Consider the following 72,089-nt stretch of genomic DNA (forward strand, 5'->3'; position numbering starts at 1 on the left):
TCCTGCCACCAGCTAATGGCTTGCTACATATAACCCAGCGGAAACGCACCGTCGCGACACTATGCGCAGATCTAGTCCTCACACATCTATCATTAGTTATTCCAAGCATGCCAGACAACGACCAAAGCTTCGACGTCGACCCCTACCTGCGTTACATCTTCGGCGAGGAGAATGAGCTGGAGCAGGTCAGGGAGCAAGAGCTTCATCGGCCGGGGCAGGCACCATGGCCCATCGGTAGCGATATCGGCGTGACAGTCCTTGGGCGCACAATCGACATATTGCAGAGGAAGTGTGATGAGCAGTTTGCCATCCACTGTGCAAAAGATCAAGAGCTGCTCGGCGGCATGATCGACGACCCACCCGAAGAGCCGCAGTCACCAGTGCTCATCGAGAGCCTGATGCCCCGCGAGGAATGGGTAGTGGACCTCTGCAATTCAGTCAAGACACAGCCAGCCTGCGGCTTCATCATTGCCAGCGGCGGCCGTGTCAACCTCGATCCCGACGATGTGGTGGCCAGGCTTGAGCGCATCCTTGGCGGAGTTGACATCCCCGACGTGGTATCTTGAGGATGCAAGTGATGGACGGAATTTGCTACCAGGCCAGAGACATGGAAATGGAGCGGTTCCGCGGAGATGTCATGTGCGCGATTGCACGCTGTCAAGCTCTTTTGGAGGAGGCCCAGCAGCCCCAAGAGCCTCCTAGCGCCAGCAGCTCCGTAGGCAGAGGCGGGTCGGGACACTTGGAATGAACGGCCGCAAGGGTGCTATGTTGATCATGGAGTCCGAGAAGACCGTCGTCGGAAGGCCGCCAGCTCAACCTTTTAGCCTATATTTTCTTATAATTGTATGCATATGTAGGCCGTGGCTGTTTTGGGAATTGCCGCATGTGGCATTTTAAATTATCCTAAATATGTAAGACAATTATTAACCATTTCCATTGTAAATTTGCCTCAACGCGAGCAAAGCGCGTGCACGGATGCCAGAGCGAAGCGCGCCGCGACCGCCTCAATCGCGAGCAAAACTCGCGGACGGACGCGAGCAGAGTGCGCCATGGCCACCTCAATGGCGAGCAAAATGCGCGGACGGATGCGAGCAGAGCATGCTGCGGCCGCCTCAACGGCGAGCAACCACGTGGTCAACCTTTTGGCACCCCATGGGAGGCGCGACGGCACATCCATCGGACATGATGGTGATATCTTGACCGTGTGTGATAGTGGGCAGACACCTACACGTACATCTGAGAACGCGGGCCCACATACGCCATCCGGGAACCGTTTCGAGTTCCGATGTGTGGCATACGGTTGATCCAAAAGAACTGTTTGCGATGAGCCATCAATAAATTTTGACCTTGTTTCTCGTCACAATGCAAATTACAACGCAATAAGTAATTGCAAATCTGTTCACACCAATCAAGCCAATATTTGTTCACACCTAGCACCGGGCTATAAATACTACCCACTAGAAAATTACTTCAGAGTTCCTCTCCTCACCACCCATAAAACTGGTCTTTCCTGTCAAGTCATTCTGCCATGACCGGTAGGAGGAGTTTCGGGTGGACATATAACCAGGGAGCAAAGACCAAGGCCGCGGAAGCACTAGAGAGGTCCCGCCGCTACGCGGCAGCCGCAGCAGAGATGTCCCGGCGTGCCGCGGAGCCCTCGAATGAGATCTCACCAGCACGCGAGGGCTCTCACAAGCGTACTCGCCGCGTCGGTGATCGCGACGAGCTAGCATTGCTGAAGTCCTTGGCCAGCGACGACGACATTCTCGCTGGCCTCATTAAGCAGCAGGAGTTGGTCGACGGCGGATGAAGCTGCTCGAGATCAGCAATGCCTCGGTTGTGAAGGCGACCGGCCTCGTCGACCAACTCATGGGTGACAATGCGAAGCTCCTTAAGGCACTCGCCGAGAAGAAGGAGGAGGCCGCCGGCTGGAAGATCCTGCATGAGCAGAGCAGTGCTTCGAGGATGACGCTGAAAGTGGTCGTTGAGGAACTGATGGGTGACTTGAGGAAGCTCCAGATCAAGCGCGAGCAGGAGGTGGAGGAATCTGTGGCTGCTGTCAAGCAAAGTCGTGAGGAATTGAAGAAGGAGCTGGAGGATGTCGTCACCCGGCGATCCATCGAGGAGTGGAGATGGTAGTGACCCAGATCGTTGTCTGCGATTTCCTTCTTCTCTTGCCCCCGTGTCTTCCGGGCTTTGCCGCATGTGGCATTTTAAATTATCCGGAATATGTAAGACAACTATTATCCGCGCCATTGTAAATTTGTCGTCGTATTATCCATTGCCATTTTATTTGTCGTCGTAGTATCTGTTGCCATTTTATTTGTCATCGTATTATCCTTTGCCCTATGTGGCATTTTAAATTATCCGGAATATGAGTTGAAAACACGAACAAAGCAAATGCTAACGTTGAGAGGGGCCATGGGATCACAAGCAAACACCCTCCGTCCAGGTGCTTTAATTAACCGCGTGTTAAGCAACAGCTCGGCCACAATTAATGGAGAAGTTGTGAGCGAGGAGGGCGGCTGGTGGACGGAGGTCAAATAGCTCGCTTCCCGGTGAGCATGGGCGGCCTTGCTGCTCGCACATGTCCCGTCGAGCCAACAAGCTGGACAGGATGCACGCGTCTCGTCGAGCTTGCGCGGCAGACTGCTCGCACGCATCCCGTCGAGCCTGCACGACGGGCTTCTCGGGCTCGTCTTGTCTAATCAAATAGCTGCATGCACGCCCCCAAGTATGGTTAAATTTTGGCACAAAATACAAAGATGACCAATGAACAAGGACGGAGGTAGTACTATCCCATAAGAAAAGAGGGATGCATGGCCGCACTTAAATGGTCACGGGAATACACGGTTCATATAATACAATCGTTTGCGATATTAACGTGTCAGCTATTCGCTTCAAAAGGACTTCGTTGGCTATTAATGTGTGTGCCTTATCTCAAACTGGACGATTTTTTTAGCATGACATATATGTGCCATGTCATGAAACCATGCCAAGTTTCATGTTTTTTGGGTGAGTTTTCGATTTACTGCGATTTAAAAACCGAGATTCTCAATGTTTCGGGACGACGGGACATTTGTAATTCATTCCAATTCCTTCAATGAGACCTAAACATGCACCCAATGACACATGTAAGATTTTCCACCCATTTTGCTTCACTGGATCATGTGCTTGTAGTTCAAATTTGAATTATGGACTACATTAAATGCCTAGAAAACTCAATTAATATATAAAATGGCCAAACGAACCCTAAACAGTTTCAAATTTTAGCACGACACTCCTAGTATTCTATGTTGCCTGTAGAAAACAAAATTCAAGGCGAGAAGAGGCAGCGATTAACGTTCCGCCCACAGCAGGGGCATGTTTCCCTACTGGGACCACGAGGGTTACGAGAAGCTTCGGTTTGTAAGAGGCTTGTAGTATAGCTTGGCCCAAGTTGGCCAATTTATTTACCACGACATATATGTGCCATGTAGTGACACCATGCCAAGTTTCATGATTTTCTGGTGAGTTTTGGATTTACAGAGATTTAAAAACCGAGATTCGCAATGTTTGAGGCCGAGCCAGGACGCTGAGATGGTCGAATTCATTCCCATTCCTTCCATGGGACCTAAACATGCACCCCAAGGTCACATGTATGATTTTTCTAGCCATTTTGGTGCACTTGAGCATGTATTTGTAGTTCAGATTTGAATTATGGACATTAAATGCCTAGAAAACTCAATTAATGAATAAAAAAGGTCAAACGAACCCTGGATAATTTCAAAGTTCTGCATGAATCTCCCATTGTTCCATGTTGCATGTAGAAGAAAGTACAAGGCTAGAAGAGGGAGCGATTATCGTTTCGCCCACAAGGGGGCACGTTTCCCTATCGAAACCACGAGGGTTCTTGCGACAAGATCCGGTTTGTAAGAGGTTTGTAATAAAGCTTGGCCCAAATTGGACAATGTTTTTACCACGACATATATGTGCCATGACGTGACACCATGCCAACTTTCATGACTTTCTGGTGAGTTTTGGATTTACAGGGATTTAAAAACCGAGATTCCAAATGTTTGAGGACGAGCCAGGACACCGGTACGGGTGTAATTCATTCCCAGTCCTTGCATGGGACCTAAACACGCACCCAAGGACACATGTATGATTTTTCTAGCCGTCTTGGTGAACTGGAGCATGTATTTGTAGTTCAGATTTGAATTATGGACATTAAATGCCTAGGAAACTCAATTAATGTAAAAAAGGCCAAATGAACCCTGAGTAATTTTAAATTTCAGCACAGATATCCTGTCGTTCCATGTTGCCTGTAGAAGAAAATACAAGGCAAAAGAGGCAGTGATTATCGTTTCGCCCACAAGGGGGCACGTTTCCCTATCAGAACCACGAGGCTTCTTGAGAGAAGCTCCGGTTTGTAAGAGGCTTGTAATAAAACTTGCCCCAAAATGGAAAAAAAATTCCTCGACATATATGTGCCATGTCGTGACACCATGCCAAGTTTCACGATTTTTGGGTGCTTTTGGATTTATAGGGATTTAAAAACCGAGATTCTCATGAAATGTTTTCAAATAGCACACAGTTCACTCACGAAAGCCGTGTGCCTACCAAACCATGGCCGATGCCCCCCTACTGCGCGCGCAATTTGAGTCATGCGTTCTGATTGGCTAGAACCCAAACCCCATGGATCGTACGCCTGCACCGTTGGATGCTACCAGATCGAACGTCAATCCTCATCCCTTTTGACAGCACATGCAGTTCCGATTGTGATTTTATTTATATGGGTAAGCACTGTGCGCATGCGTCCTGCTAGCTCACGCTTCCTTCTCTACTAAGTTTTCCATATTCATGTAAAAAAAAGTTTTCCATATTCATGTAAAAAGAAGTTTTCCATATTAATGTTGTTATATATCCAAACACGCTACCATTTCCCGCCACTCCTCCCATTGGTTTCCCGCCTCTTCTCCCGTCCTTTCCCACTGCCAGTGTTAGTGCTCATAGAAGGCTAGGTGGCGACACAGCGACCGTGTAATTATTGCACACAGTTTCTAAAAGCACAAACGTGTGTGATAGTAGGGAGTAGGTCCCATAGGGTGACCAACGTGAAACACCTTAAAGACAAGGAGGCAATTCCCATCAGTAAGGGGCGGCTTCCCATCCGCTAGCCTAGTCGAATAGAATGCAGAAGTTAAGCGTGCTCGGGCTGGAGTAGTCTATGGATGGGTGACCCGGTGGGAAGTTGCATATCTCAAGATTCATTTAAACGCTATGATATGGTCATTATAGAGATAAATGTCTCTATAGTGACCTGTCATGACGATTATATAAACCTTGGGATCCTTGTTTTGCTAATTTGAAGACTATGTTTTTTATTGGTTATTTTTTGTTCTCAAAAATCAAAGAATGATCAACATCTGTAGGCTCACACAAATTATCCCTTTGACCCAACACATGAGAAGGGTTTACCATTTGCTCCGTGTGCTATGTTACAGCAAATCAAGTTTCAGCACATGCATTGGACGGCACCCTGCCCCTACCCCCCTACCCCACCCACCTCAAAGTTGTGTTCCCGACATCGTACGTCTTTAACTTGCCCGCAGGGGTATGATGTTCAGTTTGTAATGCTACTGATGTAGTTGGCGCCCCATCGAACTTGAGCTTTCGGTATATAGACGCCGCACATATATGTGGGCTCCTCAAGGTATATTTTGTATGTACCGTTACTGGGGTGTAGAATAAGCTATTCTACACTCACGCTTAGTTTAGCATTACTATATTTTATATTTGTTCCTTGAACGATAACGAGGGGGCCCATGATGTTTGCTTGAACTACGTCGGTATTTCCCCAAAGAGGAAGGGATGACGCAGCACAGCAACGGTAGGTATTTCCCTCAGTGATGAGACCAAGGTTATCGAACCAGTAGGAGAACCACGCAACACCACATAAACAGCTCCTGCACACAAAGAACAAATACTTGCAACCCGACGTAAGAGAGGGGTTGTCAATCCCTCACGGGTAAAAAGATAGATAAAATTGTAGTAGATTGGATAAATAGATCTTGCGGGAACGCGAGATAAAATAAATTACAGCAAGGTATTTTTGTATTTTTGGTTTAATAGATCTGAAAATAAAAGCAAATAAAAATAGATCACGAAGGCAAATATAATAAAGAAGAGACCCGGGGGCTGTAGATTTCACTAGTGGCTTCTCTCGAGAAAAATAGCAAACGGTGGGTAAACAAATTACTGTTGGGCAATTGATAGAACTTCAAATAATCATGACGATATCCAGGCAATGATCATTATATAGGCATCACGTCCAAGATTAGTAGACCGACTCCTGCCTGCATCTACTACTATTACTCCACACATCGACCGCTATCCAGCATGCATCTAGTGTATTAAGTTCATGGAAAATAGAGTAATGCAATAAGAACGATGACATGATGTAGAAACGATCTATTTATGTAGAAATAGACCCCATCTAGTTATCCTTAATAGCAACGATACATACATATTGGTTCCCCTTTTGTCACTGGGATCAAGCGCCGTAAGATCGAACCCATCACAAAGCACCTCTTCCCATTGCAAGATAAATAGATCAAGTTGGCCAAACAAAAGCCAAATATTGGAGAATAAATATGAGGCTATAGGCAATCATGCATATAAGAGATCAAAGAAGACTCAAATAACTTTCATGGATAAAAACATAGATCTGATCATAAACTCAAAGTTCATCGGATCCCAACAAACACACCACAAAAAGAGTTACATCATATGGATCTCCAAGAGACCATTGTATTGAGAATGAAAAGAGAGAAAGGAAGCCATCTAGCTACTAACTACGGACCCATAGGTCTACAATGAACTACTCACGCATCATCGGAGAGGCACCAATGAGGATGATGAACCCCTCCGTGATGGTGTCTAGATTGGATCTGGTGGTTCTCGAACTTGCGGTGGCTGGAATTGATTTTTGTCGACTCCCCTAGGGTTTCTGGAATATTGGGGTATTTAAAGAGCAAAGAGGCAGTGCGGGAGGCCACCGAGGTGGGCACAACCCACCTGGGCGCGCCCTGGTGGGTTGTGCCCCCATCGGGGCACCCCCCAGGTGCTTCTGCGGCCCATTGGGTGTCTTCTGGTCCATAAAAATTCCTCAAAAAGTTTCGTTGCATTTGGAATCCGTTTGGTATTGATTTTCTGCGATGTAAAAAACTAGCAGAAAATAGCAACAGGCACTAGGCACTATGTCAATAGGTTAGTACCAAAAAATGATATAAAATGATTAAAAAATAAAATTGCATAAAGTAAAAGAAAGGCCCTTCGCGGGGGAAGTAGGGATTTTTAGAGGTGCTAGGGCTCAAAGCGAAAAAGATAGAGATAAAACATTTTGGGTGGCATGCTTTTCCTGTCGACGAAAACGATCGAGTAGTTCCCAATACTTTCCATGCTAGATATATCATAGGCGGTTCCCAAACAGAAAATAAAGTTTATTCCTTTTTCAACCATACTTTCACTTTCCATGGCTAGCCGTATTCATGGATGCCTTCCATACCAACACTTTCCAAGGAATTTATTATTTGACAACATAAAGTAAATTCATTTTTCATTTCGGGACTGGGCATCCCTAATATCTTTGCCGTACTCTCGTGCAATGACAAGTGAATAAACACTCATCGTGAGAATAACACATCTAGCATGGAAATATATTAGTCACCCCCTACCGTTTCATGAGCGGTACGAGCACACAAAAGAGAAGTTTATTTTGAAAATTAGAGATGGCACATACAAATTTGCTTAGAACGGCACGGAAATACCGCATATAGGTAGGTATAGTGGACTCATAAGGCAAAACTGGTTTAAAGGATTTTGGATGCACAAGTAGTGATCATACTTAGTGCAAATGATGGCTAGCAAAAGATTGAGAAGCACCCAACCAAGAAACAAAAAATCTCATAAGCGAGCATTAAGCATAACTAACACCGAATAATGCACCACAAGTAGGATGTAATTTCATTGCATAACTATTGACTTTCGTGCTTGCATAGGTAATCACAAACCTTAACACCAATATTCTTACTAAAGCACAATTACTCATCAACATGACTCACATATCATATCATCATATCTCAAAAATATTACAAAGAATCAAGTTTATTTTGTCCAATGATCTTCATGGAAGTTTTTATTATATCCTCCTTGGATATCTATCACTTTGGGACTAGTTTTATATGTTGCCTTTTTAATAAGCTCAAACAAATATAAGTGAAGATCATGAGCATAATATTTCTTTCTCTCAAAATAATCTAAGTGAAGCAAGAGAGAATTTCTTAAAAAAATTGCTAACTCCCAAATAAATCTAAGTGAAGCATGAGAGCATTTCTTCAAAAATAACAAAGCACACCGTGCTCATAAAGATATAAGTGAAGCACTAGAGCAATTCCATAGCTCATAAAGATTTAAGTGAAGCAAAGAGAGCAATTCTAACAAGTCATAGTATAATTTTGGCTTTCTCAAATAGGTGTGTCCAGCAAGGATTCATGACTTAAAACAAAAAGAAAAACAAGCAAAGACTCATATCATACAAGACGCTCCAAGCAAAACTCATATTATGTGACGAGTAAAAATATAGCTTCGAGTAAAATACCGATGGTCGTTAGAAGAAAGAGGGGATGCCACTCGGGCATCCCCAAGCTTAGTTTCTTGCTTCTCTTTGGATAATAGCTTGGGATGCCATGGGCATCCCCAAGCTTAGGCTCTTCTTACTCCTTATTCCTTCATCCATCGTAATATCACCCAAAACATGAAAACTTCAATCACACAAAATTCAACAGAACCTTCGTGAGATCCATTAGTATAAGAAAGCAAATCACTACTATAAGTACTGTTGCAAACCCATTCATATTTTATTCTTGCATTATATCTACTGTATTCCAACTTTTCTATGGCAAAGACTCTTCAAAGAAAACCATGGAATCATCAAAACAAGCACACAACGCAAACAAAACAGAATCTGTCAAAAACAGAACAGTGTGTAGCAATCTGGGAACTTCGTATACTTCTGTAACGCCAAAAATTCTGAAAAATTAGGACAACGTGGGCAATTTGTATATCAATATTGTGTAAAAAATTCAGAGCAAAAGCATGTTTCTGTGATTTATTAAAATTATGTTTCTGAGCACAAAAGTTTCTGTTTTTCAACAAGATCAAATCAACTATCACCCAACATAATCCCAAAGGCTTTGCTTGGCAAAAACACTAATTTAAACCCAAAAAACACTTCCAACCAGAGACATAATTGGGTATTTTATTGAAAACAACAAGAAAACCAAAAAGCAAAAAGATACAAGTTGGGTTGCCTCCCAACGAGGGCTATCGTTTTACGCCCCTAGCTAGGCATAACGCGAAGGATCTAAGTTTTGTCATCCGTAGTTTTGGCAGCTTTTGTAAGGGCTTTCTCAAACCCAGGAGGCTCTTTGCGCTTCCCTAAATTCTCAGGAAAAGATACCATCTTGAGATCTGAAATATCCAATCGCTTATTGCAAAGAGTAATCAAAGTATTCATGCGATTGATACTACCATTAAGATGTTTGAGGGGTTCATTATACTTTTGCAATTCAACCATATGTTTGTGAAAATCACCAAGTTTGTCCAAAATTTGAACTCCCTCTAGGTGAAAGAAAACCTCTTGTTTTGAGGTGGAACCCCTAGAGTTCCTTCTAAAATTTCATAGGCAACATTAGCATCAAGCTCAATAAAATTCCCTTTAGCGGCAAAATCTAAGAGTTCACTATGATGCAAAGCCAATCCTATGTAAATTATGAAGCAAAATCTTTGCGTCTCCCTTTAGGTTGCAAACACGATAGGAATCCATTAGCCTATACCAAGCATCTTTCAAATTTTCTCCTTGTCGTTGCTTGAAGTATAGAACTTCAAAATCTGGTGACGAAGGAGGAGTAGTCACGCTAGCCATTATGACTAGAAAGCAAGAATACGAATAGATCTGGCGGGAAAACGGCGAACGAAAAAGAGGGTGAATAAAACGGCAAATTTTTGTGAAGTGGAGGAGAGGAAAACGAGAGGCAAATGGAAAATAATGTAAATTGCAAGGAGATGAGATTTGTCATTAGGAACCTGGTAGATGTTGATGATGTATCCCTGGCAACGGTGTTAGAAATTCCTTTTGATGTTTGCTTGAACTATGTCGGTATTTCCCCAAAGAGGAAGGGATGATGCAGCACAACAAAGGTAGGTATTTCCCTTAGTGATGAGACCAAGGTTATCGAACCAGTAGGAGAACCACACAACACCACGTAAACAGCTCCTGCACACAAAGAACAAATACTTGCAACCCGACGTAAGAGAGGGGTTGTCAATCCCTCACGGGTAAAAAGATAGATAAAATTGTAGTAGATTGGATAAATAGATCTAGCGGGAACGCTAGATAAAATAAATAACAATAAATTGCAGCAAGGTATTTTTTTATTTTTGGTTCAATAGATCTGAAAATAAAAGCAAATAAAAATAGATCACGAAGGCAAATATAATAAAGAAGAGACCCGCGGGTTGTAGACTTCACTAGTGGCTTCTCTCGAGAAAAATAGCAAACGATGGGTAAACAAATTACTGTTGGGCAATTGATAGAACTTCAAATAATCATAACGATATCCAGGCAATGATCGTTATATAGGCATCACGTCCAATATTAGTAGACCGACTCCTGCCTGCATCTACTACTATTACTCCACACATCGACCGCTATCCAGCATGCATCTAGTGTATTAAGTTCATGAAAAAACGGAGTAATGCAATAAGAACGATGACATGATGTAGAGAAGATCTATTTATGTCGAAATAGACCCCATCTTGTCATCCTTAATAGCAACAATACATATGTGTCGGTTCCCTTTCTGTCACTAGGATCAAGCACCGTAAGATCGAACCCATCACAAAGCACCTCTTCCCATTGCAAGATAAATAGATCAAGTTGGCCAAACAAAACCCAAATATCGAAGAAGAAATACGAGGCTATAAGCAATTATGCATATAAGAGATCAAAGAAGACTCAAATAACTTTCATGGATAAAAACATAGATCTGATCATAAACTCAAAGTTCATGGGATCCCAATAAACACACCACAAAAAGAGTTACATCATATGGATCTCCAAGAGACCATTGTATTGAGAATCAAAAGAGAGAGAGGAAGCCATCTAGCTACTAACTACGGACCCGTAGGTCTACAATGAACTACTCACGCATCATCGGAGAGGCACCAATGAGGATGATGAACCCCTCTGTGATGGTGTCTAGATTGAATCTGGTGGTTCTGGAACTTGCGGCGGCTGGAACTGATTTTCGTCGACTCCCCTAGGGTTTCTAGAATATTGGGGTATTTATAGAGCAAAGAAGCGGTGCGGGAGGCCATCGAGGTGGGCACAACCCATCTGGGCGCGCCTAGGGGCCCAGGCGCGCCCTGGTGGGTTGTGCACCCCTCGGGGCACCCCCCAGGTGCTTCTCCGGCCCATTGGGTGTCTTATGGTCCATAAAAATTCCTCAAAAAGTTTTCTTGCATTTGGACTCCGTTTGGTATTGATTTCCTGCGATGTAAAAAAACAAGAAGAAAACAGTAACTGGCACTAGGCACTATGTCAATAGGTTAGTACCTAAAAATGATATAAAATTATTATAAAATGATTGTCAAACATCCAAGAATTATAATATAACAGCATGGAACAATCAAGAATTATAGATACATTGGAGACGTATTAGCCCACACAATCTATCCCTTCCAACGTACATCATTTTGGCCGCACGCAGGCGGTGCTGGTTTTGTGGTCCCTCTCGTGCGATTTTTTATGATGGTTCAATCTATTGGCCCAAGCGGTTTTTATATGTATTATATCCATTTTTTATCGACAACAACAGTTGTTGTTTGACCAAGCGATAGATTCACTGGTCTGTCTTATGGTAGGTCATGGCGACATGCATGTATGACCAAAGTATCATTACGTGCATCCGCCCCGCTGACAAGAAGTGGGATGTAGGTCAAGCACCCTAGCTAGGTAGCTACGACATTATGTCATTATAGATATATCCCACGGTGCTTTCGGGTTTGCGAGGCAGGTGCCACCAGAGTTTTGCATTTTGTATTTAAAGTTTTAAACATCACACCCTATATTCCTACATATATTTGGCTACTTCCAGGTGGCTCTTGACTTCTGGCTCCTCTCATCGATCTTCGACGATACGCCCAACTGTGGGACCACGCGGTCAAAGTTGTGCATTGGAATTTTGAACATCACAGACCACCCTTTTCACTCATATATATTTGGGCCACATGCTGGTGTGGCTGTCTTCTAACCCTCTCTAACGTTTTTTTGCTGCAAAGACTTGGATGACGCTCAACGGACACGGGTGTACTGGCTTAACTGTGTGCAATCAAGTGTGATATGAATCCCCACGACTGCGCAAGCGCAAGCAAAGGTGGAGGTACTGGCTTAACCGTGTGCGATGCTAGTGCCATGTAAAATCACCACCTGCGCAAGCTAAAGGCGGGTAGTTTACTTAGATTGAATTCCACATATGCATCTGAAAATTAGGATGAACCATGTGCGATAGACCAGCTAGCTAGAAATCTAAAAACAAACTACCCGCCTTGAGCATTGCAAAAATTGGCGGTTCCGCCGCTTTTCCTTATTATCATACACGCATATTCTTATTGGACCATGTGCGATCTTGGGTACTCCCGCCCCGCATCAATTCCTTTACCCAAATTTTAGTAGCCATCGTACTTCAACCATCGGCCCCACTCCTCTAGCACCGACCTTATAGTAAAATTGCAGTAGCCGAGGCATATGAACCATCGCCCTCCCTCGTCCACCACCATCTCTACCCACCATCACTAAAATTTTCAGTAGTCGCGGCATATCCTCAAACACCACCCGCCCCTCCCCCCTCCACAGCCCCCCCCCACCTGGCCCCCTCCCCCCTTGAACCCTACCTCGCAGCTGCTACCGGTGCCGCCGCCGCCAACCCCTGCCGGTCTGCCCGTTCCTCCTAGCTTAGACAATAAAGTTCAGGTTACCCAACGATTCCCATACCGTCGCCCCACTCCCCTGACTTTTTAGATGAGGCCTACGGTGTCCCTCCCTGCCAGATCCACATCCCCTGCTCCAGAATGTCGCAGCTTAAGCCCGATCGTGTATCCCGGGGAGCCCGACGAGCATTCGACCAAGAAGAGGTTTATCATGGCCTCTTCGACGGACGTTGGTGAGGTGGCCGCCGTTCGCCCCGACCTGTTGATCCCGGAGCAACAACTCACCGCGGTAGCCGGCGAAGACGTTGACTATGCTGCCATGTCGAAGGCTTCACGTCAGCGGGCTAGCGTATTACTGTATCTCGGGAAAGCTGGCTACGACATCAAGCTCGTCGACAGCGACGGCTTCACACGGGCCATGTCACAGGTTAAGTGGTCCATCCCCAACCCCTCTATTTCAACCACCGTCAATCTCTTTGATGGCCCTGCTGCTGATCTCCTCCGCCACGCGGTCAAGGATCTGCGATCCTTGTACGCCATTGAGCCCTTTTTTCATTTCTGAAGGACACGTTCTATGGCGGCGGCTTGGGATCTTCAATTGCCAAGTCAGATCTCATCGACCACGAGGAGGGCACCCACAATGGTTCTTCCAAGGTGAAACAACCCATCTGTGACATCAGAGAGCGCACCATGGGTCTGTGCTCTTCCAACTGGAAGGATCCCGTCCATGACATGAGGCAATATCCTATCAGCAAATCTTACCTTTTCTAGCTTGCCAACCCATACTCTTTGTTGTAGTACCATGCGGTGTTTTAACTGTGCCATGTTTAATTATTTCAGTTATGCAAAAATGTAATGTTCAATAGGGCTATGTGATGTTTAAGTATGAATTGTCCACTTCAGTTTCACGAATGGCTATATTTGGTTATTTATAGTGAGTAGATGCCTTGTTTATCTGTATTTGGTTGTTAGGTTGGTTGCAGTGAGCATTTGTCCAGTTATCAAGCAGATGCCTTGTTTATCTGTATTTGGTTGTTAGGTTGGTTGCAGTGAGCATTTGTCCAGTTATCGAGCAGATGCCTTGTTTATCTGTATTTGGTTGTTAGGTTGGTTGAAGTGAGGATTTGTCCAGTTATCAAGCAGATGCCTTGTTTATCTGTATTTGGTTGTTAGGTTGGTTGAAGTGAGCATTTGTCCAGTTTTCAAGCAGATGCCTTGTTTATCCATATTTGCTTGTTAGGTTGGTTGCAGTGAGCATTTGTCCAGTTTTCAAGCATATGCCCTGTTTATCTGTATTTGCTTGTTAGGTTGGTTGCACTGAGACTGTCCAGTTTTCAATGGCTATATTTGGTTGTTATACTGATCATTTATGCCTTGTTTATTCAGTCATTCCCAATGTGATGTTCATTATGTGCAAGTCGGAACTGTGTCGTTCGATTGCATCAATACCAGTTTGAATGGCTATATTTGGTTCCAGTTATGCCTGGTGTAGTTAACACATGCCCTTTATTTCACTTTTACACATTTATCCAGTGTGATGTTTAAGCATGACCTATGTTCTATTCATTTTCAACAATACCAGTTTGAATTGCAATATTTGATGGCTGTTAAGACTGTTGTAGGTAACATTCCCTTCCATTTTATATCTGCTTTAACAACATGCTAAAACCAACACATTCAAGCTATCATTTGAAGATGATGTTCTTTACCTTTGCTATATTTGTTTGATGTTAAGGTTGTTGTACTTATCATGCCTTTCCACTACTTATGCAGGACAACAACGGGAGTGGCCACCATTTTCCGCTGAGGTTAGTTTCATCCCTCGGCTTGTACTCCCCCTGTCGTTCCATAATGTAGTGCATATAGATCCAGGCCAGGACACTTGTTAGCTTCTAATATTGACTTGTTGCTTGTAGGTACATATGCCCTTGGCAAGGATCCATGCATCGACCCTTTTTGCATATGGGGCAATGAGATACTCATGAACAAGCATCAAGTGAGGAAACTAATAAGGATTATTAGCAAAAAGATACGAACTGTGGCAAGCAAATTATTTGTTTACGCTCTATCCAACACAACAGTGAGCTGTAGGATGGTAACTACAAACTCTGTAGCCTTCTCTTTTTACTGCCCATAATGAGTTGTTAGACAACAATGTCTGAATCTTTTTCGTTTGCAGTGGTTCCCGAAGCAGTTTACTCAAGATTACCTCGCAAAGTACATGATTGGTGGACACACAATCAAGGTTAAAGTATTTCATCCATACTACAATGACCATCGAGAAGTCCTAATGAAGACAGTGAAGGATGGATGGGCAGCCACCACAAGGGGTTGGCCTAGAGTCGTGCGCGCATTACGCATGGAGGAGGGCACAATATGGGCATTCCGCTTCACCTTCTCCAGCAACCAGAATGTCTTTCGCCTCTCTCTCTTTACAGTCTTTAGTACAACTGTGGTTCATCATTCTTCACTTGGTGCTTCTGTAGTTCTTCAGTATATGTACCTGTTGAACCTATATTTGTAATAAACATGGTTCGATGTGAAATAAGTGATTGCCTACTTTCAAATTCAAAATCTGTGATTTTTAAATGCAGGGATTAAATTAGGGATTACACTGCACACGGTTTGCAAAAGCGAAACGTCCGCGATAGACGTGGAGATCAGACATGTTTCTCGGATCCACTACGTGTGCGATCAATCTCTACTGCACACACGATCAGCCAAGAAAAAATGTGTGGGATTAACAACAACATCGCACACGGTTCCTTCTTATTAAATGTTTGCGAATGTCACCTTATCATACACGCTTGGCAATTATGGATTGTTTATGATGTTGTCCGCATCGCAAACGTTTCGTCATTGAAGAACGTGTGTGATAGGTCTTCATCCGACGCGGGTACGACGGATGAATCGTGTGGGATGTATTCAAGCTTCGGATATAGTTTTATAGGGACAACTGTATGCGCTCTTACATCGAATCACATACAGTCGAGGAAAAGTAAATGTGTGTGATTGCCAGCTTATCGTACACGTTCTATAATCGTGAACTGTTTGTGATGGGTCACGCGTCGTAAACGTAGCACCACAGAATACCGACTGCGATGGCAATGCGAGCACAAACGAGGATGAAGCATTTTGGATACTCAAGATATCAGAAATAGTTTTATAGGGACAAATGTATTCATCAAGGCTCCCTATCCCCGACGGTTCCTGGGTCATGTGGGAAGGACCCCACTATCGCAGTTACTCACTTGGCGACGGTTCAAAACACCGTCGCGGAAAGGGGTTAAAAATCGTGTGTATAGCACCTCGCTGTACCAGTGACTATATGATAGTTGAGTATGTGGAATTTGCTAAATCAAAGCTCTTACATAGAACCTTCCTGAAAATAAGATGAATTGCAATTGTTTGATGACTGAGAACATAGTTTGTTAGTTTTCAAGAAAGTTTATGGTTTATACTTTAACGTGTGAATAGCTTCCTACTTGATCATGAGAAGTTTTATGAGATGAGCTACTGTTTTATGATGATAGAAAAATGATTGAAATTATCATTGATCAAACTTGTGCACTATGCTAGCATTCACACTTCATAAATTATTTCTTTTATCATTTACCTACTCGAGGACGAGCAGGAATTAAGCTTGGGGATGCTGATACGTCTCCAACGTATCTATAATGTATGAAGTATTCATGCCATGTTTACAACAATTCTATCTGGTTTCGGTATGATTTGAATGGAACTAACCCGGATTGACGCTGTTTTCAGCAGAACTACTGTGGTGTTGTTTTTTCTGCAGAAATAAAAGTTCTCGGAATGGGCTGAAACTTATTGATGATTTTTTTTGGGAACAAAAGAGACCCCTGAAGCTTCGTGGGAAGGCCAGAAGAGCCACAAGGGCCCCACAAGCTACAAGGGCGCGCCAAGGGGGGTGGGCTCGCCCTGGTGCCTTATGGGCCCCTCGTAGCCCATCTTGACGTGAGACTCATGCCTTAAAAATCCAATAAATAGAGAAACCCCTAGAAATAACCCTACAACTTTGACTCCACCATCGTACGCCTTTGTACCTTCGAAATACCATCTGGAGCCCTATTCCAGCACCCTGCCGGAGGGGGAAATCATCACCGAAGGCCATCTTCATCATCCCGGCGGCCACCATGATGAGAAGGGAGTAGTTCACCCTCGAGGATAGGGGTATGTACAAGTAGCTATGTGTTTGATCTCTCTCTCTCTCGTGTTCTTGATTTGGCACGATATTAATGTACCGCGAGCTTTGTTAATATAGTTGGATCATATGGTGTTTCCCCCCCCCCCTCTCTCTCTTGTTGCGATGAATTGAGTTTTTACCTTCGAGGTTTCACTATTATCGGATTGAATACTTTTATGGATTTGAGAACACTTGATTTATGTCTTGCATATGAATACCCGTGGTGACAATGGGGTATTATATTGAATCACTCGATGCATGTTTTGGCACTCAACTCGCGGATTCCCTAGGTGACATTGGGGTAATCTATGCATAGGGGTTGGTGCATGTTTTTGTCCTAATTTCTCTGGTAGAAATCTTGGGTCACTCTTTGAAGTTCTTTGTGTTGGATTGAATATTATGAATCTGAAGTTGCTTGATGCGTAATTGACTCACAGATACTTGTGGTGACATTGGAGTATTTAGGTGACATTAGAGTTGGTTGATGCGTATCATATGGTGTTATTCTAGGATTAACTCTAGGTTTTTTGACACTTATAGGAATAGCTCAATAGATTGATAAGAAAGAATAACTTTGAGGTGGTTTCATACCCTACAAACAATTTCATCTTATGTTATCCACTAGATAAGAACTTGGGAGTGATTCTTTGTCGCACGTTGAGGGATTGTTATATGATTCAATTATGTTAGCACTGTTGAGAGATTGCACTAGTGAAAGTTTGAACCCTAGGCCTTGTTTCTAAGCATTGCAATACCGTTTGTGCTCCGTTTTATGACTTGCTACCTTGCTGTTTTTATATTTTCAGATTACAAAAACCTATATCTACTATCCATACTACACTTGTATCACCATCTCTTCTCTAAACTAGTGCACCTATACAATTTACCATTGTATTTAGTGTGTTGGGGACACAAGAGATTTCTTGTATTTGATTGTAGGGTTGTTTGAGAGAGTCCATCTTCATCCTACACCTCCCACGGATTGATAAATCTTAGGTCATCCACTTGATGGAAAATTGCTACTGTATTACAAAACTCTGCGCTTGGAGGCCCAACATGAGTCTACAAGAATAAGTTGTGTAGTAGACATCACGCACCCGGCAGCACGGGGAGAAGCGGCGAGCCCCCCCCCCCCCCACCCCCCGATCTAAGGAACCCATAGAATCTTGGGTGGACTGCATCAGCGATCTCCTAGACACCATCCTTGGGGAGATCATCTCACTTCTCCCCACCAAGGATTGATATCACACCCAAGTCCTATCAACTCGGTGGTGCCCTCTATGGCGCACAACACCTCTTAATCTCGACTGTCGTCAGTTATCTGTCGTTCATGATTTTGACTCCTCAGAGCCATCATCTCCTCCCACCAGGGCTCCATTCAATGCCTCTACATCCCGACAAGGTACCTGATGTACATATTATGCATGGTGGACGCCTGGCTGACATCCCGTGAATTCGAAAAACTCCAGGAGCTTGAGTTCTATACCATTACTACAAAAAATACATACCACGAACCGAACACCATGTATTTGTGCCCACACCACCGTTGTCCATTGATACGTCCATTTTGCATCATCTTTTCCTACTGTTATTTATAATGTTTTTATGCATAATAACACTTTATGGAGTAATTCTAATGCCTTTTCTCTCATAATATGCAAGGTTTACACAAAGAGGGAGAATACCGGCAACTGGAATTCTGGACCTGAAAAAGCTATGTCAGAGATACCTATTATGCACATCTCCAAATGAGCTGAAATTTTACAGAGAATTATTTTGGAATATATAATAAATATTGGAGAAAAGAACTACTAGAGGGGGGCTACCAGGTGCCCAGAAGGCACCAGGGCACGCCAGCCCCTCCAGGCGTGCCCTGGTGGATGGTTGGAAGCCTGGCCCACCTCTGGTGCCCATCTTCTGGTATATAAGGTCTTTTGACCAAGAAAAAATAAAGGGAGGACTTTCGTTACGGAACATCATCGTCTCGAGGCAGGACTTGGGCAGGAGCACTTCTTCCCTCCAGCAGAGTGATTCCGTCGGGGGTACTTCCCTCCTGGAGGGGGAAATCGAAGCCATCGTCATCACCAACAACCCTCTCATCTTTGGGAGGCCAATCTTCATCAACATCTTCAACAGCACCATCTCATCTCAAACCCTAGTTCGTCTCTTGTGTTCAATCTTTGTACCGGAACCTCAGATTGGTACGTGTGGGTGAGTAGTAGTGTTGATTATGACTTGTAGTTGATGCTAGATGGTTTATTTGGTGGAAGATTATATGTTCAGATCCATTATGCTGTTTAATACACATCTGATCTTGAGCATGAATATTATTTGTGAGTAGTTACTTTTGTTCTTGAGGCCACGAGAGAAGTCATGTTGCAAGTAATAATCATGTGAATTTGATATTCGTTCGATATTTTGATGGTATGTATGTTGTGATTCCCTTAGTGGTGTTATGTGAACGTCGACTACATGACACTTCACCATCTTTGGGCCTAAGGGAATGCATTGTGGAGTAGTTATTAGATGATGGGTTGCTAGAGTGACAAAAGCTTAAACCCTAGTTTATGCGCTATTTCGTAAGGAGCTGATTTGGATCCATATGTTTAATGCTATGGTTAGTGATACGTCTCCATCGTATCTACTTTTCATAACACTTTTGCTCTTGTTTTGGACTCTAATTTGCATGATTTGAATGAAACTAACCCGGACTGACACTGTTTTTAGCAGAACTACCATGGTGTTGTTTTTGTGCAGAAATAAAAGTTCTCGGAATTGGACGAAACTGTTTGGAGAATTATTTCAGAATATATAAAAATTACTAGAACCAAGAACCACCGGAGGGGATGCCCTGGCAGGCCACGATACACCGGGGCGCGCCCTAGTGGATTGTGCCCCCCTCCCCCGTGTCCCCCCTGACCCTAATCTCGACTCCATAAATACCTATTTTCGGATAAAAAATAGGAGAGGAAGTTTCATCGCGTTTCACGATACGGAGCCGCCGACACCTCCTGTTCTTCATCGGGAGGCCAGATCTGGAGTCCGTTTGGGACTTCGAAGAGGGGAATCTTCGGTCTTCATCATCACCAACCCTCCTTCATCACCAATTCCACCGGGAGTGAGTAATTCCTTCGTAGGCTCACTAATCGGTGAGGATTTGGATGAGATTCATCATGTAGTCGAGTTACTTTTGTTAGGGCTTGATCCCTAGTATCCACTATGTTCTGGGATTGATGTTGCTATGACTTTGCCATGCTTAATGCTTGTCACTAGGGCCCTAGTGCCATGATTTCGGATCTGAACCATTTATGTTATCACCATTATATCTATGTTCTTGATCCGATCTTGCTAGTCATATGCACCTGCTATGTGTTATGATTCGTAAACCCCGGGGTGACAATAATCGGGATACTTTCCGGTGATGACCGTAGTTTGAGGAGTTCATGTATTCACTTTGTGTTAATGCTTTGCTCCGGTTCTCTATTAAAAGGAGGCCTTAATATCTCCTTATGGGCCCCACTGCCATGGGAGGGTAGGACAAAAGATGTCATGCAAGTTCTTTTCCATAAGCACGTATGACTATTAACGGAATACATGCCTACATTATATTTATGAACTGGAGCTAGTTCTATACTGCCCTAAAGTATGACTGCTATATGATGAATATCGTCCAACGAATTCACCGGTCCAATGCCTATGAGTTTCCCACATATTGTTCTTGCTAAGTTACTATTGCTATTGCTACTGTCACAACTGCTAGAAAACTATCATATTGTTACTGTTACTATTACTATTACCACTGCTATCAAAACTATCATACTACTGTGTGATACGTCCATTTTGCATCATGCTTTTATATTGATACTTATTGCATTATGGGCTGTTATTACACGTTATATCACAATACTTATGCATATTCTCTCTTATTTTATAAGGTTTACATGAAGAGGGAGAATGTCGGCAGCTGGAATTCTGGACTGGAAAAGGAGCAAATATTAGAGACCTATTATGCACAACTCCAAAAGTCCGGAAACTTCAAGGAGAATATTTTTGGAATGTATAAAAACTATTGGGCGAAGAAAGCACCACGACGCCCATCTTCTGCTATATGGTGTGTTTTGACCTGGAAAAAAACAGAAGGAAGCTTTCGGGATGAAGCGCCGCCGTCTCGAGGTCGAACCTCGGCAAAACCAATCTAGGGCTCCGGCGAAGCTATTCTGCCGGGGAAACATCCCTCGGGGAGGGGGAAATCATCGCCATCGTCATCACCACCGATCCTCTCACCGGGGGGGTTCAATCTCCATCAACATCTTCACCAGCAATATCTCCTCTCAAACCCTAGTTCATCTCTTGTATCCGATCTTTGTCTCAAAACCTCAGATTGGTACCTGTGGGTTGCTAGTAGTGTTGATTACTCCTAGTAGTTGATGCTGGTTGGTTTATTCGGTGGAAGATCATATGTTCATATCCTTAATGATAATTAATACTCCTCTTATTATGAACATGAATATGCTTTGTGAGTAGCTACGTTTGTTCCTGAGGACATGGGAGAAGTCTTGTTATAAGTAATCATGTGAATTTGGTATTCATTTGATATTTTGATGAGATGTATGTTGTCTTTCCTCTAGTGGTGTTATGTGAATGTCAACTACATGACACTTCACCATTATTTGGGCCTAGGGTAAGGCATTGGGAAGTAATAAGTAGATGATGGATTGCTAGAGTGACAGAAGCTTAAACCCTAGTTTATGCGTTGCTTCGTAAGGGGCTGATTTGGATCCATATGTTTCATGCTATGGTTAGATTTATCTTAATTCTTCTTTCATAGTTGTGGATTCTTGTGAGAGGGGTTAATCATAAGTGGGAGGCTTGTCCAAGGAAGGGCAGCACCCAAGCACCATTCCACCCACATATCAAATTATCAAAGTAACGAACGCGAATCATATGAGCATCATGAAAACTAACTTGACAACAATTCCCATGTGTCCTCGGGGGCGCTTTGCTTTATATAAGAGTTTCTCTAGGCTTGTCCTTCGCTACAAAAAGGATTGGTCCACCTTAATGCACCTTGTTTACTGTTGTTACTTGTTACCCGTTACGAATAATCTTATCACACAACTATTTGTTACCGATAATTTCAGTGCTTGCAGAGAATACCTTGCTGAAAACCACTTGTCATTTCCTTCTGCTCCTCGTTGGGTTCGACACTCTTACTTATCAAAAGGACTACGATAGATCCCCTATACTTGTGGGTCATCAAGACTCTTTTCTGGTGCCGTTGTCAGGGAGTGAAGCACCTTTGGTAAGTGGAATTTGGTAAGGAAACATTTATATAGTGTGCTGAAATTTACTGTCACTTGTTACTATGGAAAATAATCCTTTGAGGGGCTTGTTCGGGGTATCTTCACCTCAACCAGAAGGGCAAACAGTTGCTCCTCAACCTATTGCACCTACTAAAAATATTTATTATGAAATTCCTTCGGGTATGATAGAGAAACTGCTAGCTAATCATTATGTAGGAGATGGAACATTACATCCCGATATGCACCTAATCTATGTGGATGAAGTGTGTGGATTATTTAAGCTTGCAAGTATGCCCGAGGATGTTGTCAAGAAGAAGGTCTTCCCTCTATCTTTGAAGGGAAAGGCATTGACATGGTATAGGCTATGTGATGATATTGGATCATAGAACTACAACCGATTGAAATTGGAATTTCATCAGAAGTTTTATCCTATGCATCTGGTTCATCGTGATCAGAATTATATATATAATTTTTGGCCTCATGATGGAGAAAGTATCGCTCAAGCTTGGGGGAGGCTTAAGTTAATGTTATATTCATTCCCCAATCATGAGCTCTCAAGAGAAATTATTATTCAAAAAATTTATGCTCGGCTTTCTCATAATGATCGATCCATGCTTGATACTTCTTGTATTGGTTCTTTTATGAAGAAGGATATTGAATTCAAATGGGGTTTATTGGTAAGAATTAAACACAACTCTGAAGATTGGGAACTCGACGAAGGTAAGGAGTCAGGTATAAACCTTAAGTTTGATTGTGTTAATCTTTTATGGATACTGATGCTTTTCGTGATTTTATAACTAAATATGGACTTGACTCTGAGATAGTAGCTTCTTTCTGTGAATCATTTGCTACTCATGTTGATCTCCCTAAGGAGAAGTGGTTTAAATATCATCCTCCCCTTGAAGTTAAAGTAGTAGAACCTATTAAAGTTGAAGAAGAAACTATTACTTATAATGTTGATCCTATTGTTCCTACTGCTTATATTGAGAAACCACCTTTTCCTGTTAGGATAAAGGATCATGCTAAAGCTTCAACTGTGGTTCGTAAGAGTTATACTAGAACACCTACACCCCCTGAAAAAATTAAAGTTGAACCTAGTATTGCTATGGTTAATGATCTCTTGGTTGATAATATTGATGGGCATGTGATTTATTTCTGTGATGAAGCTGCTAGAATTGCTAAACCCGATACTAAAGATAAACATAGACTTGTTGTTGGCATGCCTGTTGTTTCCATTAAAATTGGAGATCATTGTTATCATGGCTTATGTGATGTGGGTGCTAGTGTGAGTGCAATTCCTTTTCCCTTATATAAAGAAATTATGAATGATACTGCACCTGCTGAGATAGAAGGTATTGATGTTACTATTAAGCGTGCCAATAGAGATATTATATCACCAATTGGGATTGTTAGAGATGTTGAAGTCTTGTGTGGTCAAATAAAATACCCTACTAATTTTCTTGTTCTTGCTTCCCCACAAGATGATTTTTGTCCCATTATATTTGGTAGACCTTTCTTAAATACCGTTAATGCTAAGATAGATTGCGAAAAGGATATTGTTACTGTTGGTTTAGGGGATATGTCTCATGATTTTAATTTCTGTAAATTTCGTAGACAACCCCATGATAAAGAATTGCCTAGTAAGGATGAAATTATTGGTCTTGCTTCTATTGTCGTGCCTCCTACTGATCCTTTAGAACAATATTTGCTAGACCATGAAAATGATATGTTTGTGAATGAAAGAAGAGAAAAAGATGAAATATTCTTTAATCAAGGGCCTATTTTGAAATACAATTTGCCTGTTGAAATCCTTGGGGATCCTCCTCCACCCAAAGGTGATCCCGTGTTTGAGCTTAAACAATTACCTGATACTTGAAATATGCATATCTTGATGAAAAGAAGATATATCCTGTTATTATTAGTGCTAACCTTTTAGAGCATGAAGAAGAGAAATTGTTGAAACCTCTGAAGAAGCACCGTGCCACTATTGGATATACTCTTGATGATCTGGAGGGCATTAGTCCCACTCTATGTCAGGACAAAATTAATTTGGAGCCTGATGCTAAACCAGTTGTTGATCATCAACGAAGGTTAAATCCTAAGATGAAAGAAGTGGTAAGAAATGAAATACTAAAGCTTCTGGAGACAGGTATAATTTATCCTATTGCTGATAGTAGATGGGTAAGTCCCGCCCATTGTGTCCCTAAGAAGGGAGGTATTACCGTTGTTCCTAATGATAACAACGAATTGATTCCACAAAGAATTGTTACAGGTTATAGAATGGTAATTGATTTTCGCAAATTAAACAAAGCTACTAAAAACGATCATTACCCTCTACCTTCTATTGATCAAATGCTAGAAAGTCTATCCAAACATACACATTTTTGCTTTCTAGATGGTTATTCTGGTTTTTCTCAAATACTTGTGTCAAAAGATCATCAGGAAAAGACCACTTTTACTTGCCATTTCGGTACCTTTGCTTATAGACGTATGCCTTTTGGTTTATGCAATGCAGCTGCTACCTTTCAAAGATTATGACCGCTATATTCTCTGACTTTTGTGAAAAGATTGTTGAGGTTTTCATGGATGATTTCTCCGTTTACGGAACTTCTTTTGATGATTGCTTAAGCAACCTTGATCGAGTTTTGCAGAGATGTGAAGAAACTAATCTTGTCTTGAATTGGGAGAAGTGCCACTTTATGGTTAATGAAGGTATTGTCTTGGGGCATAAAATTTCTGAAAAAGGTATTGAAGTTGATAAATCTAAAGTAGATGCTATTGAAAAGATGTTGTGTCCTAAAGATATCAATGGTATAAGAAGTTTCCTTGCTCATGCTGGTTTCTATAGGAGGTTTATTAAAGACTTCTCTAAAATTTCTAGGCCTCTCACTAATCTCTTGCAAAAAGATGTTCCTTTTGTTTTTGATGATGATTGTGTAGAAGCATTTGAAATACTTAAGAAAGCCTTGATTTCTGCACCTGTTGTTCAGCCACCTGATTGGAATTTACCCTCTGAAATTATGTGTGATGCTAGTGATTATGTTGTTGGTGCTATTCTAGGACAAAGAGTTGATAAGAAATTGAATGTTATTCATTATGCTAGTAAAACTTTAGACAGTGCCCAGACAAATTATGCTACTATTGAAAAAGAATTTTTAGCAGTTGTTTTTGCCTGTGATAAGTTTAGATCTTATATTGTTGATTCCAAAGTAAATGTTCACACTGATCATGCTGCTATTAAATATCTTATGAAAAAGAAAGATGCTAAACCTAGACTTATTAGATGGGTTCTCTTGTTACAAGAATTTGATTTGCATATTATTGATAGGAAGGGAGCCGAGAACCCCGTCGCAGACAACTTGTCTAGGTTAGAAAATGTTCTTGATGACCCACTGCCTATTGATGATAGCTTTCTGATGAACAATTAGCTATCATAAATGCTTCTCGTAATACTCCATGGTATGTTGATTATGCTAATTATATTGTTGCTAAATTTATACCACCTAGTTTCACATACCAGCAAAAGAAAAAGTTTTTCTATGATTTGAGACATTACTTTTGGGATGACCCACATCTTTATAAAGAAGGAGTAGATGGTGTTATTAGACGTTTTGTACCTGAGCATGAACATGAACAGATCCTACGCAAGTGCCACTCTAAGGCTTACGGAGGACACCACGCTAGAGATAGAACTGCACATAAGGTATTGCAATCTGATTTTTATTGGCCTACTCTCTTTAAGGATGCTCGTAAGTTTGTCTTGTCTTGTGATGAATGCCAAAGAATTGGTAATATTAGTAGACGTCAGGAAATGCCTATGAATTATTCACTTGTTATTGAACCGTTTGATGTTTGGGGTTTTGATTATATGGGACCTTTTCCTTCCTCTAATGGGTATACACATATTTTAGTTGCTGTTGATTATATTACTAAGTGGGTAGAAGCTATTCCAACTAGTAGTGCTGATCATAACACTTCTATTAAGATGCTTAAAGAAGTTATTTTTCCGAGGTTTGGAGTCCCTAGATATTTAATGACTGATGGTGGTTCACATTTTATTCATGGCGCTTTCCGTAAAATGCTGGCTAAATATGATGTTAACCATAGAATTGCATCTCCATATCATCCTCAATCTAGTGGTCAAGTAGAATTGAGCAATAGAGAGATTAAATTGATTTTGCAAAAGACTGTTAATAGATCTAGAAAGAATTGGTCTAAGAAACTTGATGATGCATTATGGGCTTATAGAATTGCTTATAAAAACCCTATGGGCATGTCTCCGTATAAAATGGTTTATGGAAATGCTTGTCACTTACCTCTCGAACTAGAACATAAGGCATATTGGGCTATTAAAGAGATCAATTATGATTTCAAACTTGCCAGTGAGAAGAGGTTATTTGACATTAGCTCACTTGATGAATGGAGAACCCAAGCCTATGAGAATGCCAAGTTATTTAAAGAAAAGGTTAAAAGATGGCATGACAAGAGGATACAAAAGCGTGAGTTTAATGTAGGTGGTCATGTTTTGCTATACAACTCTCGTTTAAGGATTTTTGCAGGAAATTTTCTCTCTAAATGGGAAGGTCCTTACATTATCGAGGAGGTCTATCGTTCCGGTGCCATAAAAATCAACAACGCCGAAGGCACAAATTCGAAGGTAGTGAACAGTCAAAGAATCAAACATTACATCTCAGGTAATCCCATAAATGTTGAGACCAATATAATTGACACCATAACACCAGAGGAGTACATAAGGGACACTTTTCAGAACGTTTCAGACTCCGAAAAGGAATAGGTATGTGGTACGGTAAGTAAACCGACTCCAAAACTGTTCTAATAGCAATTTTCTCCGTTTTGGAATATTTAAAAAATTAAGAAAATCTTATATTTATTAATTGGAGGCACCTTTCTAGCCTTCTCATTAATCCACAATCTGACACGTTTAACATTCATGAAAGAAAACAAAGAAAAAACAGCCACGGTTCCATAAAAAAGATAGGCTCCTTCCATAAAAATTCGGCGCTGAAAAAGAAAAAAAACAAGGAAAGACTCCACGTTTCCCTCAAAAAATGATCATTCCTTCCACAAAAACTCCAACGATCAAAAAGGAACAAATCTGACGTTCAACTTTGGTGAAATAAAACAAGGAAAGAGTCCACGGTTTCCTAAAAAAGGGATAATCTCCTTCCATAAAAACTCCAGCAATGAGAAAAAAATCAGAGCTGTTTGATTACGCTTTAAAGTCCATCGGTAAAATCTTCCTTTTTCCCGATTGAAAAGAAAAAAAACAGTCACGCGAAAAAGGAAAAATATCTGTCTCACGACTCCTCGCGGCTGAAACTTATATGTAACATATATATGGCACGGCCAAAAAAAAACACCTACACGTAACGTTAGTGAAAGGAAAGAAAGAAATCATCAATGGGTTCCTTATATAAAAAAGGATAGCTTCATTCCATAAATATTCCACCGATGGGAAGAAAAAGAAATATATCCATTTGATGTCCATTGAAAGTCTATAAAGAAAACTGACTGAGAAAGGGAAAAAATAATCACGTAATAAAGGAACAACATCTCTTCCTCATCCTCAAAAAAAAGAAACAAGGAACAAAATTCCCCTCGGCTCCTGTACATGGCCATATACTTCCGTATAAAAAGGTTTAACATGATTCTTTGAATGTGCAGATTCCTAATATGTGTTTGCAAAGAAGTTGACGACCCGTAGGCCTTCCACCTCCACGCGGCATTGCTCCGTCAGGCTTTCGAGTACGTATATACATATATTTTTTATCCTAATAAAAAGGTAGAAATAATAGCTATTAAAACATCATTATTTACATATAACCTGTTGAATTATTAATAAAAAAAGATTTTGATTGTATCATGTGGCACAAATATCTCATATAAACAGTACAGTTTTTCTACAGCCACTACATTCCCTCTAATATTAACATGATTGTCTATGCGATATAGATATGTATAGAAGATATTAAAATCTTCCCATGCAGATTAATCACAAAAGAAATTCTTTAAAAAGTTGCCGGTACAGACAAGAACTTATAATCGGAATATCTATGGTGCTTATAGTATAATGAGAATATACAACAACCCATCCCCACGCAAAAAAAAAGAATATACAATTGCCTCTTTTTAAATATGTACATTATTCACTACGAGACAATGTATGTGTCCATTATTCTATATAGAAACAAAGTCTTTTTAATTCTACCGTGCTTCTGTTGCAAAAAGGAAGATGTATGTCTTTTTTAGATTGAATAAGAAAGTAAGATATATGCTACAATAGGGCACTTCATCTTTATACCTTTTAGAAAATTTTAGATCACGAGTACATATGACACATGCAACAAGTTCTGCGTTTGTAACCATGTTTTGTACCAACATAACACATATACTTTTATGTAATCTTGATAAAGTAAGACATCCATATTTTCACATATCAGCCATAAATTTGACATGGTTCGCCATCACATAGCGATATTACTTATACTATGTGACACAATTGGATGCAAACAATCTAATTATAAAATAGTCGAAGCAATGTAACTTCATTGGACCCAATGTGCATGAGTGGTAATAATAACCTATATCAACATGTGTAAATTATTGTTTTAAATTATCATTTTCTCAAAACTTTGTTATATCTAATATTAAAATTGCTAGCCCGTGCAGGTGCACGGGTTGACGACTAGTTAAAAGTAGTCTGAAAGAGACACGAGGAGACCACAAGGGTGGAGGGCGCGCCCTACCCCGCTGGGCGCGCCCCCTGCCTTGTGGCCAACTCGTGTGCCCTCTGGACTCCGTTTTCTTGCACGATACTTCTTTTGGTCAATAAAAATTCATTATATAATCTCCCGAAGGTTTTGACCACCGCACCACGGCAAAATCCCCTGTTTTTGTTTCGAGCTATTTTTCTGACAGATCTAGATCACCATGACGTCTCCAAGCGCCCCCAAGGACAAGATTTTTGAGAAGGTCATCAACCCCTACCTTGAAGAGGTGCTGTGACACCCTCAAGCCATTGAGATGCATGAGGGGGTGCTGCACATCCGCGATGTTGAGGGAACAAAGAAGACCGGAAGCATGGAGACAAGACTCGAAGCAATGGAGCAGCAAGTTTTCAAGTGCCAAGGGATGGTGGAACGTGGACTCAACGCCAATCACATGATGATCGCGGAGTTCACCAACAATCAAAAGCCGGATGCCGAGAACATCGGGGAGGCCATCTTCAAGCTTCACAAGAAAATCGAGCACCTCCAGGCCCAGATCTATGACCTGCAAAACCAAAACTATGAGTATGAATATAGATTCAAGAGGATGAGTTTGGCTGCAGATTTGAGGATCACGGAGACTCGTCCATCCTTCTATGATGATGAGCCTATGCCCTGGAAGATGGATGACAAGCCTACATCATCAACAACTCCATCACCACCCTCGAAGAAAGAGACATAAATACATGGGTATGGGCACTCCCCTTGGCAACTGCCAAGCTTGGGGGAGGTGCCCCGATATCATATCACCATCACACCTTTACCTTTATCGTTTTTCTTAGTTCGATCCTTTTGGTTATATCTTGATATAGTAGAATAAAGTTTTTAGTATGGTCTAGTTTTGAGTTTTGTTTCGATCTCTATCTATGTAATTGAGTCTGTGAGTTATATATAATAAAGAGTAGTTTTGAGTTGAGGGCTTTGCTATCTTGCTATGATCTTGAGGGAATAAAATAAGAGAACGAATAAAAAGAAGTAAAAAGATCATATATTGATCTTATGGAGAGTAATGACTTCACATATACAGAGTATGATGAATAAAAGTTGTTGATAGTTGACAAACATAGTTTTGGTCATTGTTGCAATTAATAGGAAGTAATAAAGAAAGAGAGGCTTCACATATAAATATGCTATCTTGGACATCTTTCGTAATTGTGAGCACTCATTAAAATATGACATGCTAAAAAGTTGATGTTGGACAAGGAAGACAACATAATGGGTTATGTTTTCTTATATCCGAATAGAAGTTATATTGTCATGGATCATCCAACATGTTGAGCTTGCCTTTCCCTCTCATGCTAGCCAAATTCTTTGCACCAACTAGAGAAACTACTTGTGCTTCCAAACATCCCTAAACCCAGTTTTGCCATGAGAGTCCACCATACCTACCTATGGATTGAGTAAGATCATTCAAGTAAGTTGTCATCGGTGCAATAAATTGCTCTCTAAATATCTATGATCTATTAGTGTGAAGAAAATAAGCTTTATACAAACTTGTGATATGGAAGAAATAAAAGCGACAGACTGCATAATAAAGTTCTTTATCACAAGCGGCAATATAAAGTGGCGTTATTTTGCCTTAAGATTTTGTTCATTCAACCATAAAAGCGCATGACAACCTCTGCTTCCCTCTGCAAAGGGCCTATCTTTTATTTTTATCTTCTACCCTTATACAAGAGTCATGGTGATCTTCACCTTTCCTTTTTACACTTTTTCCTTTGGCAAGCACTATGTGTTGGAGAGATTCAGATATATATATATATACATACATATATATATATATATATATATCCACTCGGATGTAGGTTTTCATAAAGTATTATTGTTGACATTACCCTTGAGGTAAAAGGTTGGGAGGCGAAACTATAAGCCCCTATCTTTCCTTGTGTCCGACTGAAGCTTTGAACCCATAAGTATCGCGTGAGTGTTAGCAATTGTGAAAGACTAAATGATAGTTGAGTATGTGGACTTGCTGAAAAGCTCTTATATTGACTCTTTCCGATGTTATGATAAATTGCAATTGCTTCAATGACTGAGATCATAGTTTGTTAGTTTTCAATGAACTTTTTGATTCATACTTTACCTTGTGAATGAATTGTTACTTTAGCATAAGAAATTATATGACAATATATGTTGTTTTTCTAAAGATGATCATGATGTCCGTATTTTATTTTATCGACACCTCTATCTCTAAACATGTGGACATATTTTTCAATATCAACTTTCGCTTGAGCACAAGCGAGGTCTAAGCTTGGGGGAGTTGATACGTCCATTTTGCATCATGCTTTTATATTGATATTTATTGCATTATGGGCTGTTATTACACATTATATCACAATACTTATGCATATTCTCTCTTATTTTATAAGGTTTACATGAAGAGGAGAATGCCGGCAGCTGGAATTCTGGACTGGAAAAGGAGCAAATATTAGAGACCTATTCTGCACAACCCCAAAAGTCCTGAAACTTCACGGAGAATATTTTTGGAATGTATAAAAAATATTGGGCGAAGAAAGCACCACAGGGGGGCCACCTGCCATCCACAAGGGTGGAGGCGCGCCCTCCGGTCTTGTGGGCCCCCTGGCAGGCCCTCGACGCCCATCTTCTGCTATATGGTGTGTTTTGACCTGGAAAAAATCAGAAGGAAGCTTTTGGGACGAAGCGTTGTCGTCTCGAGGCAGAACCTGGGCAGAACCAATCTAGGGCTCCGGCGGAGCTGTTCTGCCGGGGAAACATCCCTCCGGGAGGGGAAATCATCGCCATCGTCATCACCACCGATCCTCTCATTGGGAGGGGTTCAATCTCCATCAACATCTTCACCAGCACCATCTCCTCTCTAACCCTAGTTCATCTCTTGTATCCGATCTTTGTCTCAAAACCTCAGATTGGTACGTGTGGGTTGCTAGTAGTGTTGATTACTCCTTGTAGTTGATGCTAGTTGGTTTATTCGGTGGAAGATCGTATGTTCAGATCCTTAATGATAACTAATACTCATCTTATTATGAACATGAATATGCTTTGTGAGTAGTTACGTTTGTTCCTGAGGACATGGGAGGAGTCTTGTTATAAGTAATCATGTGAATTTGGTATTAGTTCTATATTTTGATGAGATGTATGTTGTCTTTCCTCTAGTGGCGTTATGTGAACGTCGACTACATGACAATTCACCATGATTTGGGCCTAGGGAAAGGCATTGGGAAGTAATAAGTAGATGATGGGTTGCTAGAGTGACAGAAGCTTAAACCCTAATTTATGCGTTGCTTCGTAAGGGGCTGATTTGGATCCATATGTTTCATGCTATGGTTAGATTTATCTTAATTCTTCTTTCGTAGTTGCGGATCTTGCGAGAGGGGTTAATCATAAGTGGGAGGCTTGTCCAAGTAAGGGTAGCACCCAAGCACCGGTCCACCCACATATCAAATTATCAAAGTAACGAACGTGAATCGTATGAGCATGATGAAAACTAACTTGACGACAATTCCCATGTGTCCTCGGGAGCGCTTTGCTTTATATAAGAGTTTGTCCAGGCTTGTCCTTTGCTACAAAAAGGATTGGGCCACCTTGTTGCACCTTGTTTACTTTTGTTACTTGTTACCCTTACGAATTATCTTATCACACAACTATCTGTTACCGATAATTTCAGTGCTTGCAGAGAATACCTTGCTGAAAACCGCTTGTCATTTCCTTCTGCTCCTCGTTGGGTTCGACACTCTTACTTATCGAAAGGACTACGATAGATCCCTATAGTTTTGGGTCATCACTATGCTACTGATTATCTTGTTGTAGATATTTAATCTCCAGGTGTGGTTGAATTGACAACTCAACTGCTAATACTTGCAAATATTCTTTGGCTCCCCTTGTATCAAATCTATAAATTTGGGTTGAATACTCTACCCTCAAAATTTGTTGCGATCCCCTATACTTGTGGGTTATCAAGACCTTTTTCTGGCGCTGTTGCCGGGGAGCATAGCTATATTTTTTGAGTCACTTGGGATTATTATCTATTTATCACTATGAAGAATCTGAAGGATGCCAAAACCAAGATCGTTCCCTCTAAGACGAGGGGAGGTAAGGATTTGCCATCACACTCTGCACTTGGTTCACCTTCAGTTTTGGGTAAACTTGCAACACTGCCACATGCTATTAATCCTGATATGTCACAGGTTATTGATGATGCTACTTCTGCTATGAATGATGATGCTAGTACATTGCTTGATGATGGTGTGCCACTAGGTGAATTTCTTGATGAACAAATTGCTAGAGCTAAAGATATTGAGCATGATGAAACTGATGAAGTCTTTGAAACTGAGAATTATGAAACACTTATTAGACCTAGATCTCCTAGAATTGAATTGCCTAAGATACATGAGGGTTATGTTTGTATGAGGAGATAGCTAGAGACTTTCTTGCTTGCAGTGATAGAGATGATCTTAAGAAATTATTATACAAACTGAAAGAAAAATCTTTGAATGTTAGAATGAAATGTGATTCTAAGTTTGCTACTTCACCTACCTTTGTTAGTGATAAGGATTATGAATTCTCCGTCGACCCAGAGTTGATTACTTTGGTTGAATTTGATCCTTTCCATGGCTATGAAACTGAAACCGTAGTGGCACATCTTACTAAACTGAATGATATAGCCACCCTTTTTGCTCATGATGAGAAAATTCGCTACTACTATATTATCAAATTATTTCCGTTCTCATTAAAGGGTGATGCTAAGATATGGTACAACACTCTTGCTCCTGGTTGTGTGCGTAGTCCCCAGGATATGATTTGCTACTTCTATACAAAATATTTTCCTGCTCATAAGAAACATTTTGTGCAAATTGAAGAAGAGAGTCCCCCACAAGCTTGAGGGAGGCTTCTCCAATTGCTTAATTCTTTGCCTGATCATCCTCTTAAGAAAAATGAAATACTTGATATCTTCTATAATGGACTAACCGATGCTTCTAGGGACTTCCCAAATTCTGGTTGCGTTTTCAGGGAACGAACTGTTGAACAAGCTGAGGAATTATTGAATAATATATTGAAAAATTATGATTATTGGACTCTCCCTGAACCACCGCCTAAACCCACTCCGAAGAAGAGGGGTATCTTATATCTCAGTCCTGAAGATATGCAAGAGGCAAAGAAATGCATGAAGGAAAAAGGTATTAAAGCCAAGGATGTTAAGAATTTATCACCTATTGAAGAAATACATGGACTTGACACACCACCACCACCATAGGTGGTATAGGTAAATTATTTATTATAGTTTGATGAAGGTGACATCCCTTACAATAAACATCCTAGTCAATGCTTATATGAGTTTGACAACTACATTATGAAACAAGATCACTTCAATGCAAATGTTATGAAACAGTTGAAATACAACTCTGATATGATTGCTCGCTTGAGTGACTTGTTATTTATAATCACTAATGATGTTAGAGGTGTAGGAAAGCGTGCCTCTATGGTTCAAACTTAGTTAGAACAAGTTGCTCAATCTCAAAAAGAATTGTTAAATGAAATGAACAACAATATGAATGATTTTGCTGTTAGAGTAGCAACTAGAGGAGGCAAAATGACTCAGGAACCACTTTATCCTGAGGGACACCCTAAAATAATTGAACAAGACTCTCAAAGAATTAACATTAATGCACGCAGTCCTTATAAAAAGAAAAAGGAAATGAAAATGATAGGACTTTGCATACTTCTAGTGAACCAGAGAAAGATAAACCTTCTGAAGATAACAATGATGTCTCTATTTCTGATGCTGAAACTCAATCTGGTAATGAACATGCACCTAGTGATAACGAAAAAGATAATGATAATGTTCATGAAGACACCCAACCAGACAATGATAAAGAACCAGATAATGATGTTGAAATAGAGCCCGCTGTTGATCTTGATAACCCATAGCCTAAAATAAACGATATGATAAAAGAGACTTTGTGGCTAGAAAACATGGTAAAGAAAGGGAGCCATGGGTTCAAAAACCAATGCCCTTTCCACCTAAACCATCTAAGAAAAAAGGTGGTGAAGAATTTGAACGCTTTGCTGAAATGATTAGGCCAGTCTTTTTGCGTGCTCGCTTGACTGATATTTTAAAGATGGCCCCTTATGCAAAATACATGGAAGACATCATCACTAATAAAAGGAAAATACCTAAAGCTGAAATCTCCACCATGCTTGCTAATTATTCTTTTAAGGATGGAATACCTAAAAAACCTGGAGATCCAGGAATACCAACTATACCTTGCTCCATCAAAGGAAACTATGTCAAAACTGCTTTATGTGATTTAGGAGCTGGTGTTAGTGTTATGCCTTTCTCTTTATATGAAAGACTTGATTTGAATAAACTCACACCTACTGAAATACCTTTGCAAATGGCTGACAAATCAACTGCCATACCTATCGATATTTGTGAGGATGTACCTGTTGTTGTTGCAAATGTTACTATCTTAACAGACTTTGTTATACTTGAGATGCCCGAGGATGACAACATGTCGATTATCCTTGGTATACCCTTTTTGAATACTGCAGGGCTGTTATTGATTGCAATAAAAGCAAGGTCACTTTTCATATCAATGGCAATGAGCATACGGTGCATTTTCCAAAGAAACAATTCCAAGTGAATGGTATTAATGTTATTGAAAAATCTCCGACACTCACTATTGGAAGTTTTCAACTACCTCTACTTACCGCCAAAAAGAAATATGGTATAATTATTGGTGGGGATATGCATATCCCAGTTGAGGTAACTTAGTGTTCTACGAAAGTTCTTCGGTTTCATGCTAATCGAAAGTGGTTGTTAATAAGACTTGCTCAACCTTATTAATGGATCATTTTTGAGAGGTATGAAGTTGATGAACTTAGTAGGCACAATCTTCAGCTCCCACCTTTTGTTTTCTGTTTTTCTTAGTTGAATAAAATAAAGTGCCATGTTTAGCCTGTTTTCTGGTTTTTTTTGTGCAATAAAAAAGGTGTCAAAAATAAAAGTTCTCAGAATGCCCTAAAAATTTAATACGATTTTGTTTTGAATATTTGAGAATTTCTGGTACAAATAACATCAGAGGGGGGTGCACCTGGTGTCCACAAGACACCAAGGTGCGCCAGCAACCCCAGGCGCGCCCTGGTGGGTTGTGGTCCCCATGTGGGTCCCCTCACTAATCTCTTTAGCCCATGTCATCTCCTACCTCCGAAAAAAATCACCATTGATCTCTCTCTCTCCCTTGTGTTCTTGCTCTCAAACCCGCGGATTTCGATCTCTTTGCTCGAAGCTCCATTTTCGAAACTATTTTGGGGGATTGCTACCTGCTATGTGACTCCTCCATTGCTCCAATTAGTTTTTGCTTTAGTGGTTTATATTTTGAATAATTAGCTCCACACCTCGCATGTTGAATTCTTAGAGTTCTAAGTAGTTTGGATGCTTGATATGGCCTCTAAGCATCCTTATGAGTAGTTGCTATCAATCTTGCGAAGTTTTGTTGACAAAATTTTGTGACCAAAAATTTCAGAAATTTGTACACGAATAAAATGTACCTTTTTGGAAGAATTTCTTCGAGGAGGAGGTCCTCGGAGGCATCATCGAGTAGTGGTTCAATACGACGGTCTTATGTTGAGCCAAGTGCAAACTCTATGTAGGATGCCGCTACCAAATCATGCTTATGGCCATGTAATGAATTCATGGAAGGTGCAGGTATCAAATCGAGGTGATGCTCCTTTCCTATTAAATGTTGACCATAAGGGAGTTTAATTTTTGGTACCTTTTCCCAAGTTTACAATGATAATGTACTATGATTTATGAAGGAATTTTTGAGGATTCTAGTACATACATGTTTTTCCCCATATTGGTAGCTTGATTCATATGGTTACAATTCATAGGCATTTCTACTTTGGATTCATCTGTAATTCGTAGGGAAATTTCCATACACTCCAACCTCTTGTGAAGAAGCCTACATTTTTCTAGATTGTAATCAAATCCCCATGTTAATCATGTAGGATCAAAGATGGCACATCACTGTAATAGTGTATTTTAGAAATCCTGCAAACCAAATAGGCCCGTAGTAGTGTTCAAAACTGCATGTAGGCACTAATATGTTCTCTTCTTTTGCAGATAAGATTAGGCCCGGTGGTGGGTAATGTGATACAATATAACAATCACATCGAATGCCTTGATCTACATCTCTCAGAAATTACTTTGAACTCCTACCGAGGGACCTTACTGGAGATTATATTTGCCAGGTTCTTTATTGTCAGAGCAAGGGTGCTAAAGGTAATGAGGTTCGCCCTACATTTATTTCACAATAATGAATGGTTTGTTGAACAGCACCGGCGGCTGCGGCAGAATGGAAAAGGCTCTGAAGAAGCTAAATTTCATTTTGGAACTTCACTTGACAGAGAAATCAGAAGTCATTATGTCAAGCCCATACATGACTTTTCAGTGGCTGATTCCTTTGCAGAAATGATGAGGTTTCGAAACAAGCCTTACAAGTGGTAATATCAGTTTTAACCTCTCTTATGTCCATGTTTAGCTGATTAGCGCGGGCGTCTATAGCTGCATGAGCTGAATTTCATTTCTAATATCACTTTGAACCTTGTAATCTTCGAATTTGAGCCATATAACTCTAGAATTTGAACCTTGTAATATTGGTACAATCGTTGAAATGGCATTGTATGAGACTCGTATATTGGTAGTACTATTTTGACCTTAATATGCAATGGACTTAGATTTTATTTACCATTCTCAAATGTGTTTCCCCTGTCGATCTCATCGCAAACGATCTGTACAGATTACTCGACTGCGATCTTCAACATTATTGCACATAGTTGGCTTCTTCAACTGTGTGCCCTGTAGAGTGCATAATTAATTATCGCACTCGAGTGTCCATCATTACCCTTCTGTGTAACTTTGACCTCATCACTCATAGGTAAAATTATGCTCGAAGTCATTCCACACACTTCGTTTTTGTAAAGCTTTTTGCCAATAAACGCCCATGTTTTTCCCCTCTTCTAGCCGACGCATGGCCAAACTAGCCGGGCGAGAAGCTTGCGCAGTTGCGCACAGTAACCTGGGTGGTTGCGCGGGAACAGGCTCACCAACGATACATTTGGCGCCTCTCCAAGCCCATGCGTGGTCAAACGAAACGTGTGGGGGGTGCTCAAGCATGCACTGGAATCCTCCGCCATGAACGCGGCGACAAGACGTGACGATTACAGGCCGGTCGGCCCCCATTTATTACAGTGGCCATTTAACCCTTGTGTCTCTTCAACCTTTCGATTGCGCCCCAATATTGCAAGAAGCACACCCACGAAGACAAATTCTTAGAGGGTATCCTACGGGGCTCCAATGGCGCTCTGAGTGGCTGTCGACGATGAGCGGCAGTTCACCATGCACGTCGTAGTTGTAACATCCCAAATTTTCAATTTGGTATGTTATACATAGATCATCATTGCATATCATATTTTATTGCATTTTGACAAATCCTAAGCAACTCAAGGACCCTCGGAGAGAGTTGGGGATTTTCTCGAATTTTCATATTTCATTTTCATCAAATTATAAAACGAGGATTTTGGTTTTAATTATTTTCTCTCCGGAAAAATATTTCATTTTAAAATAAACGAGAGGAGAAAATATGACTTCTCCAAAACAATTGAAATACTGGAGGAAAAGTGTTAAAATCATTTATTGGATTTTATTCGGATTTTATTTGCAATTTTATTTGCATTAAAAAAATATTGCATGTTTTCAAAATTTATTTTGTGTCAAAAAAATGTTCACCCTATTCTAGATTTTCTAACTAGACGGGGAAAATTTGTTTTATATTTTTTGGACTTTTATTTATGTTTCTACGAATTATTTTCCGCGGAACATTTAAAAAAAACTGCGCTGCGCCCGACTGGGCCGAGCCCAGCCGAGCCAGGCCGCCGGCCCACGCCCGTCGTCTCCTCTCCTTGCACGACGCCCCGCCGCCGCGCCGTGTCCATGGCGGACACGGGAGCCGCCCCCGCCCGGCTTGCCCCTCCCCCAAGTCGCCGGACCCCCCCCCCCTCCTCTCACCTCACCCCACCGCCGCCGCATCGCACCCGCCGCCGCCCGCACCGAAGCCCGCGCCGCCGCCGCTCGCCGAGCCGCCGCCGGAGCCCCGCCCCTCGCCCCGAGCCGCCCGACCCCGCCGCCCCTCGCCCCGAGCCGCCGGAGCCCCGCCGGAGCACGCCCCCGATGAGGTAGCCGCACCTCGCCTCGTTGCCGGTTTTGTTTTTAAAAAAACCGTTCGTTTAAAAAAACCCTAGATCGGTTTTTTTCGGTTTTGTTATTTTGTGAGCGTTCACCGACTCGTTCGTTTTAACGAACGCGTTCGTCGGTTTTTCTCTGTTAACGAACGTCCGTTCTTTAACCGTTCGTCCGTTTTTCTTTTTCGTTGGATTTTTCCGCGATTATCTCAGATTCGATTTCTGATCGAATCTTCGTTTTTTGTTTAACTTTTCGCTCGTTTATCGGAATCAGGCGATTCAAGCGCCTAGAGTTTCGTCTCGAAATTCTCTTTCCGTTTAACCTACTCAAACAAGTTTTTGCTACTGTAAAATTTGACCTAGATCCAGATTAGTAAACGAAGCTTGTTTCTTTCACCGTTTGACTTTCGTTGCTTCGTTCGAGTTGATTCTTTTTCCAAACCAGAGTTCTTAAGTTGAACTTTCTGGTTGGATCTTTCATTCGAGTTTTACCTGTGCATTAGATGAGTACTGATTGTCTGCTTGTTTGTTTGCGATAGAGTACCCGGAGTGTGCCGCTTGTTACTTGAATCGCTAGGTTTCGCGGGTCATCAGCAAGGCAAGTAACACTTTGATCATATACCTTCCATACCCAGTTTTTATTGCATTAGATCTATTCCTCAAACATTGCATGATTAGGATCTAAATAAATTGTGGGTATTGGGAAGTAGTTGAGGTAGTACCTATTACCTGTTTTGTTTATCAAACCCTTGGGAGTTACTTCTACGTTGCTATTATATTGCCATGCTATGCTCGTAGACGTGGATTGGGTTTGAGAGATTTCCATGACAGATGTGAGATTGTTAATTAATGGTTTACTTAAGGTGGCAACTAAAACTCACATCTGGGTGGATTGAGGTACCTGGGTATTCCAGGATTGCCTGTTTTTCTTTTGGACCGCCACCCAGGTTCAAAGGGATCATGAGATTATTCATGCTAGAAACTTCTGTGTGCAGCCGTAAGCTATTATGGGCTCTAGCATAGTTGACTAAGTTGTGTGAACTCTTACAGTGGTAGACTAGCAGATGTAGGGGAAAGTAGGTGTAACTGTCTACCCATACGTAAGGTGCAAACACTTCTGAAAGACTGTGTCTCGATCATCCGTTACTCAAACACCATTTAGTGCGAGTAATCCAATGGAGGAGATCGAGTCTTGTGGGGAAAAGTGCGCAAACCTCTGCAGAGTGTACAAACTAATCATGGTTAGCCGTGTCCCCGGTTATGGACAACTTGAGTATCTAGTACTTGGATTATCATGTGAATCTCATCACCATTTTACTTTTAATTAATTTTGTTGGGTTAATAATGATTCTTAATTGGGATTGAGATGCTGTCAACCATCTCAATGTTTCACAACCACCATGATAGTTAAATAAAATTTATTCCTTTGAAGTAGGGAAAAATTGGCTTTTCGCAAAACTGTAACCATAGAGCTTTCCACCAGCCATATATGCATGTAGTATAGCATTATTATGTTCATTATTCTCTATGTGTTACTTTGCCAGCATATTCTATGTGCTGACCCATTTTCGGGCTGCAACGTTTCATGTTGTAGACTTTTCAGACGATGAGTAAGGTGCCTTAGGTCGTGGTCTTATACTCAGTGATGCCGCTGGAGTTGATGGACTCATTTATCTTCCAAGTCTTCCGCTGTTATCGTTTTAGATGGCCTTAAGCCATATTTATCATACTTATTCTCTTTGGAGATATTCGATGTAATAAGTGTGTGATTGCTACTCTGTTATAAATCCTCCATTTGTACTGTGCGTGTCAGCATTACTGATCCAGGGATGACACTGGTGCACAGCAGCACAGACCATTTGAGGTCTAGTCGCTACAAAGGTGGTATCAGAGCACACGCTGACTGTAGGACACGACCACTAAGCCTAAGCCCTAGAAAGCTTCTCTCTTCTCATTTCTGACCCCTCTCCTTTTTCTACTCTTTTAGGAATGGCGGATGCAAGGAGCAAGTTCATGCAACCAGATGAAGACACGCCATTTGGTCGACACTTGAAGGAAGTCACCAAGTACTTGAACATAGGAATACCAAGCATCACCGGAACCTACAACGCCACATTACCTGAAGAGGAGAGCTGGAAGATTCAAGTTCACATTCCAGGAAGGACGTTTGTGCCAGTTACTGAACCTATAAGATTGGTTTTTGAAGCACCAACCTGGAGTTTAGGGAAGAGCATGGCCGCTCACATCGCCATGGGACGCATTGGAGAAGTCTACTACCAGGAGCTTAAGGATACAATTTATCAGATTTGTGGACGCCGAGACGCGCAATGGGAGATGATCAGAACCAAGAAGGATGGATCAATTGCAGCTTTCATCCAGGAGCAAAACCAACATATTCGTCGCCAGGAGAACCAGATGTGCACGGACAAGGAAGAACTGAAGAAGGCATTAACCAAGATCAAGGAGCTCCAAGAAGAACTCAAGGCTACACGCGAGGATTATATGGAGGAAATCATCGCACTAGTAGGGAAGAATGATGACCTGGAGAAGAAGATTGGAGTATTCATGGGAAATCCAGTGCCAAAAGCAGAAGTTGACGAATACACTTGTCCGGATAACTACATCATCATCGACGACACCGACTCGGAACCAAGTGAAGATGACTTTGTTGACGAAGCTGGAGCAGACATCATGGAGTCTTCAACGGATCAGAATTTTTAGTAGACCACCCTATCAGTAGTAGTTTTCCCCCATTTAATAGTATAGTTCAAGCACTTTGTAACGCTAGTTAGATCGATTGTTTTGCCTTGTTTGAATTGATTGAGTGATATTGATTGTATTTGTCTCATGAGCATATGGGTAGTGTTTTCCCTCTAGACCTCATTCTATTCTTAACTCTCATCTTTTCTAACCCATCAGATGCCTCCGAGACGCGACACCGGATTTGTTTTCCCACCGGAGATCACCCAGTTGATTCTGCAACAGAATGCCCTGATGCAAGTGTTAGTACAGAACCAAGGCAACAACAACAACAACCCACCGCCACCACCACCTGTTGATCACTTAGCCCGTTTCTTGAGGCTAAACCCGCCGGTGTTTTCCAGTAGCACCGAGCCGATTGTTGCAGATGATTGGCTCCGCAAAGTTGGAAGGGAGTTGACCACTGCAGGATGCACAGATGCGGAAAGAGTGCGTTTTGCCGCACATCAGCTTGATGGACCCGCAGCATCATGGTGGGAGAATTATACAGCCACGCACCCTATTGACACTGTCACATGGGACCAGTTTCAGCAAGCTTTCCGTACAGCTCATGTTTCAGCAGGAGCTATGGCTATGAAGAAGCGTGAGTTTCGCAACCTACGCCAAGGAGGATGCACCGTAGGCCAGTATGTGGAGGATTTCAGTAAATTAGCACGTTATGCACCAGATGACGTTGCTACAGATGCTGCCAAGCAGGAGAAATTTTTGGAAGGACTGAATGATGAACTGAGTATGCAGTTGATGGTAGCAACCTTCAACAACTACCAGGAGTTGGTAGATAGAGCTCTCATGATTGAAGGGAAGCAACAGCGGATTGAAAACCGTAAGAGGAAGTATGGACAAGGGAAGTATAACTCAGGAGCTCAACAGAAGCCTCGTTTTGCCCCAAAGCCGGGAGGACAGTTTCAGCATACCCATGGAGGAGGTAGTTCGCACAACCATAATGGCTCTAAAAATGGTAATGGGAATGGAGGAAGCAACAGACAGAACCGCACCAACCCATCTACCCCAGCCAAGAGGGACCTGAGCCAAGTCACTTGCTTTAAGTGCCAGAAGACTGGACATTATGCCAATGAATGTCCTGAAGCCCAAAATGGAAATGGCAATGGAAGCTCTGGGAAGAAGCCGAACCCGTTCAACAAAGGACATGTGAACCACGTGAGCGTGGAGGAGGTTGAAGCTCAGTCTGATGCAGTAATAGGTAAGTTTTTGGTTAAGTCATTTACTGCAACCGTTCTTTTCGATACTGGTGCATCGCATTCATACATATCAAGGGGATTTGTGAATAAGTTTAAGCTGTCCACCAAAGTTCTCAGAACCCCTATGTTAGTAACCTCGCCAGGAGCAGAGTATATGGCCAGCCAAGGATGTTTTCAGATACCATTGGCCATTGGTAGGCATGTTTTCCCCTCAGACCTCATAGTTTTGGAGTCGCAAGGTTTGGATGTGATTTTGGGAATGGATTGGCTATCGTTGTATGGAGGAAACATCGATTGTGCCAGCAAGACGATTTTGCTTACCACCCCGGAAGGAAAAAGGATCAAGTATGTATCCCGGCATATGCCGAAGAGGACTCAAGTAAATTCCTTATCAGGAGTTGTACAGGAGGAAGTACCAGTGGTGAAGGATTATCCGGATGTATTTCCAGAAGAGTTGCCAGGCATGCCACCAGATAGAGACATTGAGTTCTTGATTGAACTTTTGCCAGGCACTCGGCCAATATCTAAGAGACCGTACAGGATGCCCGCAAAAGATTTGGAGGAAATTAAGAAGCAGATCAAGGAGTTACTGGATAAAGGCTATATTCGCCCAAGTTCGTCACCTTGGGGATCACCAGTACTTCTAGTGGAGAAGAAAGATGGGACGCTGAGGATGGTTGTTGATTATCGTGGATTGAATGAAGTGACCATCAAAAACAAGTACCCACTACCGATGATCAATGATTTGTTTGACCGCCTACAAGGAGCTAAAGTATTTTCCAAGATCGATCTATGATCAGGATACCATCAGTTAAAGATTCGAGAACAGGATATACCCAAGATGGCATTTACCACCAGATATGGATTGTATGAGTATACCGTTATGTCATTTGGTCTGACTAACGCACCTGCCTATTTTATGAACCTGATGAACAAAGTGTTTATGGAATTTCTGGATAAGTTCGTCGTGGTGTTCATTGATGATATTTTAGTCTTTTCCAAGAACGAGGAAGAGCATGAGGAGCATTTACGATTGGTACTTGAGAAGCTCGGAGAACATCAGTTATATGCCAAGTTCAGCAAATGTGAATTTTGGCTGAAGGAAGTTGGATTCCTTGGACATGTTATTTCTGGAGAAGGAGTAGCAGTAGACCCTGCCAAGGTTGACACAGTGACAAGTTGGGAATCACCCACGACAGTTGGAGAAATCCGGAGTTTTCTTGGACTTGCAGGATACTACCGGAGATTCATCGAGAATTTCTCGAAGATTGCTAAGCCCATGACTGAGCTATTGAAGAAGGACACCAAATTCAATTGGACTGAGGAATGTGAAGCTAGTTTCCAGGAGTTGAAGAAACGATTGGTTACCTCACCAGTGTTGATTCTGCCAGATCAACGCAAGGACTATGAAGTTTATTGCGACGCTTCTCGTCGAGGACTTGGAGCAGTGCTTATGCAGGAAGGAAGAGTTGTGTCATATGCTTCACGACAACTTAAACCCCATGAGAAGAATTATGTTACGCATGATTTGGAATTAGCAGCCGTGGTGCATGCATTGAAGACATGGAGACATTTTCTCATCGGAAACCATTGTGAGGTGTACACGGATCACAAGAGTTTGAAGTATATTTTCACGCAGAAGGAGTTAAATCTCAGACAGAGGAGATGGTTGGAGCTCATTAAAGATTATGATATGAGATTGCATTATCACCCTGGAAAGGCTAACGTAGTAGCAGACGCGTTGAGCCGCAAGAGTCATGTCAACACCCTCATGACAGGAGAGTTACCTCAGGAGTTAGCCGAGGACCTTCGCGAGCTATGTTTGGAGATAGTCCCAAGAGGCTATTTAGCGACATTGGAGATTCAGTCTACCTTGATGGAAAGGATCAGAGAAGCTCAGAAGACAGACAAGGAGATTGAAGAGATAAAGGAGAAGATGAGCAAAGGAAAAGCCAAGGGATTTCGTGAGGATGAGCACGATACCTTATGGTTTGAGGACCGCGTATATGTGCCAAATGATCCGGAGATCAGGAAGTTGATTTTGCAAGAAGCCCATGATTCACCGTACTCTATTCACCCAGGGAATACCAAGATGTATTTGGATCTGAAGAATACTTTCTGGTGGACCGGAATGAAGAAGGATATTGCTGAGTATGTAGCTGTTTGTGATGTATGTCAGAGAGTGAAGGCAGAGCATCAGAAGCCAGCAGGATTGCTACAACCATTGCCGATACCTGAATGGAAGTGGGATAAAATAGGCATGGATTTTATCACGGGATTACCCAGGACTCGTTCAGGCTATGACTCAATATGGGTTGTAGTCGACCGTTTGACGAAAGTGGCTCATTTCATTCCAGTGAAGACCACTTACACCAGTGCTAAGTTGGCAAATATATACATGACCAGGATCGTATGTTTGCATGGAGTTCCGAGGACCATTGTATCAGACAGAGGAACCCAATTTACCTCGAAGTTTTGGAAGCAGTTACATGAAACATTGGGAACCAGGCTAGAATTTAGTACATCCTTTCACCCACAGACAGATGGACAGACCGAGAGAGTCAACCAGATTTTGGAGGACATGTTGAGAGCTTGTGCACTAGATTATGGATCTAGTTGGGACGACAATTTGCCATATGCGGAGTTTTCTTACAACAACAGTTATCAAACCAGTTTGAAGATGGCCCCTTTCGAAGCTTTGTACGGAAGAAGGTGTAGAACACCGTTGTTATGGGACGAAGTTGGAGACCGTCAGTTGTTTGGACCAGATTTGATTAAGGAGTCTGAACAGAAAGTGAGGTTGATTCGCGATAGGCTCAAGGTAGCCCAGTCCAGACAGAAGAGTTATGCGGATTCTAAACGAAAGGAGACAGTCCACGAAGTTGGAGACAGAGTTTATCTTCGAGTATCACCACTTCGAGGAGTGAAGCGCTTTGGAGTTAAGGGAAAGTTAGCGCCCCGTTTTATCGGACCATACAGAGTTTTGGAACGTATGGGAGAAGTTGCCTACAAGCTGGAATTGCCCGAAGGATTGTCAGGAGTTCATGATGTATTTCACGTCTCCCAGTTGAAGAAGTGCCACGCAGAGATGGCTGAGATACCACTGAGAGATACTGTGCCACTGGAAGCGATTCAGCTGGAAAGTGATTTGACCTATTGGAAGTCCAGTGGAGTCACCACATGGAAGATGAAGCCACCTGGGAGCGAGAGGAAGATCTACGGAAGGACCACTCCCACCAGTTTTCTAGCCAACCCGAATCTCGAGGGCGAGATTCATCTTAAGGGGGGTAGGTTTGTAACATCCCAAATTTTCAATTTGGTATGTTATACATAGATCATCATTGCATATCATATTTTATTGCATTTTGACAAATCCTCGATAAATCCTAAGCAACTCAAGGACCCTCGGAGAGAGTTGGGGATTTTCTCGAATTTTCATATTTGATTTTCATCAAATTATAAAACGAGGATTTTGGTTTTAATTATTTTCTCTCCGGAAAAATATTTCATTTTAAAATAAACGAGAGGAGAAAATATGACTTCTCCAAAACAATTGAAATACTGGAGGAAAAGTGTTAAAATCATTTATTGGATTTTATTCGGATTTTATTTGCAATTTTATTTTCATTAAAAAAATATTGCATGTTTTCAAAATTTATTTTGTGTCAAAAAATGTTCACCCTATTCTAGATTTTCTAACTAGACGGGGAATTTTTTTTTTATCTTTTTTGGACTTTTATTTATTTTTCTACGAATTATTTCCGCGGAACGTTTTAAAAAAAAAACTGCGCTGCGCCCGACTGGGCCGAGCCCAGCCGAGCCAGGCCGCCGGCCCACGCCCATCGTCTCCTCTCCTCGCACGACGCCCCGCCGCCGCGCCGTGTCCATGGCGGACACGGGAGCCGCCCCCGCCCGGCTTGCCCCTCCCCCAAGTCGCCGGACCCCCCCCCCTCCTATATATAGCCCCCCTCCTCTCACCTCACCCCGCCGCATCGCACCCGCCGCCGCCCGCACCGAAGCCCGCGCCGCCGCCGCTCGTCGAGCCGCCGCCGGAGCCCCGCCCCGAGCCCCGAGCAGCCCGACCCCGCCGCCCCGAGCCGCCGGAGCCCCGCCGGAGCACGCCGCCGACGAGGTAGCCGCACCTCGCCTCGTTGCCGGTTTTGTTTTAAAAAAACCGTTCGTTTAAAAAAAACCCTAGATCGGTTTTTTTCGGTTTTGTTATTTTGTGAGCGTTCACCGACTCGTTCATTTTAACGAACGCGTTCGTCGGTTTTTCTCTGTTAACGAATGTCCGTTCTTTAACCGTTCGTCCGTTTTTCTTTTTCGTCGGATTTTTCCGCGATTATCTCAGATTCGATTTCTGATCGAATCTTCGATTTTTGTTTAACTTTTCGCTCGTTTATCGGAATCAGGCGATTCAAGCGCCTAGAGTTTCGTCTCGAAATTCTCTTTCCGTTTAACCTACTCAAACAAGTTTTTGCTACTATAAAATTTGACCTAGATCCAGATTAGTAAACGAAGCTTGTTTCTTTCACCGTTTGACTTTCGTTGCTTCGTTCGAGTTGATTCTTTTTGCAAACCGGAGTTCTTAAGTTGAACTTTCTGGTTGGATCTTTCATTCGAGTTTTACATGTGAATTAGATGAGTACTGATTGTCTGCTTGTTTGTTTGCGATAGAGTACCCGGAGTGTGCCGCTTGTTACTTCGAATCGCTAGGTTTCGCGGGTCATCAGCAAGGCAAGTAACACTTTGATCATATACCTTCCATACCCAGTTTTTATTGCATTAGATCTATTCCTCAAACATTGCATGATTAGGATCTAAATAAATTGTGGGTATTGGGAAGTAGTTGAGGTAGTACCTATTACCTGTTTTGTTTATCAAACCCTTGGGAGTTACTTCTACGTTGCTATTATATTGCCATGCTATGCTCGTAGACGTGGATTGGGTTTGAGAGATTTCCATGACAGATGTGAGATTGTTAATTAATGGTTTACTTAAGGTGGCAACTAAAACTCACATCTGGGTGGATTGAGGTACCTGGGTATTCCAGGATTGCCTGTTTTTCTTTTGGACCGCCACCCAGGTTCAAAGGGATCATGAGATTATTCATGCTAGAAACTTCCGTGTGCAGCCGCAAGCTATTATGGGCTCTAGCATAGTTGACTAAGTTGTGTGAACTCTTACAGTGGTAGACTAGCAGATGTAGGGGAAAGTAGGTGTAACTGTCTACCCATACGTAAGGTGCAAACACTTCTGAAAGACTGTGTCTCGGTCATCCGTTACTCAAACACCATGTAGTGCGAGTAATCCAACGGAGGAGATCGAGTCTTGTGGGGAAAAGTGCGCAAACCTCTGCAGAGTGTACAAACTAATCATGGTTAGCCGTGTCCCCGGTTATGGACAACTTGAGTATCTAGTACTTGGATTATCATGTGAATCTCATCACCATGTTACTTTTAATTAATTTTGTTGGGTTAATAATGATTCTTAATTGGGATTGAGATGCTGTCAACCATCTCAATGTTTCACAACCACCATGATAGTTAAATAAAATTTATTCCTTTGAAGTAGGGAAAAATTGGCTTTTCGCAAAACTATAACCATAGAGCTTTCCACCAGCCATATATGCATGTAGTATAGCATTATTATGTTCATTATTCTCTATGTGTTACTTTGCCAGCATATTCTATGTGCTGACCCGTTTTCGGGCTGCAACGTTTCATGTTGCAGACTTTTCAGACGACGAGTAAGGTGCCTTAGGTCGTGGTCTTATACTCAGTGATGCCGCTGGAGTTGATGGACTCACTTATCTTCCAAGTCTTCCGCTGTTATCGTTTTAGATGGCCTTAAGCCATATTTATCATACTTATTCTCTTTGGAGATATTCGATGTAATAAGTGTGTGATTGCTACTCTGTTATAAATCCTCCATTTGTACTGTGCATGTCAGCATTACTGATCCAGGGATGACACTGGTGCACAGCAGCACAGACCATTTGAGGTCTGGTCGCTACAGTAGTGGACACCCACAGAAGGTTCATGGAGCTCTCAGTGGTGTACACCAACAACCCGATCTGGGTGGAGAACTCCATCCACACCATGGAGTTGTTGCTTGCTGAGGAGAAGTACAAGGTGGTCGGGTTCAACCTCGAGTACACCCGCGCTCATGCCGGGTCTCATCACAAGGTCGTCGTCACCCAGATATGTGTGCGCAATCACGTCCTTGTCTACCACTAATGCATGGCCACAAGGCCTTGTGAGCTTTTTGCCAGGTTTGTCAACAACCCCCACTACATGTTAGCTATGGTGGACATCACCAATGATGTAAAGGTGCTCAAGAATTCGGGCATCGCCTGCCAGAATCTTGTTGACATCTAGGGCCAATACAAGATTTGGGGCAGCAAGAAGCATGAGAAGGACTCACTGGTTCACCTCGCCGAGGCCATTATTGACACCTACTACAGAGGCATGAAGGATTCCTGCAACAAGGACAAGCGTGCCTAGCACTCGTCCTGGATGGAGAAACTCGACAAAGCTCACGTCATGTACGCAGCCAACGAGGCATACACGAGCTACAAGATGCACAAGAAGATCGTTGACACGAGGAAGTGACTCCTTCCCCAAAACGGCCAGGGATCCAGCCGGAAGCAGAGCAATGGCAAGCGTCATCACAACAAGAAGTAGATGATTAGATGCTCGTTTCTCCTAGCTTAGTATGCATTAAATTGTTTACTTTGGTGTGTGGAAATGTTATGTGTGTAGTCACTTATGTAATTGTATGCTCAATTTGGTTATGCAATCAGGTTCTTATAAGTATATATGTTGATGTTATGTAGACAGAGCGTAGATGTTGTGTAGACAGAGCAAATCACATCGCACACTGACTAAACAATGGAACCCGTCGGTGATGATTTCATGAATCGCTCACAATTGTATACCAGCAAGCGTTTGTCCACAACAAACACGACTTGTTAACAGGAATCGTCTACATTGTTATCTGTCTTCCCACACATTTCTGATTACTGACCTATTTGCCGCGTATCACACACATCTTGTTAAGTTGAACCATTTCTATTGTGTTGGCTCATCGAAAACAGTTCATCCGAGTGAACTTTATGTCGTATATCGCACACACCTAGATCCGGCTGACAGTTTCTATTGTGTTTCCTAATCACAAACAGTTCATTCGAGTGAACTCTATGCTGTATATCACACACACCTTCATTTGTCTGACCGTTTCTGCTGTTATCCTCATTGCAAACAGTTCATTCGAGTGAACTGTATGCCACACATCGCACACGCAACTATAATCTGAATCGTGTTTGATGTCTCCGCCATCGCAAACGTTTTGTATCTTTTTGACGGTTTTATTACATCACCATTTGCGATTAATGCATCGCACACAGTTTCGTCGAAGTGTCTCTGATTGTAGTGTCGCGTTAGCAGCATCCTACAGTAGTGACACTACACTGTTATGCTTGTTAGAGGTGCCATTGGTACATACTAGCCTTCTTATTCCTTCGATTGTACGCCACCCATCGGATATTTAAAACTGCACTTAACCAAGTGGAAAGGAAAGGGACACTTGCAAATGCCTTCAGCATATCATGCTTTAAAGACCGTGATGGACACTCATCCCTTGAGACGAGATCTATAAGTCTCTAAAGAAGCATCAGTCGGAGCATCACCCCAGCAATATAGGCTTGCAATCCATCAACACTGGTCTAGAGGGTTGGAGGAACTGGACAATGTCATAGAGCAACAAAAAAGAATATGTCGAAGTCACCAGACCATTGGCTAACAAATTGCTCTCCTTGAAGTACACACTACTGCCAAGATATGAAGAGAGCCAACATATCTAGGGACACAAACTCTCACAAGACCTTTGCCAGCGCCAGATCGGACGTCGTCAAGGTAGGGAGAGCCAGAAAGACGTTATTTCAACATGCCATTGCCGTCACCATCTCATCAATGTCGCTGGAATAAAAAAATGGACGAACGGGTCCCACTCCTTATGCCGCCAAAAAGACCGCCTGATGGAGAAGAGGAGGAGGACTGAAGTGGTAGCGTGGCAGAGGAACTTGGTAGCGGCCACTGCTGTGCGTCGGTGCTATACAAACGGTTTTTAACCCCTTCCCGCGATGGCATTTGGAACCGTCGCCAAGTGAGTGTGGGAGATAGGGGGGTCCTTCCCACACCACGTAGAAATCGTCGGGGATAGGCCCTCCTGGGACCCAGGCTGGGGCCGTGTGCAATCGGGCGAGGCATCGAAACCCAATCATTTCCGTAGGTATGTACATCCCACACGGTAATCCGAGAAAAACATTTCGGTAGGTATGTACATCCCACACGGTGAATCCCAGAAAAACATTTCCGTTCATATGTATATCACACACAGTCAATCCAAGGAATACGTTTCCGTTCTTATGTACATCCCACACAGTCAATCCAGGGAAAACGTTTCAGTTCGTATGTACATCCACACAGTTTTATGTATACGCTCGTGTGTGAAAGGTGTAACTATCACACACGCTCTGCCTTGGTTAACTGTTTGCTTTCATTAACTACATCACACACGATTTGATGTAGAAAATTGTGTGGCATTGGGCTATCCATCACAAGCGCTTTTACTGCTAGAACCGTTTGCAAAGGTCCATTACCGTCTGTTCTCTTTTTATTTTGCCTGAAATTTATTATTCGAGTTGGAAATTTTGAAATATGAAACGTGCAATTCAAATTCTCAACACAATGGTTCAACAACTAATCCATAAATAAAATTGCCAGTACAATATGTTCAGTAATTACATGATTAGGCAACAATTAACTATGATGAACCACAGTATTTAAAGGCGGTAAAGGTGAAGAGACAAGTGTAAATCATTTTGACTGCCGACGGTGTTGAAGAAGCGGAATGCCCATAATGTGCCTTCCTGCATGCCATAGGCATGAACCACTTTTTTCCAACCCCTTGTGACGATCGCCCGCCCATCCTTCACTGCCTTCGGGAAGACTTCTAGAGCATTATCATGGTAGCATGAATTATATACTTTAACCTTAGATGCCTCCACTCCGGTCATGTAGTTTGCAAGGTAATCATCAGTAAATAGCTTCGGAAACCACTGAAAAGAGAAAAATATCAGATATTGAGGTCCAATAGAGTAACTTGATGTGGGCAGGGGGAAAAGGCAACACATTACTTACCATCCTAAAGTTCACTGTTGTCTTCGACAGAGTGTAAATAAAGAGCTTAATTCTAATCACCCGTTTCTTTCGCCTAACAATCTTTCTTAGTTTCCTCACTTGACGCTTGTTCATGAATATCTCATTGCCGCATACACAAAAGGGATTGAAGCGTGGATCAGTACCGCTCATATATGTACCTACAAGCAACCAGTAAATGTTAGAAACTAAACTGAGATTGCATGAATGATGTAAAATACAACTGCCTATGTTCCTAAGTACAAGTATTTTTTTGAGATTTCAATATGAACTACATACGGATGTATATAGAATTATAGATATAGTTTAGATTAGAATCTAGATTCACTCATTTTGCTCCTTATGTGGTCTATATTGGAATCTCTAAAAATACTTATATTTAGGAATATATGGTGTATAAGACATGGGATGCAGCTAACCTCGACGGCAAACAATAGCATCGCCCATTGTAGCCCTGTGTAAGTACATGGAAAGCCAATGTTAACTACAACAGGGTTAACATCCACCAAAAATAGCAAATGGTAATAAAACGGCAGCATCTGTAGTGATATCTTCATTTCGAAAGAGTAGCACGGTAGCAAAGGGACGGATTAAAAATGGATACAACTGTTAATTGCAACAGACTTAACAACATCCTAATTCATGTTTTGTAAGTTTGTAGCCATTGAAATACAACTCTTTAAAAATGGATACAACCGTTAATTGCAACAGGCTTAATGGCCATTGACACCGGTACTGATAAAAATGCAATTGGCAGTGTTAAACATCACATGGCAGGTGCTGCCAGAGCAGATAATGGCCTAGTTGTCTATAAGAAGGTAGGTAAAATAGCTAAAATGTGTTAGGCATGTTTACTACAACATGCTTAATACATCAACCGTACAAAACATAACCATTAATTGCAACTGGTATTGGTAAGATTGAACTGGTGAGTACATACTTGGTAAGTCCTGAGAGGTAGTTGTTGGGGCACTTCATCTTGGCCAGAGCCCGCCCAAAGTCAGCGGTGGGGGAGGCGAGCTGTTCCTCCGGGTCGAAGCGTGGATCAGTGCCACAGACATGTGTACCTACAGGCAACCGGTAATGGTAGAAGTTAAACCGCAATTGCACAAATGATGTGAAATACTGTAAGACATGGGATGCAGCTAACCTCGATGGCAAACAACAGCATCGGCCGTTATGACCCTGCGTAAGTACATGGACAAGCATGTTAAGTACAATAGGGTTAGCATCCACCAAAAATAGCAAATGGGCAGCATCTCTATTATATCTTCATTACGGAGAGTAGCATGGTAGCAAATGGACAGATTAAAAAATGGATACAACTGTTAATTGCAACAGGCTTAAAACATCCTAAGTCATGTTTTGTAAGTTTGTAGCCATTGAAATACAACTGTTTAAAAATGTATTCAACTGTTAATTGCAACAGGCTTAATAGACATTGAGACCGGTACTAATAAAAATGCAATTGGCATAGTTAAACATGAAAGGCAGGTGCTGCCTGAGCAGAGAATGGCCCAGATGTCTATAAAAAGGTAGGGAAAATAGCAAAAATGTGTTAGGCATGTTTACTAGAACATGCTTAATACATCGACCGTACAGAACATAGCCATTAATTGCAACTGGTATTGGTAAGATTGAAATGGTGAGTACATACTTGGTAAGTCCTGAGAGGTAGTTGCTGGGGCACTTCATCTTGGCCAGAGCCCGCCCAAAGTTAGCGACGGCAGAGGTGAGCTGTTCCTCCGGGTCGAAACATGGATCAGTGCCACTGACATGTGTACCTACAGGCAACCAGTAAATGGTAGAAGTTAAACTGCAATTGCACAAATTATGTGAAATACTGTAAGACATGGGATGCAGCTCACCTCGACGGCAAACAAAAGCATCGGCCGTTATGACCCTGCGTAAGTACATGGACAGGCATGTTAAGTACAACAGGGTTAGCAACTTAGCATCCACTAAAAATAGCAAATGGGCAGCATCTCTAGTGACATCCTGAGTCATGTATTGTAAGTTTGTTGCTGGTATTGGTGAAATTGAGCTGGACATGGTAATATTTGAACATCACACAGTGTGCGGTACTGAAATAAACAAGGCATGAACATGCTTAATACATCAACCGTACAAATCATAGCCGTTGCAAGTGGTATTGGTAAGATTTAGCTGGTCAGATCTTACCTGTTAAGTCCTTGGGGTAGTCGTTGGGGGACTTCATCTGGGCCAGAGCCTGCGCCATGTCGGCGGAGGCGAGGTGTTCCTCTGGGTCAACACACACATCGGCCATCGCTCCATGGACCGCCAACAGCTCCTGGCGGGGGGGGGATTTGGAGGCATGAGGATGTTTCGCAGGCGCCATTTAAGCAATCAGGCCGGGGACGTGATAGAGATCGGTGGGTTACCTGACTGGATCCGAGCAGAACGTAGATGTGGTTGAAGTTGTGTTGCGCCGGCGGCGGTTTGAGATGCCGGTAGGGGGAGACGCGAGGGAGGGGGGATACTGAGGGTGGGGATGTGGTTGGAGGAATAAATTCTGAAATCGCGCGCCTAATAAAAATTTCGCTGCGAAACTTGAAACTTGGGCGGGGGAAACACACAACACAGACGAAGCATGTAAAATACTCGTGTGCCAGAAAAAATAAGGTTGGCAGATCCCGTCTCCAAAAAATGCACACGTGTACTTGATTTTTTCGGTCAATGGTACGCCTGGTTTATTAGGAAACATCGCACAGTTAACTAACTTATGGGTCATTAACGCAAAAAAAACGCAGACGGGTACGGCATAGAAACCGTGTGTTTTGTGATCTTCTAATGATTAACTCAAAAAATGCACACGGGCACACATGCTAATCAACGCTCAAAACCCTCAAAGGATGCTCTTACCGACATTGTACGTTAATACTACAAACTTAAAGTACTACTGGTAATTTGCTCTAATACTACAAACTTAAACTACTTCTCACATGCTGCCATCGGGGCATGCTGCCAGACGCCGGTGTTCTCCTTCCCGGCCTTGTAGGCGGCAGCCCACTGTGCTTCGATCTCCGCCAAGCTCTCCTCACCACGGCGTGCGGTCTCTTTTTTCTTGCTGCGGCGGGACTCTATTTTCTTGACTGCTTTCTGCCTTTTCTGCTCCTTCTGTGCGGCTTTGGCCGCCTCTAGATCCACCACTCATTCGGCCATGGCAGCCTCAAAGTCCGCCCATGTAACTGTCTGGCCGCCGGTGGCGATGAACTCGGCGCGGCGAGATGCCATCGCTTCCTTACCATGTGTGCGGTCGCGAGCGGCGAGGAACGCGGCACGGCGGGATGTCATCGCTTCCTTACCAGTTACTTTGTGCCGCGGTGCCATGGACGATGCCTCGAGAGAGTTCTGGGATGGAGGGGCTGGGCAGCCGTACAGTGCGGTGGTATTCAAGAGCTCAACGACAAACCACAACAGAAATTTGGCTTCCCTTACAATTTTGCTCGTTCATTATCGCACACGGTTCATCTCTGTCGCTTTCGGAAATAGTGTGCTCTGAGCCTATTGTGTGTTGCATTATGATTGGCCGGAACCCCAGCCACGCAGATCGCGCGTATGCACCATAGGATGCGCCGCGATCGAACGGAAATCCACGTCCCTCACATCACACCCGTGCACCTGTAGCTGGATTGGATTTATATGTGCTAAATGCCTAGAAAATGCACATAATCCCCTAAATATGGTAAATGAGCCCGGAAAAATGCCAAATTTGAACACGGTGATTTGTAGGGTGTATGTTCGTCGTAGAAAAAAAACTCCAGGGCAAAGAACGAAGAAAATTTGGATTCCCCTTCAATCTTGGGGATTTCCCTCTCGAAAGCATGGAACTTCCTCGGTGATGGTTCGATTTATTAAGGGCATGCATGACGACATAAGCCAAACCTTCTCAAATTTTTACCAGGGCATGGTGAGGTCATACCATGGCACCATGCCAGGGGTCATGTTTTTTAAGCATTTATTTCATTTTTCTATAGTTGAAAACCCAACAAACAAATATTTGTGGTTGACTATTGCCACACATTTCATCGAAATATCTATCCATTCCTTGTAAAAGGCATGAGAATTCACTAAATGGCACGAGCATGGTTTTCTAGGCCGTTCTTGTGTACCCTTTCATGCACCGATTGTTTGAACTTAAATTATGCGCATTAATGCCTAGGAAATGCACATAATCCCCTAAATATGGCAAATGAACCCGGGAAAGTGCCAAATTTGAACACGGTGATTTGCAGGTTGTATGTTCACCGTAGAAAAAAACTCATGGACAAAGGACAAAGGAAATTTGGAGCCCCCTTCAATCTTGGTGATTTCCCCCTCGAAACCATGAAACTTCCTCGGTGATGGTTCGATTTATGAAAGGCGCACATCACGACATAAGAAAACATTCTCCAATTTTTACCAGGGCATGGTGAGGGCATACCTTGGCACCACGCCAGGCGTCATGTTTTCCAACCATGTGTTTCATTTTTTGTATAGTTGATAACCCAGTAAACGACGCATTTATGGTTGACTATATATTGCCACACATTTCCTTGAAATATCTGCCCATTCCTTGTAAAAGGCATGAGAATGTACTAAATAACATGAGCATGGTTTTCCAGACCATTCTTGTGCACCTTTTCATGCACCGATTGTTCGAATTTGAATTATGTCCATTAATGCCTAGAAAATGCACATAATCCCCTAAATATGGTAAATGAGCCCGGAAAAATGCCAAATTTGAACACGTTGCATTTGAGGCGGTATGTTGATTGTTGGAAAAAAATTGAATGACAAACTAGGATGGAAATTTGGATTCCCCTTCAATCTTGGGGATTTCCCTCTCGAAAGCATGGAACTTCCTCGGTGATGGTTCGATTTATGAAGGGCGTGCATGACGACATAAGCCAAACCTTCTCAAATTTTTACCAGGGCATGGTGAGGTCATACCATGGCACCATGCCAGGTGTCATGTTTTTTAAGCATTTATTTCATTTTTTCTATAGTTGAAAACCCAACAAACAAACATTTGTGGTTGACTATTGCCACACATTTCATCGAAATATATGTCCATTCCTTGTAAAAGGCATGAGAATTTACTAAATGGCACGGGCATGGTTTTCCATGCCGTTCTTGTGGACCCTTTCATGCACCGATTGTTTGAATATAAATTATGTGCATTAATGCCTAGGAAATGCACATAATCCCCTAAATATGGCAAATGAACCCGGAAAAGTGCCAAATTTGACCACGGTGATTTGCAGGTTGTATGTTCATCATAGAAAAAAACTCGTGGACAAAGGACAAAGGAAATTTGGACCCCCCTTCAATCTTGGTGATTTCCCCCTCGAAACCATGAAACTTCCTCGGTGATGGTTCGTTTTATGAAAGGCGTGCATGACGACATTTTTACCAGGGCACGGTGAGGTCATACCATGGCACCACACTAGGCGTCATGTTTTCCAAGCATGTATTTCATTTTTGTATAGTTGTTAACCCAGTAAACGACGCATTTATGATTGACTATTGCCACACATTTCCTTGAAATATCTGCCCATTCCTTGTAAAAGGCATGAGAATGTACTAAATAGCACGAGCATGGTTTTCCAGACTGTTCTTGTGCACCTTTTCATGCACCAATTGTTCGAATTTGAATTATGTGCATAACTAATGCCTAGAAAATGCACATAATCCCCTAAATATGGTAAATGAGTTCAGAAAAATGTCAAATTTGAACACGTTGCATTTGAGGTGGTATGTTGATCGTTGGAAAAAAACTGAATGACAAACTAGGACGGAAATTTGAATTCCCCTTCAATCTTGGTGATTTCCCTCTCGAAAACATTGAACTTCCTCGGTGATGGTTCAATTTATGAAGGGCGTGCATGATGACATAAATCAAACCTTCTCAGCTTTTAACCAGGGCACGGTGAGGCCATACCATGGCACCATGCCAGCCGTCATGTTTTTCAAGCACATATTTCATTGTTCTATAGTTGATAACCCAGTAAATGACGCATTTGTGGTTGACTATTGCCACGCATTCCATTGAAATCTCTGCCCATTCCTTGTAAAAGGCTTGAGAAATTACTAAATACCACGAGTATGGTTTTTCCAGACCGTTCTTGTGCACCCTTTCATGCACCGATTGTTTGAATTTGAATTATGTGCATTAATGCCTACAAAAATGCACATAATCCCCTAAATATTGTAAATGAACCCGAAAAAGTGTCCAATTTGAACACGGTGATTAGCAGGGTTTATGTTCATTGTAGAAAAAAACTCATGGATGAAGGACAAAGGAAATTTGGATTCCCATTCAATCTCGGTGATTTACTATCGCACACGATTCATCTCCGTCGCCTGTGCGAACCATGTGTGTTCACTCACACATGCAAAAGGAAAAAAGAAAACCCTCGCCCACTTCGTCCCCACTCACTCGCCGCGGACTCCTCCGCAACTCTGCACCCTAAGCTCGACGGTTGTTGGCGGCGGGCGTAGGTCGCACTCCAAACGGCACCGGATTTCGCCCCTACCGCTTTCCGCCCCCTATCTGCACCGACATTCTGGACTCTGGTCGACTGGGGTTTTCTGCGGGATTGGGCCGGGGATTTTTCTCATGGAGAAGGAAATCAACTTAATTAGCGAAATATTCACTCATCTCTTATCATAGTCCGTCCGTCGCTGTTAATCAACCGGCGGAAATCGCCATGGAATCATTTTTGTTCTAGCTGATTCGTGGGTGTTCATTCATGTGTCCACAGTGCGAGCACAAATTGGGCAACTGTGGTCGTGGCCAGTCGGAAACGAAGTTCTATCTCACCATTCTGGATGACTTCAGGGAGCGCTCGGTATGTTCAATCTCAACCTACCACGGTCGGCATGGCCTAAATTTGTGAACATATACCGTCTGTTGCTACATTATCTATATATTTGCATCAAATCTTTGTTACATTATCTATTTTTAATTCTATATTTTTGTACTTCGCTTTCATCTATATATATATATGTGGATCTGTTCTATCAGTTATTCCCATATTTTCATCTTGCTCTGTTATTTCAATATATCTAATTTACAATCTTAATTTTCATTTCAAGCAGTACATCCCTTGCTTTGCAAGAACAGGAGTAGAAGGAAATCTTGGGCTTTACTTTGCTGATGACTCCCAGGATGTCATATTGATGACGCAGTATGGATTTACAATGACAGTTAGCATAAAACTTGATAAAGATGGTCACTCCTATTTTAATGCGGACCTTTGGAGAAAAATGTCTAAGTGTTATGAACTGAAAGCTGGCAATAAAATTCTAGTGTGTGCACCACAGCCTGGTCTAATTAACATGGATGTTTACTTCCCCAACGTCATCAGTCGATCAAAGTCTGATCGAGGTTAGTGTCCTTTCAACTTTCTCCATGCTGTCATATTACTATTTAAGCAACCAATTGATCACTATTTAAGCAACCAATTGTGATATCATATTCTGACTCCGTTCCTAGGCAGTAACAAATTCTATTTACCAATTTATGCGCACTATATATTCTTCTGCCATGTTCTGAATAAATAATACATTTCCACCTTTTAAGCAGGATATGTTGGATGCATAGTGAACGATCTGTATGTTACTAAGCATACCAAATTTCACTGGAAGGACTTAAAGCATGTCATAAACTTTGTTGATAATCTAACAGAGATAGCACAGCGTATGAACACTGGATTTTGGGTGGGATTAATTACACCTATGGTGCACACACTGAACAAGACCAATTGTGTGCACAAAACGCTGGTAAAAGGTCTTATTTTAATGTTGATGCTCATAAACTATATATATATATATCTTCAATGATATGTTACAATTGTTTTTTATTCTACATGTCAACAGAAATTTCCCCCTGTAGCAGTTCCTGGATCGATTTCCCGGCGTGGTCGAATTACACTTGTGCTTGCTAATAATGCCAAAGTGATTGCAAGGCACTGCATTTCCCGCAGAAATGGAACCATTCAAATTAACAAGTTCTCGCTTCTCGTGGCAATGCATCCATATTGGAAAATTGGAGACACTGTTCTACTCAAGCTCTACCAAGGCACAGGAGGGCTCTTCCTTTTCATTGACAAGATGCTGAGTCGCCGCGATCAAGCTGCTTCCAGTGGATAGTTGTAGTTGTTGGCCCTCGGCCTCTTAAAATGTGCTAGCTGTTACTATATATGTTAAGTATGTAGATATGGACCATATGGTTGTTGGCCCTTAGCCTCTTAAAATGTGATAGTTGTTACTATGTTAAGTATGTAGATATGGATATGGTTGTCAAAACTGTGTTACGAAGATCCTCCTTTTGTCGAATACACTACTAGAAAAAGGGCTATAGATGGGATTGACACTAATGGCGCACCAGACAAGCGGTGTGCCATTAGTATATACTAATGGCACACCACCTTCTGATACGCCATTAGAGTTGAAACTACTAATGGCGCACCAGGCGCAGGGTGCGCCATTAGTATCAAAAAAAATTAACTAGTGCGCCTGTCCAAACATACTAATGGCGCATCCAGACACAGTGCGCCATTACTAGTTGTAACTAGTAATGGCGCACCTGGCCCAGGGTGCGCCATTAGTATCAAAAAAAAATTTAACTAGTGCGCCTGTCCAAACATACTAATGGCGCATCCAGACACAGTGCGCCATTACTAGTTGTAACTAGTAATGGCGCACCTGTCCCAGGGTGCGCCATTAGTATCAAAAAAAATTTAAACTAGTGCGCCTGTCCAAACATACTAAGGCGCATCCAGACACAGTGCGCCATTACTAGTTGTAACTAGTAATGGCACACCTGGCCAGGGTGCGCCATTAGTATAAAAAGTTTTTTTTAACTAGTGCGCCTGTCCAAACATACTAATGGCGCACCACCAGAAGGTGCGCCATTAGTAACCTGGATTACTAATGGCGCAACTAGAGTTGGTGCGCCATTAGTAAGTGGGCAGCAACAAGATATTTTGGACAGCCTCTCCTACCCACACTCACTTTCTCCCCACTTCATTCTCTCCACCTCCTCCTTGTCTCGGGTGCCTCCTCTTTTTCACCTCATTTCCACCATAGATTCATTCAATTTAAGTGGTTAAATTACCTTGCTTTGATAGGTAAGTAAGGGGGAAGCTATATTTATGTTGTTCTCCCTACAACAATGTGCACATGCACTTTTTATGGCCTAGCTAGATCTATGTATGTTCGTGGTGTTGCATATGTTTGTGGTGTTGCATATGTGTTTGTGTTTGGAGGTGTACCGGTATTTGAAATGCGATAGTTGCCAATATTTTGCCGGAATGTTGATTCATTTCCGTTTCGGCGAGAATTTTGGCATTAAGCATTCTTTTTGGTCCTATTTTTAGGGAAAGTCATGCCAAATTTTTTGTTGGTTCTAAAATATCGTTTTGCTCTACCCCGCAGGCGACCATGGTCCGCATGATGACCGAAGGCATCGTGAATAGGTTTTTGAGGTCCGCGAAGGCCGAGATGCTTCAAAAGAACGAGACGGAGATAAGATGTCCGTGTCGAAGATGCAAGCTGAAGAGCCTTATTGCGGACCCGGAATCCTGGCAGGTGCGGGACCACCTGCTCTTGCGTGGTTTCATGGATGGCTATCGGTGGCAAGGTGATGAAGATGACTACGAAGTCGTCCATGGGGGCCGGGCAAGAAATGAGGAAGGGCAGCAAGACAACCACCGCGGCTCGGGCGGGCGAGAAGACGAAGAATCCCCAGGAGATGATCACGACGGTGATGCTGTACACAGTCATCATGTAGAAGATGCAGGACATGATGATGAGGAAGATGCCGGAGCAGACGACGGGCATGATCATGAAGATGATGATGCCGGCGGAGCAGACGACGCTGGACCATCGATGGGCTGGGTGCAAGACCCTCATATTCAAGAGCTGCTTCTCAAGCAGACGGATAACGCAAGAGCTGCCGCCCGAGAGAAAGCCAAGATGGATCAACTTGAGTTAGACGCGGTTACTCCATTGTATGAAGGATGCAGGCCCGAGGATACCCGCCTGAAAGTAACGCTCATGGCTCTGGAGATGAAGGTAAAACACAAAATGACCGACGCATGCTTCGACGAGAACATGTCATTCTGGCACGAACGTCTTCCCAAGGGGAACAAGTGCCCGACCAGTTTGGAGGAGGCGAAGAAAATCGTGTGTCCTCTGGATTTACCGCATGTGAAATACCATGTGTGCATGAACAATTGCATCATTTATCGGGACGAGCACGCGGAGTCTACCATATGTCCGGTGTGCGGCGTCACTCCATACAAGAAGAGGAAGAAAGCTCCTCGAAAAGTGGTGTGGTACTTTCCGATCACTCCTCGTCTGCAGCGGTATTTCGCGGACCCTAAGGTAGCAAAGCTCCTGCGTTGGCACGCGGATAGGGAGGAGAAGAAGCGAGAAGATGACGCAAATGATCCGGAGATAGATAAAAAAGACAAGATGCTGAGTCACCCTAAGGATGCGAGCCAGTGGCAAGCGTTGAACTTCGAAGACCTAGAATTTGGGAACGATCCAAGGAACATCGTGCTTGGCGCGAGCACCGATGGAGTCAATCCGTTTGGCAGCCAGAGAAGCACACATAGCACCTGGCCTGTGTTTGTGTGGATGTACAACCTTCCCCCCTGGTTGTGCATGAAGAGGAAGTACATTCACATGAGTATGCTAATTGAAGGACCGAAACAACCAGGGAACGACATCAATCTGTATCTGGGGCTGCTGAAAGAGGAGCTTGACACGCTGTGGAAAACGCCAGCCAATACGTGGGACGCCGCAAAGAAAGAATATTTCCCTATGAGAGCCGCGGTGCTCACGATGGTGCACGACTATCTCGGTTACGGATATCTCGCGGGGCAGGTGGTCCACGTATTTTCTGGATGCGTCAGGTGCATGGATGACACAACATATCGCCAGCTAGATAGAGATCCCGGGTCTTCGAAAACCGTGTTCATGGGACATCGAAGGTGGCTTCGCGACGATGACCCGTGGAGAAAACGCAAGGATCTATTCGATGGTGAAACCGAACCCCGAGGACGCCCGCGTACGAGGAGCGGCGAGGAAATAGACGAGCTGTTGAAAAATTGGAAAGACTGCCCACTGCCGGGAAAGAAGCAAAAGGCGCCAGAGCCGGGAAAGAAGCGAAAGGCGCCAGAGCCGCTGCTGAAGGTATGGAAAACGAGGTCTGTTTTCTAGGACTTGCCGTACTGGAAGATCCATCGTGTGCCTCACAGCCTTGATGTCATGCATATCACGAAGAACGTGTGCGAGAGTCTGCTTGGTACCCTGCTCAACATGCCAGAGAGGACCAAAGATGGGCCGAAAGCAAGGGCAGACTTGAAATCAATGGGCATCAGGCAGGAGCTTCACGCTATATATGATGATGATGATGATGAGGCGAAGCAGGACACGGAAAGTCGTCGCAAAGGCAAAAAGGCCAAGAAGACCGGAAATGACTACCCTCCCGCGTGCTTCACTCTAAGTCAGGAGGAGATCGAGCAGTTTTTCACCTGCCTCGTAGGAGTAAAACTTCCTTACGGTTATGCGGGGAAGATAAGCAGATACCTAGACCTAGCGAAGCTGAAGTTCAGCGGGATGAAGTCTCACGACTGTCACGTGCTGATGACGCAGATACTTCCAGTTGCAATCCGTGGGATCATGGACGCGCACGTCCGTGAAACGCTATTTGGCCTATGCAACTTTTTCTACGTCATCTCTCGGAAGTCTGTTGGCGTGAGGCAACTCAGAAGGCTACAGGAAGAGATCGTGGTGATACTATGCGAGCTTGAGATGTACTTCCCGCCCGCATTCTTCGACGTTATGGTGCATCTGCTGGTCCATATCGTGGACGATATCATCCAACTCGGGCCGACGTTCCTGCACAGCATGATGCCGTTCGAAAGGATGAATGGTGTCATCAAAGGATACGTTCGCAACATGTCACGTCCAGAGGGAAGCATAGCCAGGGGCTTTCTGACCGAAGAGTGCATCTCCTACTGCACGAATTATCTAGGCATCGAGAACCCCGTTGGTCTGCCCGTCAACAGGCACCTCGGCAGGCTCGCTGGATGGGGTCACCGTGAGGGTCGCCGCGAAATGCATGTCGACTTCGAGGGTCAACTCGCCGACTTTGAAAGAGCAAACCTAGTCGCGCTACAACACATAGACGTGGTCGATCCTTGGGTGGTAGAGCACAAAACCTTTATTAAGAAGACGTACAATGACCGAGGCCAACAGAGGACGGACGGAGATATACTCAAAGAGCACAACTCATGTTTCACGCGTTGGTTCAAGCAGAAGCTTCTGTCGTACCCTTTACATGAGGATTCTTCCGCGGAAGAACAACTCATATTCGCCTTGTCACAGGGCGCCGAGCACAACCTGATGACCTATGAGGCGTACGATATCAACGGCTACACATTCTACACCGAGGCCAAGGACATGAAGAGCGATGGTTATCAGAACTCCGGGGTAACGATGGAATCCTACACCGGTAACGACAAGGACAGATACTACGGAAGGATCGAGGAGATCTGGGAGCTGAGCTACGCTGGAGAGAAGGTCCCGATGTTCCGTGTCAGATGGGCCAAGAGCGTCCTAAAAGAAGACCGGTATTTCACCACCATGGTTATACCCGAAGCCAAATCCAAGACCGCAGGCGCAAACGTCACCGCGAAAAATGAGCCATGGGTACTGGCTTCCCAAGTGGACCAATGCTTCTTCATTACCGACCCGTCAAAGCCCAGTACTGTTGTCGTGAGGAGAGGCAAAAGGAAGATCATCGGAATGGATGGAGTAGCCAATGAGCAAGACTTCGACAAGTACGGCGACCCGAGAATCGAACATGACGACGATGATGAAGTAGCAGCATACACCACAAGAAGAAGCAGGACCACCCTACCTAAAGGACGTCCGTTCCACAGAAGAACTCCATTTGCGAAAAAGAAGGGCAAGAAGATTGTGAACAGATAGCTAGCTAAGATCGATTGTATTTAAATCGTAGCCTTCATTTCTCGATTGTATTTCATGGGCACTTTTTGAACTATCATGAATATTTTTAAATTTCATGGACACTCGATCTCGATCCCCCTCCATCTCGATCGCTAGCTATCCCACCTCGCCAGATCTGGTCCCCCTCGCCGCCGAGCACCCCCCGGTCCACCGGCCCCCCGCACCCCGCGCACCCTCCCCCGCTCCACCGGCATTACTGTTTGATGATATTTTAAAAAAATTATTACTGTCTTATAAAAAATATTACTGTTATGATTTAAACAAGTTTGAACATATTTAAACACAAATAAATATCAAACAGCATTTTAAATGCATAAAAAAAATTGTGGAGCCTGGGAATCGAACCCAGGACCTCCTGGTGTGAGAACTGGCTGCTGACCAGTCGAACTAGTAGAGGGAACTTGGTGTGGATCAGGTAAGGTGGAAGATAACCTGTTGGCTCGAGCAGAAATCAAAAAAAAATACTAATGGCGCACCAGGGTGAGGTGCGCCATTAGTATGGATGTACCTGTTGGATAACCTATCCCCTCTCTCCCTCGCCCTCGCCCTCGATCCCCTTCCCCTCTCCTCTCCCGACGCCGCTGCCCCGCCGCCTCGACGCCGCCCCGTCGTCCTCGTCTCCGCCCCGACGCCCCGACGCCCCGACGCCTCGACGCCGCTGCCCCGCCGCCTCGACGCCGCCCCGTCGTCCTCGTCTCCGCCCCGACGCCCCGACGCCCTCTCCTCTCCCGACGCCGCCGCCCCGTCGTCCTCGTCTCCTCTCGGACCTCGTCGCACCACCACCAACATCCACAGCGTCGACGTCTTCGTCCCCGACGACGCCCCCGTCTTCTACGCCCGCAGGTACCCCATCCAAATCACCCCCGCCTCCATTTCCCACCTCTCCCTCTCTGCTCCTAATACAACAATCTGTCCCTATGCGAGCAACCATGATTGATGAGGGGGATTAGTACATTAGAAAATCAAGAGGCCAGGGGTGATCCTCCTTTTTTTAAAGAAAATCAAGAGGCCCACGAGAATCATCCATTGTAGGAAGAGGAGCCATCGCCATGATAGTTATTTGTTTCTCTATCTAGCACAAATTGTTTATCACCAGATAGTTTAGGCATTTCTATAGATTAATGAAAGAATGCAAAAGGATGAGACATATATAGGCTTCAGATATCTAATTCGTGACTCCCAGAAAAGTAGAGCAAAAATTTGGTGTGGCGAATGGTTAAATGCCTGTTAACCACCAAACTAAACTACTAGTGTGGCAACTAGAAATTAAGAGATGCAAAAAAATCGCTGGTGCACTTTGCCTGAATTTTGCCATGGCAACTACTACAGAATTTTGCCATGGCAATTACTCCAGAATTTGGCCATGTCAAAAACTCGTAGAGATTCTATCCATGGCAACTACTCATAGCAAAGTCTGCCATGGCAACTTTCATAAAAACATTCAGTTTGCCATGGTACTTGAAATAAGTTTGACATGTTGTGGAAATTTTAGACTTTGCCATGTTTTACATTTGCCGTGTTTTTAGCTAAGAGCAATCCCACATTTGCCATGTGACCATGGTCCCAAGATTTGCCATGGCAAAAGATTGTAGCTGTGTAAACAAAAAAAAGTGTGATAGCTCAAAAAATGAGATCTGAACCTACTACACAAAAATTCAGTTATGTATCAAGGTGGCAAAATGTTTGTTTGTTCTGTAAAATAGCATGGCAAATTTTTATCTAAGAGTTTGTTCTATTTGTATTTATCTAAAGATTAGCATGGCAATTTTCTACATGGCACAATCTTTTAGCATGGCAAAATATAGGATGATAGCATCCTAATTTTTCATATGGCAAATATGAAGAAAAGCATCAACTTATACCTGAGGAAAAAATCTGAAGCTAGTGACCTGTGCAAAAAACAGAAAATTAAAAAATCAACGGCTAATATTAACTCAGTAGTGTCTTAAAATTTCTCAATTTTGTTTGCCAAAAAATAACCTCTGGGTGTAATGAGCAGATAATGAAGAACATATTTGTGTTTCCAAGTAAATACAGTACCTCCTGCTGTAACTGCTGAGTTCTGAGACAACACTCTTTTCTTTTAATTTTCAGAACATTTACAGTCTTGCTCACTACTCTGATTCTTCTTTATCAGTGGATGCAAAGTCAAAAACAAGAGCTTTTAGGACTTCATGTTTTGAAACCAGTTAAATCATATAGTTTCTGTTATTTTTTCTCATGCTCCTGTTCTCTGAACATATTAGCTGGAAGCATCACATAGTTTGTTAGCTTTTTACAGACAAGTGTGCTTTGATTTTTGTTTAAGATTGCAGCTATCTTCATGTTGTTTGTTCCATAAATATTCTTATATACCATCAAAATAACTTCTGTTAATTATGTTCAGTACTGATGAATTTTTCATTGACTATTTTGAACACTGTCATTCTCAAGTTAAGTTTGTACTCTGTAACCTCATAACCTCATAAAGAGCAATATATTTGTTTGGCTGTCTTCTGTTAACAATATTTACCCCTGTTCTTTCATGTGCAATTAGTTTCATTACACTGAAAACTAATTTTCTGATTTATTTTGTTATACAAGTGTATTTAGTTACTTACTTACTCCTGGTAGCTAATAAGTGGTTACTCTTTGGACTTTGGTGGTGTATGTATAAAAAAACAGTAGCAAATAAAAAAAGCAGTAGCAAATTAAAAAAACAGTAGCAAAAAAGTAGGTATAAAAACAGTAGCAAATATAGCTAGGGCAATTTTGTTTAGGTATAAAAAACAGTAGCTACAATTTGTAAAAAGCATGAGCAACTGAAAAATCATCCTGAAATATAGCTAGGACAAACTTCAGTCTTTTTTTTGTTTGTAACAGAAACTACAGTAGTAAATATTTCCTGAAGTAAATATTTTCAGTCATTACAAATATGATACTGCTTGGAGATGATACTGCTTGGAGATGATACTGCTTGGTGTATTTTCCATGTTGTGATGGAGGCCTTTTTTGCCTTGTCCACCCAAGAGGCCCTTGAGTTTGCCGGAATGTCGATTAACTTCCGTTCCGGCAAATTCGGGTACTCCATATGTCCTATTTTCAGCAAAGGTCATGCTGAAATTTTCCGTGAATTTTAGCATGACTTTGCTAAAAATAGGACATATGGGGTACTTGTGACTAATGCATGGGCCGGGGTATCTTAGTAGGTAATTAAGTAGGATCAAGTGCCCCGGCATACTTGTGACTAATGCATGGCTTTTAGGGTGCCTCGGTGTCGATAAAAACCGAAATGATGAAAGCTTAGGCTTTTAGGGTGCCTCGGCGTCGAAAAACCCTCAATGATAAAAGCTTAGCTTTTAGGATGCCTCGGTGTCGACAAACCCTAAATGATGAGACCATGATCTTGTTCCTTGACAATAACCAACTTTTTGACCAAACTTTGTTCCTATTTAGAGAGAAACATGGCCAACAACGATGAGGCCGGGGGTTCGGGCGTCGACAAGCCATTCTGGAAGCTGTCCCAGGAGATGGAGGAACAACCTCACTTATATGAGGACACCGCCTTCCCCACCGATCCTGAGACCACTGATGGTACCGCCGAGGATGACCCCACTGATGCCACCACTGATGGTGCCGCCGAGGATGCCACCACTGATGATGGCGGCGCACGCACAGATGGCAGCCAACCGAAGAGGCAACGGAAGGACCGGCGCCCGACCGTGCTCCGCACCCTCAAGGAGGAAGTTACTGAAGTGGACTCCGACGGGAATTCAATGGCGCCCGAATGAATAGTCAAGGGGTACTCGCTTCAGCTCGGGTGCATTCTCCGGAGCACCGTCTCGATCAACACCGAGAACCTGAGGCATCCTGACCGAGGGAATTTGCGCAACCTCCTCTTCACGAAGCTGTACGAACGATACAAGTTCCCCGCTGAATTTGAAAACACAAGCCTCAAAGGGAATAAAGTGAACAATGCTGCCCTCACGAAGATGAGCAAGGCCCTGTCTACTTGGAAAAGCAATGTGAAGAGAATGATCGAGAAAGGTGAGAGTTATGAGAAGATCAAGGAGAAAAATCCTTCGATCACCGAAGATGACTACAACGACTTCAAGATCAATTGCTCGAGCACCGCACACTCCGAATCAAGTAAGTGGGGGAAAGAAATGCGGGAGCTGAACTTAGGGGAACACACACTCGGTCCCGGCGGTTACAGAGTGGCGGAGCCTATATGGGACAAGGAGGAGGCGGACCGTGCCGAGCAAGGCCTACCGCCCCTCTTCGATAAATACGGTGACAAGCAGACCAGGAACTTTGTCAGGGCCCGGTACAAGAAGGACCCGAAAACAAAGGAGCTTACCATGGATCCGAAGACCAGGGCGCTTGAGCTTGTTCTGGTAAGGAATACACCCCCTCGTAATTAGCTCCATATGGTTGCATTCTAATTAATGAAGCCAAATTTCTAAATGGTTCACATTCCTTCCGCAGGCGACTGAAAGCAGTAGCGCGGGGTCGACTAAGAGCAACCCTTGGGACACCACTCTAAATAGGGCGTTGAATGTAATGAAGAACAAGGATAAGCTCAGTAAGCCGACGTCAGCTGGTCGTGTGGCCGGCAAAGGCTTGTCGACAAAATGGTCGTCATACTATGACACTGCTGGGCGAAAGGAGAAAAAGACCAGCTCGGAAAGCCAGGCGCGCGAGGTTCAAGAACTCAGGGCACAGGTGGCGCGGATTCCGGAGATTGTCCAAGAGCAAGTGCAACAACAACTCGGAGCGACGATCACCGCCATTGTGCCTACCCTGATCCAGGGGATTAGTGCGTGGATTGCGGGCGGCCAACAGGGGCCGCCCCCGATTCCTAGCTTCACGGCCAGCAACTCGCAGAACGCGATGGCGGGGCCATTGGTGTCTCCGGCGGAGCCGGCATTGGTGTCTCCGACGCCGGCACAGGAGCTTAATGCACCCGGGTGTACGCCGGCCGGCACCTCTACAGCAAGCGGCCCCTCCGTCAACTGCACGCCCGCCATTGGTGGTGCCTCGACATTAGCCGAGCTCGACGCCATCATCACGGTAACTAATTAAGCCTCTCTCGGCCGAGGACTTCATCTCCTTGCCTTTGACTGGGCATCCCTAACGCCCTACATGTTTTCGCAGGGCGCCGCCGACGTTCCGTGCACTCTCCTGCACTTCGTGAACAACGAGTTGGTCGATGTTGCCAAGGGCAAAATCGTTCAACCGGGCAACCCCTTGTTCCACGGTACCCAGATGCCACCCAACTTGTTTAGGGTTCAACTGGTTCGGGTGCTGCCAGGCTGCGACGAGGTGTTACCTCCGATTCGACCCATGGGGGCCGACGATGATGACGTGATGAACCTCAGCGCCTGCCTGAGCTGGCCCCTGCTTTGGCCGAAGAGCCAGATTCGTTTGGGGGCGGGGGACACCACCCCAAAGACAACACCGCCAGTCGTGCCGGCGCCAAGTCGGCCCCATGGCAAGACCGCCGCAACGGTGCCGGACATCCCTATGCCACTGGATCCAAACATGCATATGGCACAGGATCAGAACGACGACAACGACGATACATTTGCCAACGTCGATCAGTACTTTGCCGATCATGGGGATGGTGGCGACTTCATGGGGCCTCCTTCTCAAGAACCCAACCCAACAAAAGACGTGTGCGATCTAGCTGGTACCGCGGAGAAGCCAAGTTGCAACAGGCGTCGTCTGCAGTTCAGCTCTCAGGAGACGCCTCCAGCTGCCGACTTCACCGAGCCTCAGATAGGCGAGGTGCCAAATATGATCAGCCCCAACACACTCAAGAAGGCGGTCTGTGAGCAGAACTCGGTCCCATTACAGGAGATCAAGAAGAAGGCACGCAAAAGAAAGACTAACAAGGGTGCGGGCCAGCCGGCACCGAGTACGATCCGTGCTCAGGACGGGCCACCTTCAACTGCGGATATCTCGAGGAGGGTGCATGTGGCGGGTAGGCCGATGCTACCGAGAAATATGCTCGATGCTGCAACCGGTGCTATGCGGAGTCTGCATGACAGTGTTCTTTCTTTGGAGAAGCGGCGTCTCCGAGAGAAGGATGTGGCATACCCGGTTTTCGCGGCCAAGGTGCCAAAGGGCAAGGGCTTTGTGGATAACTCCATCGGGGGTACGATCGTCCTGCGGTTTGATGACATCCACGCTATGTTGAACCTTCATCCGCTGCACTACACCTTCGTTCGGCTATTTTCGCTGAGTATGGAGATGCGGATCATTCGCGACAAGACCCCGGACATCGTGATAGTCGACCCCTTCTACATGCGTGCCAAGATCTTGGGCAG

This window comes from Aegilops tauschii, chromosome 4 (genome assembly GCF_002575655.3).
Source record: "Aegilops tauschii subsp. strangulata cultivar AL8/78 chromosome 4, Aet v6.0, whole genome shotgun sequence".
Lineage (NCBI taxonomy): Eukaryota > Viridiplantae > Streptophyta > Magnoliopsida > Poales > Poaceae > Aegilops > Aegilops tauschii.